General features: G+C 41.4%; 1 protein-coding gene across 3 annotated transcripts; it reads left to right on the top strand.

Annotated features, from left to right (window-relative positions):
* Window positions 1–23,319: 23,319 nt before the first annotated feature.
* On the top strand, window positions 23,320–60,049 carry zmynd11 (zinc finger, MYND-type containing 11). 3 transcript variants are annotated; one of them, XM_080726966.1, is made up of 17 exons: window positions 23,320–23,383; window positions 34,639–34,774; window positions 36,962–37,121; window positions 38,262–38,285; window positions 42,508–42,669; window positions 45,310–45,366; window positions 45,616–45,693; window positions 49,597–49,689; window positions 50,010–50,097; window positions 50,692–50,747; window positions 53,147–53,224; window positions 53,533–53,651; window positions 53,866–54,250; window positions 55,740–55,823; window positions 56,262–56,543; window positions 58,974–59,159; window positions 59,706–60,049. In XM_080726966.1, the coding sequence occupies exons 2-17, from the start codon at window positions 34,644–34,646 to the stop codon at window positions 59,826–59,828; spliced, it is 2,106 nt and encodes a 701-aa protein (XP_080583092.1). In that variant the 5' UTR covers window positions 23,320–23,383; window positions 34,639–34,643; the 3' UTR covers window positions 59,829–60,049. The 3 variants fall into 3 exon arrangements, with proteins under 3 accessions (XP_080583092.1, XP_080583093.1, XP_080583091.1); XM_080726967.1 differs by having other exon boundaries at window positions 23,320–23,471; window positions 45,313–45,366; XM_080726965.1 differs by having other exon boundaries at window positions 23,320–23,471.
* Window positions 60,050–72,089: the final 12,040 nt, after the last annotated feature.

Here is a 72,089-nt window from a genome sequence, read left to right as displayed (position 1 = left end):
CCCAAACATGCTTACTCAGTTATTCGTTATGTGAAAATCCTATGACGTCTATCATATTTGACATCATACATACAATCCCTTTTATGCCCATACATGAGCTGTATTCCAATCCGAAGGGTTTGCACTTTGAAGTGCGCATTTGAAGGGCTATGACGTCACTGGGCCGCGCCAAATAGCAATCTACAAGCTCACAATGCGTTGCGTTGCGACGCATTGTGAGCTTGTATATCTGTGACCAGTGACGTCATAGCCCTTCAAATGCGCACTTCAAAGTGCAAACCCTTCGGATTGGAATACAGCTATGGAGATCCCTGTCTGAACCAGCCACACATATATGGGCTGTCTTCCTCCATATATGGGCATTCCCATATGAATGACTTGTTAGATAAGGGCTTAATATTGATGACATCAGGGATCTCCATATATTGGCATAGAGTGGTTCCCATGACATCACAGTGATGTCAAAGCATGATGTCAGAACGGCAAACCCATAGACCACGCCTGACACTGTGGTTCCCCTGACACATCACTGTGACATCACATGTCACAGTGATGTGTCAGTGGACTGTTGTGTATGCTTACCATGTTAAGTTAAGTAAAGCCTTCGTAAACGGCACTCCTTAGTTTCCCTGCATTTACTTGTTGTTGAGTTCTGCATTCTGGTCCTCAGTCCTCACCATCACAACACCAGATTCATTTGTGTATTTATTTATTAAAAGAATGCTATCTGGTAAATTCCAAGTGTGAATACCCTGTATGTGTAATTCTATGAAAAGTACTGAGCCATTTCCCTTCAGTTAAATAAAAGTTGAAGCAACATGTGGGAGTTCGCTCATGGGCAGACACCACTCTCAATGGGCACAATTCAGACAGAAGGCAATTGGGAAATGAGGATAAACCAACAGATGTGTGTACGACGTGCGCGCACGCGCGCACACACACACACACACACACACACACACACACACACACACACACACACACACACACACACACACACACACACACACGCACACACACGCACGCACGCATGCACACACGCACGCACGCACACACACGTGCACGCACACGCACGCGCACGCACACACACACACACGCACACACGCACACACACACACACACACACACACACAATGAACATGCACAGAAATGAGAAATGAGTATTGTCAATGGCCATCCACATTACTCTTGTTTACTTCACAAAGACCTCAGAGTGTGTTTAATCACTGGAAGAGCAACACTCAAGCATTATTCAAAGAAGACAATTTCCCAAAGATGCCTTTTGTTATGGATTTGTACCTCTGTAAACACCATGCAACAGGGGTTTTTATGGCTGGGGGATTAGATTTCCATTTGGCTGCATGTGCTGCAGGCCCTTTGATTATATTCTATTCGGAGTCTTCAATTTCAAGTAGGTAAAACAAATGAATTTCAACATTTGAAGCCATATTATGCTGGGATTTTGTATCTTTTGTCATATATTTGAGTCTCTTCGGGGGGACGTATTCAAGGAATTAGCCATGGATGTTTGTATGGTTAAATTGGTCCATATTCTGGCCATTTGAACAGGGGTGGAGAGAGGGGGGGGGGGGGGTGTATCGAACAGTGCGCCATACAAGCTCGAACCGTCACTGTGTAGGAGGCGGCATCTATGTATGTATCACATGACTAAACCCTGACTGCCAACGCCATAATGGTCCATGTGGGCAGCGCTTCCTCCCATCCAATTTTGAAATGCACTTCACACAATCTCATCTAGGAATAACAATGCTGCATCTACTGTGGTGCATTACAACAGATACTCTGACAAAGTCATTATGCTTTTAGCACAGGTGCATGGTTGGCATGAGGCTTTATGGAAAACAGCCACGCTGAGGAGCACAAACTGGATATTCATTTGCATAGACGTGTGTTTAACTGGTGCCATATAATTATTCTCATTACGCTACAGACGTTTTGGCTTATTTGTCTGTTTGGAGTACAGATGGTTATATTGAGTATGTCTTAATTAGATAATGTCTTAACAAACTAGTTTTAACAGATTTAGCGGTGTTGCAAGTCTTTCCTTTATTATATTTCATTTGCTTGTAAACTTTTTGTCGCAGATGCTGTTTCAGAGGCAGTCCCACTGCGACAGATTAAATGTATGGACAGCATACAGCCAAGGCTATTAGGGACACATATGGTTCTCTATTTTAAAGAATTCTTAAGTACAAATGCTGTGAAAGTTCATAGGAAGAATTTGAAGCAGGAGTTGAAAGATCCAGACTGTTCCTGAGGTTGATTTAATGCATAGAAACAAAGTACCTGGGTTCCATGACCACTCCGGCAGCCTCGCGGCCTCGGGGTGACACACACAAATACAATTTACAGACAGATTATATAGCAGTGCTACTGCATGCAAGGTGTGTGGAAGAAAGGCTGGTCCATGTGTTTGTGATGAACTGCCCTTCAGTCATACCGCTCGATCAGTGAAACAGACATTGCGACTGTTAAAATGATTTGACCGCGGAAATATAAGAAATGATACTAGTTACACAATATCCATGAATATGGGGTTCTTAATAGGGTTTAATATATTACATTATCTAACTGATCGCCTGGACTCGCCTGGAGTCACTTGCCCAATTGCACACTTCATTCAGTCTCTCGTTCATACAGGTACCTGTACTCATTCATTCGCCCACTCGCTCAAACAGTCATTCATTTACTCACTGAGTAGCTTCGTTTTTGCAGTCCCTCACTTGCTCACCAATTCAATTTACTCGCTCATTCTCTGACTTGGTCATCAGCTCAATGTAGCACACACACACATGCATGCGCACGCACGCACGCACGCACGCACGCACGCACGCACGCACGCACGCACGCACGCACGCACACACACACACACACACACACACACACACAATTAATTCTCAACAACACTCGCCAACTTAACCACTTGAACCCTAACTTCCCTATTCTGGAAGGTTTAACTAAACAAACTCACCAGCAGAATGTATTTATTTTTAATTATCCTTTATTTAACAAGGGTAAATAGCATTTCCTTCTGTTTTTCAAGTGGGCCCTGGGGCCTCTTCAGCAAAGCCACATTCACACCTGAAAGCGGGAAAGCTGCCCATTACAACCACAGTCTTTTACTATTAGCCACTGAGCAGCTCCACTCGAACAGTTTGGGGGTTTGGGTGCTTTGCTCAAAGGTCCTTCAACGGTGGGTGCAGCGGGAGGGGTGTATGTTGGTTATTCTGGTTATTTGTGCTGGTGTGGGGGATCAAACCAGGAACCGTTCAACTACATGCACGCTCCTCTGACCTATAGGCCAGTAAGGCCACTGCTCCCACATCAGAGCAGTGGGACATAAAAAGTACAGACAGCTAGGACTTGGGTGGTGTGTGTAAGGTCTAATCAGGATAACGCAGTAATTGAGTGAATACTGGGCCATGACTACGCTTCTCATTATGTATTTAGCTTGTCAACTCAGCTGGGATCTGATTATTTTATTCCCTACGATGGAAGAAGTGTTAGGCCATGGTACCCTGTTATCTTCTATGTCCTTCAATGCTCTTTTTTAAAAGCCTTTTTTCATCCAGGGAAGGTTTGCTGAGGATTCTTTTTGATAATTATTCACATTGGCACCGGGGCCAATGTGAATACACTGCGGTGAGACTATGATCCACATCTGCTGATATGTATGTCTTGGGGAAAAAAGTATAATAAAGGAACAGATTTGAACCCGATCTTGACCTAGAAGGTGACAATTTGGGTTTAAAATAATATCGGCATCCGGCATGCCTTTTTCATGAAACTGAAGTATAACAAATGAAACCGGTAAAGTTGCAGCCGTAATGCTTCCACAATGTGAATGACTGTATTTTTTACTTGTTGTCATTAGCTGTTAGCCTGTAAAGCCCGGATCATAGTCGGGTCCGCGGTGGAAGGCTTTACACTGCGGTGTAGTCTTTTCGAGTCTTTTTGAGTCATGAAACTACCATGTTACATCATTCCTCACGGTGGAGAGCTTTGCACCGTGAGTCCCAACACATCTCTCTGTTTCAGACAGGCAGGCTCTACACCCCGTTCACTGATTGGTCGACCTGAACCGGTCTAGACGGGGTAAAGGACTTCACCGTGGGCCGTGACTATGATGGCCTGCACTTATTTTCTGACTTGAGGTGGAATGCTTTCCACCTCAAATTTGCGGTGGATAGGTCTCCACCGTAGACTCTGATCCAGGCTTTACAGTCTCACGTTGACACCAGCCAAACTGCATGAACAGGGACCAAAACAGCTGACAGTTTCAGAACTCTGTTCCTGTATCTTACCACCGAATGGATTGGTTTGTCGATGGCCGACCATGACCCTGTCACTGTCACACTTAATGACCCATACGCTTACGATGAAAGATTCCTCTACGTTTATGCTACGATGTGGAAATGTAATCTTTGCTGCCACTAAGGTGGCCAAGTATTGAGTGGTCACCTTGAAGCATCATAACCTCTTGTGAGTGTGGAAGAAAAAAAAATGATTTGTGTTTCCACAAAGCTCTGTGAATGAAAGTCCTATGCGAAAATCCTCTGCCAGGAGTTGAGTGCACAGACTCCAAAATATTTTCTGAGTATCCAGCGCTAGTTTTATTCCTTATTTTGCCACTATTGGTCAAACAATTACTAAATGGATCAGTTCTGTTGAGAGTGGCAATGAGTTTGAGGTAAGCTTCATTACAAACAAATCCGAGGCCGAATATATATCGGAGCACTATGCATTAATAAAACTAGTATTCATGAATTGACATAATTACATATGCTACTCAAAAGTCCATGCCTGCATGCCATGACGCATGTGAGCTGTAGAATATTAATAATGCACTTAGGCATATACAGTGATGTCATCCCATGGTCATTCCAAGTTAAATATTAGCCATTACATTCTTTTTGTCATTTTCATTTTAGATACCTGGCTAACGGGGACTTACAAAAATGTGGTGCCACTTTCATGATGGAAACTGCCTGATACCATATCTCATATTGTGCCAGCAAATAACGGTACATGCCAAGGCAAAAAGAGAAGGAATAGAGGGGCCAGTGCACAGGAGTTTGTGGAGCGTTGGCAGATCCATAATTGGCAAACATGTGACCATCCATATATGTTCATATATCCTGCACACTGCCATTTCAATGTCTCTTAACTGGATAATATCCATGTATGATTTATAGACATTTCATTTGAATGCATCTCCATTAGCCAGACAGCATACTGCATCCCTTGAGCTTTACCACAATGTCTCCTTTTTTTCCTAAGGTTCTTGACAGCCTAAAATGAATCTTTATTGAGCAAGTGAAGACGGTCTTATTCCACCAACGCACCTGTCACAAAGATTCTATTAAAGTGTGTAAGAGACTTGATCCATGAATATGAAGCAACAACAGATCATCTCTCTCTTTCACGCACCCATGCACACACTGTTTCTCTCAATAATGGCTCCCTTTCAGTTATAGCTGCACAATAAACACAATTATAATTGAATCAAAATGTTCCTTCATTATTTATGGCAGACAAAGCGCTACATGCGGTGAGTGGTGACTGACAAAAGTGACATACTTGGGCCCAGTGGGTGACAGTAGCAAAATACATTTACTTGAGTACTGCACTCACATCATGGTCACATTGGTCAGGTTGACTAATCAGGAAGCAAGTGCTTTGTCACATGTTCTTTCATGTCCCGGTGAAGGTCGATCCTGAGGAAAATAAAAATAAAATAATAAAGCAGAAAGAAAAAAGTTTTTTGAAAGTTGCTATACTTGCCACCCACGACCAAAATTGATGAGCATTTTACTGATAGGCCCAGAAGGACAAATACCGGCTAACACAATAGTCATAATATACTGTATATATTTTCACTTTACTAATAGCATTGTCAAACTTGGGTGAATAGGCTTTTCCTAGATTTTGAGAACTGTATTTATGAGTGTCATATTCATATGGAGAAAAAGAAAATCTATTTGGCAGACAAAGATTTCTACAAACAGGCCTAGAGTACTTATTGCCTTGATGTTACACTAAAATACTCGTCCATTTGATGGAGTTCAAACTGCAAAGATTTATATTGTATATGTAATCATGTATAATGAACAAACCTCCTATGTCCTTAAAAGGCTTTTCTTCTCTGGTACTTTTCTTTCAACTACACTACTTCAAGCATCAAACTTGTAATTGTCTCCAAACTATTGTTTTGTTTTCAAAGCTTATAGCTACCCCAACTGGTAAAAGAAAACACTTAATAAATACAAATTGATTCTTCCAAGGGCAGCGATGCATGGTCCAAATATGAACCGGTTGCCTCCTATTACCGGTATGTCATCAATACTTCACGGCATGGTTTCTAATTCAGCCTGCATTCTAAGTTTGATTATAATTTAATAATTTATAGTTCCCACCAAGCATCTTATCTAAACATCTTTAATCATCTAAACATCCAATTGGGAATTGGCATAACATCCAAATCGGGAGAAAGGGAAAGTTTGAATGAATAAATTAATTAAATGTAAAAAGCCAATACAAAGTGGGAGTTCTATCAAGATAATATAATTCATTTCAGGACAGAATTTCTGATTCTGTTCACTGACTGTGTGGATCTTTAAAAAAATGTTTGATGTCCTTGCACTGAGATACACAGCACTTTGTCACATGTTCTTTTATGTCCTGGTGAAGGTCCTGGTTTGAGAGAAATATTGATAAATAAAGCAGAGAAAAGTGTGGAGTATAGTTTTTTGAAAGTTACTATTGCCACCCACACCAAAATGTATGAGCATTTTACTGATAGGCCCAGTAGGACAAATACAGGCTCAACACAATAGTCATAATTTTATGATTATCACTAGAATAATAATGGTTTAGCAGTTTATTTAGGGAGTATCAAACCTAGAATGCAGGCTGAATTAGAAACCATGCTGTGAGGTTTATTGATGACATAATGCGAGGAAATCGATTCATTTTTTAACCATGGCATCGTTTGAAAGTTGAATCCAGTATATGAATCTTTAAAACATAGTTTTGATGTCCTTGCACTGAGGTGGAACATGTATACAGCCAGGACAAACAAATATCTGCTGTAGTAAAGTGGCCATCTTCTGCATGTAAGGTAAATACCACGAATACCACGAGGGTTTTAATAGGTTCCTTTGTGTGCATGTGATGGACTGACTTGTCAAATATACTTGGCCACAAATAATTAAATAATGTATCTTTCTGTTCTGTTTGGGGCTTTGCTTTGACTGATATTGTGAAGTTAAAAACGACACCTCAAAGGAGCATAACGTTGTTGTCGGGTGGAAACCTCGTATCTCCAAGTTTCAAATGTGTACGTTCTTTCGCAAAGTAAAGCCCTGCTTCATCGTACAAGGCCCTCACACAAAAGTAGTGAAAACAGCAGATCTACAAGGACACAACGCCTCGCGCTGCGAGGCGTTGTGTGCTTGTAGATCGGCTGTTTTCACTAGTTTAGTTCTTTTTTTAAATGATAAATGCAAAACGAACGGTTTTGGACATACAAGGTTTTCACCCGACAACGACGATAATTAAATATGAGAAGATAGCACTTAGCATTACTGAAAGCACTTATTTCCAAAGTGGTCCTCCATAGAAAAACGTCTCTGATAGATGACTTCTTCAATTAGTCCAATTAAGTAAGGCCTAAGTAGGGAGTCTTTTTCTGGGCCAAGTCATATTTTAATTTTTGTCCTGAGATGACTTTCAAGCTTGGCAGCTTTATTATGCAATGAAGGCCTGTGTGGACCAATGGAGGAGCCATTACTGTAGGAGCCAGGAGCACTCTGTGGAGGATCGGCCCAGCTCTGTGTCAATCACAAGCAAATCTTCCCCACATTCAGTGGTGTAAAGTAACTAAGTACATTTACTCAAGTACTGTACTTAAATGCAATTTTGAGGTATTCATACTTTAACCAAGTACGGTATTTCCAATTCCCCAAAACGTATACTTCTACTCCTCAGAGGCAAATATTGTACTTTTACTCCACTACATTCATTTGAAAACTTTAGTATAGTTACTACATAGATTGACCAGCTCAGTGGCCTTGTGGTTAGAGTATCCGCCCTGAGACTGGGAGGTCGGGGTTTGATCCCCAGTCGTGTAATACCAAAGACAGAAATGGGACCCAGTGCTTGGACAAGTGTTGGTCGGATCAGGGGTATGTCCCTGTGGCATACTAGCATCATGTCCAGGGGGTGTACTTGTACATCAAGCTGCTCGATCAAGTGAAGCCATTGAGGGACCAGTGATGAAAAAAGTACTCACATTCTTTACTTATGTAAAAGTATCAATATTGCTATGTAGAAATACTCTATAAATAGAAGTCCTGTATTAAAATGTACTTGAGTAAAAGTACAAAAGTATTGATATCAAAATGTATTTAAAGCACTAAAAGTAGAAAGTACACATTGTGCAGAATGTGCCATTTCAGGTTTTCGAATGTATAATTTTTTTTTTGAAAATAGCAGATCTACAAGCTCATTGTGAGTTTGTAGATTGGCTATTTTCAAATGGCCAAAATAAAAATGTACAGTATAGGTCTATATAGGGTTGAAGTGGTTAATGTATGTTTTATTGCAACCATCAGGTCGCAAGTTACTATGAAAAGCTCCACTGGCTGTCTGTCTGTCTGTTCGTCCGTCCGTCCGTCCGTCCGTCCGTCCGTCACCTCACAACCTACTCTTATCTCCGGCACCGTTGCCCCTATACATGCCAAACTTTGCACACACACTCCTAGGATGGCAACTCACATGGCCTCTTCTAGCGCCACCATCAGGCCGATCTTTGCAAAACACATTTTTGGACACTGCTCCTACAGATTTTGGCCTAAAATCAGACAAAGCGGTACACCGTATCTCTAAAGGCATGTCATCAACATGGATCTGTCCCATTTCCCATATTCCCTTCGGATTGGCTACGATTGACCTGACAGTCGCTTATCTCCCAATTAGGGAGTCTTACTGTTAATAATATTCAATCTACAAGGTAACTAGTAACTAAAGTGCTCAAATAAATGTAATGTTCCAAAGTAAATTGTACAGTACTTAAGTAAATGTACTTAGCTACTTTACACCACTGTGAGGAACTTAAGTGAAGGCCCACGGGGCATGAATTATGGCAGGTGGCATCACTGAACAGTGGGATGGTTTTAAGCTGGCTTGACTCTTGTACACTGAATGCCAATTTGCCAGGAGCCACAAAGCCTTTGAAGCATTTTTTGCAGGGCATTCAATTCATTAAGCTTTCCATGAGAGGGAGTTGATCTGTGGTATGAACTTGATATGCAAATTAATTGATGCGAGTGTGTGTGTGTGTGTGTGTGTGTGTGTGTGTGTGTGTGTGTGTGTGTGTGTGTGTGTGTGTGTGTGTGTGTGTGTGTGTGTGTGTGTTGTGTGCGTGCGTGCGTGCGTGCGTGCTTGTGTGTGTGCAGGGGCGTCACAAGGGGGGTAAAAGTGGGACTGAGTTGCTAGGGCCCAGGGGCCTTAATTAATTTATACTTAGCTATTGAAAAATAGCAGATATACAAGCTCACAGCTCAGCACCGAGTACCACGCTGCGAGATCGCTGCGAGATCTGCTATTTTTTAAAAGTCGTGAAAATGTGTGCAAATCTTTATTTTATATGCATGTTTTAAGCGAACATTTGTAACTCAAATGTTGCTTCTGCAGGGGAGGTCCCTGGAACTAAATATTTTGAGATGGGGGGTCCGTGGCCAAATACATATCATTTTGGGGGTGAAAAAGTTTGAGCACCACTGGCACTGACATAGAAACATACAGTAGGTTTTTCAAAAAACCAGAAGGATTTGAAATATTCAAAGACTAGCAGATCTACAAGCTCGCAGTGCATACTCGGTGCCGCGCTATGAGCTTGTATATCTGCTTTTTCTCAACAGTTAAAGCACAAAATAATGCGTTCCCAGTCTAAATAGGTTAAACCCCCTCCCCCTATGAAGAACATTCATGGGGGGCCCACAGTGAATAGTTGTACCCATGCAGGTCCCAGAATTTGGTGCGACACCCCTGTGTGTGTGTGTGTGTGTGTGTGTGTGTGTGTGTGTGTGTGTGTGTGTGTGTGTGTGTGTGTGTGTGTGTGTGTGTGTGTGTGTGTGTAATAGTGGTTGCATAATCTTTTCTCTTGCTACTTGACTGGTATGTATATGGCATGATCACGGTAGGTTGTGAGGTGACGGATGGACGGACGGACGGACGGACGGACGGACGGACGGACGGACGGACGGACGGACGGACAGACAGACAGACAGACAGACAACCATTGCATCATCATGTCATGACTCATGGCAGGAATTACTACAACTTTACCAACTTTAGGACAGGACACTAACAAAAAAGAAGTGACAGACTTTTGTATTGTTTTGTATTGTAAAACCTGGAGTCTTATTGGGATTTAGTTTTACCCTTGGGATTTTTGTTATCCACGTCCATGTATGAGAATGGTCATGTATACATATTTCTATTAATCATTAGGCGTTTTAGGCATTTTTAGCATTTCTTATTTCATCCACGTGTGTTATACAATTACAACACATTATTAATTTAGTGAACTGCTGTATTTTGCCTTCTTGCCCAGGGTAAAATGATCCTCTCTCTCTCTCTTTCTCTTTCTCTGTCTCCCTCTCTCTCTCTCTCCCCCCTCATCAGAATACCACCCATCAGGTACGTGCAGAGAATGTTAGAGAGGCAGGGGCTCATTTCTAAAAGGGCCTTTTGTGAAAATATCGAAAACAGCCAACCTCCAAGCTCGTTGTGAGCTTGGAGGTCTGCTATTTTCGGTACTTGATGCCACACTGAACTAGGCATGCATAATCAAGTGAATACTGGAGATGCGGCATAACGGCATGGATTTCTACACAGAGAGGGCAACATAAGATGCTGCATTCAAGTTCAGGAGAGTTTGGACAAGGCAATTCTTTTGAATGCTGCCTTCAGGTATGGCATGGAAGGAGGGCATGGAGGGCTTTTGCATTTCTTTCACCATAATAAAAACTGCATTCAGGGTCTGGAGAGGGCACTTTTTACAGACGGATAAAAGGGTAGGGGCTCAAGCCCCATTTGATGTCTATGTGTGCATGTGCCTGCCACCCATCATTTCTGACATTGAAAGCACAGCAAACATTTCCAGGAAAAGAATTCAGCAAGAAAGGGTGATGGAAGGGATCACTGGAAGGTCAGTATACATGGTACTGGTATACTAGTACAGGGGTTCTCAAACCTTTTTAGGCCGTGTCCCCCAAAATAAACATATTTGAACTGGGGACCCACACCCTGACAAGTACTTGGAATTGTAGGAATTACATTTAATGTGACTCGGTTCCACAATAAATATTGTGAAAATAGCAGAACTACATGCTCACTACATGTGAGCATGTAGTTCGGCTATTTTCACAACGTCCGCCTCTTGCTTACTTCACATTTTACAGTATGGCCAGTTTGGTATTAACTATTTTAGTGCTAAAACCGAATATTTTCGGTTCTTTTTTTCATTCCAATACTATTTATTTTTTGCTATTTTACTTACCCTGAGCTGCTAGCGATGTGGGTGGTCCTGGCTCGTCCATCGCTTTCCAACGAGCCATGCTACATGTTGCGACGATTTATTCCATTGAAAATGGTTTAGAATAAAGTTTAGAGCCTCCCCAAAAAAACGCTATTTTTGCAAGACGTATTAAGGTTTACAAAAACCGAAAGTTTTCGGTTCCTTTAATAAAATGAATTAAATAATCGGAGGCCTCAACGAAGCCCGGTCTAGCCCTGGATCCAAGCCGCCTACCAAGCTCTCTTTCCACCGGCCCGTAATCGGGTAACGTCGCCGAAACGCGCCGCCCGTTCCAATACAAAGTCACATCTTTAGAGGTAATTTTCTTCTTTTTTTTTTTTTTGCGGCTGAATAGCTTCAGATCGGTCTTCTAAAAAATAAAACAACTGATTGCTAACTGTTAGCTCTCGGCCTCCATTTCACGTTCATAACACTGTCTGCAGAAAAAACACAAGCCACTTCTTCGTGGTTAACCGGATGTTACTATGAAGCCTTATGGAGGAATGGCTGGCACCCTAGCGGCCACTTGTGGCGCCTGGCAGTCATCGTGTTAAAACGGTCTTGAAAGTCCTTAAATTGTCACTGTATAAATGTGCAGATACCCATACACTTATACTCTGTGTTGGTTTGTTTACCGTTGAGTGAGGAAAAAAATGACATTAAGCTAATCATCTCAACTCCACAAAATAATTTGGGGACCCCACTTGGGGTCCCGACCCCAAGTTTGAGAACCACTGTACTAGTATATCGTCACTGTCGGGCAGGAACCTTGTTTCTCCACATTTCATCTGTTTGTGTTTTTGTTCAGTTTTTTTTCAAAACGAATGACCTATTTTATACTTCATCATATGCATTGTGAGCTTGTAGATCTGCACGTTCTGCTATTTCTGAAAAAGTAAGACGTTAAGAACGTTTTTGGGGAGGTTTTCACCAATATTCCCATAATGGGAACAGCAGGTTGAAAGTTGTTAACTCTGTGGGTTTTATAAATATTTAACCAAAAATATTAACAAACTTAAAAGAACTTAGGACAAAATAATGCGTAATAATGCGTTCCCAGCCTAAATGGGTTAAACCCCCTCCCCCAATAATAGAGAACATTGATGGGGAGCCCACATTGAATCCTTGTTCTCATGCAGGGCCCAGAATTTGGTGCGACCCCTGCATTCACAGTCAGTCCTGTATATCCCTGCTCAGAACTGGATCTGGAAATGTGAGTGGTCTGCTCCTTCTCCATGGGCAGAGTAATATTGTTCAGAGAAGAATATCTGAAATGCTCTGGTATTTTGCTCTGTAGCAATATCCATTTGTGCCACAATAACTGAGGTGTGAGGGATGCCACCATAAGAAATGCACCTGCTCATTGGAAGCATTTAAGGGATAAGTGTCTTGCTCAACATACACTGGAACATACTGTAGGTGGAGCCAAGAATCAAAACTTGAACCTTGCGATTCCCAAGAGGTTGCTCTACCATAAGCCACTGCTGGCATGCTATAAAATGCGGCGGCATATCGTACACTACATTTGGATCTCATGAGGTTTATATCTGACATTAAACAGACAGCTGATAACACACAAACAGAGTGCAGGCTTCCATATATATATATGTGTGTGTAAATCCGTGAAGCATATTGTCGTGTAGGTAATATAATGGAATGAGATTCTCACATCTTAACATCTGCGAGGAAGATTAGCAGGTGCTTAGCAGTCCGTTCCACTCCTGTTGAGGGAATTCAAAACCATCGGCACACTGAAATTTAGCAACTGCCATTTGAAAATGCAATTTTACTGTGTCTCAGACAGTTGCTGATTATAACTCTCCAGATGATTAAAAGTGGCACCATTACCATACTGTCTACCTCATTTCATCATGTTCATCTGTGAGATGAGTGAGCCAGTCCCGGGAGTTTCTGAACATTCGAAAGCATCACCAATGCACAAAGTTATGCACGAACACAATTTAGGCATTTATCAGACACACTTATTCAGAGGGACGCACAAATGGTAATCACATACAGAGAAATATATTGGCTTCATTATAATGGGCAATACACGACAGACAAAGATTATTGTAATCATACAAGAACCTTGAATTCAAATCCCATGTTAATATCTGCTAGGCCAGTGGTTCTCAACCATTTCAGGCTGCAACCCCCAAAATAATCATATTTTAACTGGGGACCCCCCACCCTGCACAAGCACTTGGAATTGTAGTTGGCATTACATTTAGTTTGACTCGATCCATTCCATTGTGAAAATAGCCGATCGTTGTTAAGGCCTCTCCATACTTTGAAATTATATCCCTCGGGACTTCTGAAAAGCATTGGACCGAACGAGAGTTCGGAAATTTGCACGTCGGAAAACACAACTCACCGAACATTTCGGTCGAAGTATGGAGAGGCCTTTAGCATGTAGATCTGCTATGACAATTTGGCCAATGTTTGACCAGAGGTACTAAAAGGGTAGTTAAAGTACTTAAATTGTCACTTAAGAAATGTGCAGATACCATGTATACACTTAAACGTTATGTTGGTTTGTTTACTGTTGAGTGAGAAAACAATGTTAGCATTAACGAATCATCTGGGGACCCCCTGAAATAATTTGGGGGGTCCCCAACTTCACAGAACAACTAATCACCAACAAGGTCAATACTTGAATAAATATTATTACGATCTCATCTCACATATATTATACAAATCTATAAACACGTTTTTTGCCTTGGGAACTTTACATTATGGTAAAGTCTTTCTTCTCTGTCGCTGGCCTCTACAATATTGAGAAATTAAGTCAGAAAACTATGCTGACAGACAGCTGGGATGATTGTAAAAACAGCCATTGTGAGATAGGAATGGAAATAAATGTAACACATTCATGTCAGAACTTATCAAGATTGAACATTATGGAGACACTCTCTTTCTTCTTTTCTTACATGTCAATCCATCTGATGAAAGCTAAAAAAAGAGAATGGAGAAAATGAATAAATACCTGCCGGTCAGTAGCTTCAATTCAAATGTGTCTTGATGGAAGATCAATAAGATCTTCTGATTTAGACAGGGCCAGGACAGCATTTATGTGAGAAAATAAAGAAGAAGAAAAGAACAATATAAGAAAGAAGAGAAATGAACAACTTGCAACTAGAAGACTGGGGTAAAAGGTAACTTGGAAAAATAAAAAAGATTACATAGAAATGAAAGAAAACTGCTAACATAGAAAGGAGAAAAACTACCAACTTAGAAAAGTGAAGACAATTGCTAACTTCACTCTGTCCACCCTTCATGAAGAAAAGAGCTGCCTAGAACTCTTCTTTTCTGCTGAAAGTTTAAAAAACTAAAAAGGGCACTCCCTTTTTAGTTTTTTAAATTTTCAGCAGAAAAGAAGAGTTCTAGGTTGATTGATTATGTTAAAGAGGCTTGCTTAGGCTGTGTTCACACAGCATTTTCTTAGTTGAAAAACACTGCCTGGAGTAAATGTGCCAATATGAAAAAATGGCTTACACATATTCACTGGTTGCCATTGAGTTTCAGCATTGACTTTTTAACTGATTACCTTAAGCCTTACAAGGCCATGCTCCTACAGTATTTACATTTCAGACATGCTGGTCCCATATGGGTGTATCGAATCTGATTTTTACAAATTCGGCTTGAGCCACATTCAGAGGTGGTTTAAAATGCAATTCAAATCTGATTTCTAAAGATGTGTCTCAGTCTGAAAACTCAGCTAGGAAGCATGCTCAGATACAAGCAGGGATGTGCTGGCCATTGGGAAAAGCGGGACAACTCCCGAACGGCCGGTTCATTCCCGGTCGGTCCAGGCCGGCCATTAGGAAAGATTTTAAAATAAAATGTCAGACTTTCGTTCCATTTTGGGGGCTGGGCGGCCAACAAAGTAAATCGTCACTGTCGGGCAGAAACCTTGTATCTCCAAGTTTCAAATTTGTAAATTCTTTCGCACAGCAAAGCCCTGCTTCATCATACAAGGCTGTCGCACAAAAGTAGTGAAAACAGCAGATCTACAAGCACACAACGCCTCACGGTCCGAGGCGTTGTGTGCTTGTAGATCGGCTGTTTTCACTAGTTTAAATCATTTTTTAAATGATAAATACAAAACAAACGGTTTTGGACATAGAAGGTTTCCACCCAACAACTCATATAATTGGCCCACTGGCTTGTTACTTGTCATGATCTGAAATGGCAAATCTTTGAGCGCTATAGAGAGAGATCTCTCTCTATAGCGTGCAATGAGGGCCTCTCCAACTCTTTTTCCCGGGCTGAATCAGGAGCCCAGCATGTCCCTGGATACAAGACCAGTAGTGCGGGCCGGGCCTTAAACGACCATTTCACCTCTGGGACAACCAGATCTTATTTTATTGTTGTTTGGGACACGATCAACACAGTCCAGAGTTATTTTTTGTGTTCAATATGTGTTTTTAGATATTTTAGTATTTCAGCATGCTACAAAGCATCATATGATGCATTTTGCATCATATGATGCAATATTCTGAGCACAGTAGTGACAAATTAATAGATTTCTCAGTACGTTTTTCTCTTTAGCAAAGTTAGTTACAAAGTTTTACCTTTTTTAAGCACAGTACAAAGTAAGTTTCAAGTTTTTTTTTTTTTTTTTTGAGCACTGTAGACCAATTAATAGCTGTGCATTGTGCAAATGCAGGCTTTTCTCAGTAGCCTACAAGTTTTATATTGTCTTCATGCCTTTACTAGATCTGACTTTATCCACCCTCATGTGTCCGGCAAGGATTTCAGCCACTCCTGGAAGTCCTCGCGTTTCCGCGAGGCGGGTCTTAACTCAATCCTGGTGGGTTTAGGAAACACGTATGTATAGCAATTTGGTTGACCTTGGACATTTTAAATGTGCTTTAAACCAATTGAGTTGAGTTGAGAGTGAGACGTTTTGTGCTCACTGAGCAGGGAGGGGAAGGTGGAGAAGAGCTTAGACAAAGCCAAAGGACTGAATTTACAGCAATAGAAAGTGGATTTGACAGTAGATAGATAATGAGAGGGAGAAAGCAGAGAGGAGAGGAGGAAAGTGGGAGAGAGGCCATCTGATTGAAAAGTTTTGCACTACTTGAGATGCGTTTGCTCAGCTCTGGTGAAGACAGGCCGGTTCGGAAAGGGCAGACTGCCAAACACAGGTGAATCAATCGGGGGGTGGGGAGGGACAGAAGAAGAGGGGTATCACAGTATAGAGACCTTCAGTTTCGTTGAGTGGTGACAGTTTTATGTTGCATAGGTTTAGGCGCGAGAGTCAAGAGAGAGATGGAGAAGGTAACAAAGTGGTGGTCAGAGAGGTCAGAGTGAGAGGGGAATCTGGAGTGTTCCAGAGAACACTAGGTCAAGGACATTGCCAGCTCTGGTATAGGAGGAGAAGTAAATAAATTGATGTCAAATGACAGCTAACTAAAAAAGAAAAAGTTGGAAAACCAAAGAATAACTTGCAACGTGCTTCTTCAGTATATTGTAATCAGACTGTATTGACTACGCAGTCCTCAGCAATCCAACTCTACTGATGATGAATAGTTTCAATTTATCGAGTGAAGATTTACAAAATTATGCCCGACAAAAGCCCTTTCTCTGGTAGTCAGAATGGTCGCAACAGTGCAACAAAACACTCAGTTCCTACGGCGACAATTACAGGAAATTCACTTCTATCCATCACTGGGCCTTTTGGAAAGCAGCTCTGACAGTGTGTCTGTCACTCAGACACACAGAAAAATGTATCCCTAAAACTCTAGACTAGAGTATATCCACTTTAGGAGAAGATTTTCAGATGTTATCATTTTGTTCTATATAATCTTGTAGTAAATTGTCACATTTTAAGTTTAGTTCAAGTTGAATGTTACAGTAGTTAGCTGGACAGAAAGACAGACAGACATACTCTGGGCCATCGTATTAATTACAGTTGTGATAAAGTTGAATGTTACAGTAATTAACTAGACAGACAGACAGACAGACAGACAGACAGACAGACACTGGACCATCTTATAATTAATTGATATAAAGTAGCTTCCATCTTATGCTAATTCTAAGGGAACCACGGCTGATTGCGAGTTAACAGACAAAGCTCTAATGAGGTTCCCTTTGAACAGAATATAGAAGCTCCTGTCCGCATCCGCCTCGGTCCTACCCAGCTTTCCTGTTATGACATTCACTAATGAATATAGGAACTCTGTGCTCCTGTTTTTGTTCGGCATGAAACACTGAACAGACCAGACAGAACAGACCAAATCCAGAGCTCCCAGGAACCCAGACTGAATGACATTTAAGTGGTGTTGAATATGTTCTGGGATCACTGCTCACAGTAATTGTAAACCAGTGCATGTTATGAATAATAGCCTAATAATAATAAGTGTAATAATAATAATAATAATAAGGGTAAGGGTAATAATAATAAGGGTAATAATATTAATGACAATTATAATAACTTAGATTAATCTTGATAAAGATGATGACATTATATATAATAATTCATAATAATGATACTTCCCACTTCTTGGGGTATTTTTGTCACTGCATTCGCACATGTGAAAATGGTCCTCTACACATTTAGGCTACTCATACAAACTATACAAAAACAGACAAACCTGCCAGTGAGGAAAAAAGGCCCTCTGCAGATTTGGTCTGGATGTTCACTTGACAAATAGTTAAGTGAAAGCATGGCAACATAAAGTCATCCTGCTGGACTAACCTACTATTGAGTAACCTCGCTTTCTGGGGGAAATTGAGACTTGTATGTGGAGCTCTTTCACCACCTAGTGGTTGATGAGAGCATATCTCTCCATAAATACTTGTGAACAACATACTGACAATGACAACACAAGATGCTGACAAGGTGTTTCACAGGTTTAAATAAAGTCTCAGAACTCTTGATGAAACCCATTAGTGGGCCAATAACTGGAACTAGAAAAAGCAGTTGTGTCTTTTTTTAAGGCTTAAAGGGATATTTCACTTTCATAAATTTGGTCATTTTATCGTCTAATCAGGCTTTTATGAACACCCTGAACAGTTTTTAATTTGCTTCATTCAATATATTAAATACAATAACAAATTATAAAAAATACCCAAAAAAGGTTATTGAAAAAACACAGCCTGCTCACGTATTATGAGGGTATTATGAGTCACCAGAAAGAATAATGGGTGTTTTTAATGAATCTATCATGAATACAATGGAGTTTGAAGTTACAATGGGTGTGTATGGGGCCCTCCTGGAGGAGGAGGACTGATAACATTTACATCAAATATCTAAATATCGAATTAAGCAAATTAAAAACTGTTCAGGGTGTTCACAAAAGCCTGATTAGACGATAAAATTAGCAAAGGTTTTTTTGAAAGTGAAATATCCCTTTAAGAATTTTGAAGGGCATTAAAGGAATAGTTCACACCCAAAATGTTTTTTTTTCTATTGATTACTTATGCCACAGTTCAATAATATTTTTAGTTTTTTTTGTCGTATTCCCAATACAATAATGGTTTCTTCTTATTAATAGCCTTAATAAATATTATTCAATTTAATCTCTGAAGCTCAGAATGAAGCCAATCACTTTTTTAAAGTGAGGCATTATGTTTTTCATCATGAAATACATGGGCTTCTGTCCTACATCTACATCAACATGTTTAATGAATGTTAAGGCTCCAGTGGATATGTTGTCATGTAGCTTAGATTACGAGTGCCTTGCTTGCTTATTATAATTTAGTGAGTCAAGCCTATGAGAGTTACATTTCACTAAACACGTGTTTACATATTCATACCAAGATTTGTGAAGTTCAGCTGCTTTAAGAATTACAATTACAATTAGCAGATATTCTTAGTTGCACGTTTTAGAGGGGCAAGTAATACATGTTAGAGAATAAGGTACACAAATTGAATGAGAAACATAATCATGTTGAACCATAATAATAACCACCAAATGATGGCACTCTTGAATAGATTTACCTGCCTCTCTAGAGAAAATGACATTATTATGAACTGTTAAAATGTAATCCAGTTCACTGTGCTTTGATATTCCAAATGTGCCTCGAAAATCAGAGATCGAACATTGCCTACAATCTGCTTTATTTTTGACCACTGGGGTTTGGGAGATAGACTGTTGACTGTGGACAATTAAATAAGGTAAACAGGTAGTTTAGTCTGCCATTAGTCTGATCTCAGAAGTCAAAACTCAGTCACTTAACTTTATTGCAAGTGGCCTACTTTATACTAAGAAAGAGAACTAATGGCATTTAACTACCTCTGCCAAGGAGGAAATGTTCTCGTCCCCATCTGTTTGACATTTGGCAGAGTATTTCATGCAGTTATAAATGGATGTGCACAAAACTTGGTGGAAACATCAGCCATGGGTCAAGGAAGAACTATTCCTGTAATATTCACACTGATTGGTCAAAGTAGGGCATGGCAATGGACGTACGTGGCCTGTCAGCTGTCACAAAAATGCACCAACAGATTAACATGTCATCCACCATGACATGGGACAATGACATGGGACCTGGAAGGGATGATTAACTGGTCACACCGTTTGGTTGTAGGATATCATGTGTAGGATAATGAACATCAGACAAACTGACAACTTGACAGAGGTCTGTGCTCTATTGAGCACATTTTTTAGATCATACTTAATTAAATGGACAAACCTTTTGATTTTGATAAGTGTTGCTCAACAAGTAAATCAGTTGAAAATGTCATTTTCTTGCTATGACATGCAGCCGTGGTGTGTTCATGCCCCCTGGTGGCAAGACAAACTCAGGATATGTCTCCAGTGTGCCAGTGTGACATTGTAGGTGATCTGGCAACTCTTGTATTTGTTTCTGGGGGTTACCATAGTGAGCATTCAGCAGAGCTACCCTACACCTATATATAACCGGTATTACACATATTGTCATCAAGATTATGTATTGTGTTTGTTGATGGGGGCCTTTGATGACCTGTTGGAGTTATGATGTTCTCTCTGCCATTGTCTTTGACTGACTCCCCATCATCTGGATTCTGATTCCCCTCAGAATCCAGATGTAGGTAGGCTATATATAGGGCTTCATTGAGAAGACCTCATCAGCCACAACCACATAAGGCACCCGGTCCCAACTCTGTTGCAGATGGTAGGAGTGATGGGGGAAAGGTCTGTCTGGAGAGCTTCATCAAGAGTTGGCAAAGATGTCTGTTGCTGTTTCTGCCAAAACACCTAATGTTAACAGCCAGAAATCTGTAGTCATCCACCAAAGCAAGCAAAACTACAGAGAAGGTGCACTAGCGTTGTCTGTGTACAAACATATTTGACATAAGGCATAAAGCAGCGTCTTCTGTGACTTTGGACCCCACACACTCCCACAATTGTGTGCATGTATGTTCATGTCTCTGAGTGAGAGCAAGACAGAAAGACTAACAAAACAAGGCAAACACTTCCAAAGATGATGTATTGTGCAGTGTTGGTATCCCTATAGTGTGTGTGTTTCCCCCAGCGGAAAGCCTAGTGATGCGAGGTTAGTGTGTGTGTGTGTGTGTGTGTGTGTGTGTGTGTGTGTGTGTGTGTGTGTGTGTGTGTGTGTGCGCGCGTGCGTGAGTGCCTTAGTTTTGTACTTTTTTTTTGTTTTGTATGTGTTTATGGAGTTAACTACTCTAATAGACCCCCAGGTGTGGTTATAATATGCAAATATGCATTCCCTCTGTATTCTTTACCTCCTGAAAGCCTCTAAGTCATACATGGGCAACTGGCGGCCCGGGGGCCACATGCGGCCCCCACCTTCACTTAATGCGGCCCGCAGGTTAATACCAGAATACTGTTATATTATTGATTTCAGCTGTTACAATTCCAAACATGACCTGCTTTAATTCTATCAGTTTATATTGGTAGCTTAATGACTAGTATAGTAGTATTAAAATGTGTTGTTTTATGTCCAATGTAGGTATTTGTATTTAGGTTATATGTTTATATATATATATGTTATATATATATATATATATATATATAAATATTTTATAAAAAAAATAAGCTTCATATATGTGTTTCTATTCAAAAATGACCACAAAAAGCGTAAAATAATGATAAAATAATCATTTTGGCCATTGTCAGACCAACACTTTGTTTACATTCTAGTCTATAGACTAGGATGTAAACAAAGTGTCGACCCTACAATGAAAAAGTTGACTATAGCTCCTTTAAAGGTATATTCAGTGATTGTATTTCATTCAAATAAAAATATAATTGGTACATTTTCCATTCATTCTCATCACTAGAATGTGTGCTGACCATATAAGGACTTCCACCATGGCCTGTGTTGCGAGCATAGCTAGATTAGGTTTTCAGAGGTGGCCAGCCAGTCCTCGACCAATCAGGGTAGAGTATGGCCGTAGTTATGTTATGATGTTTAGTTATGATGGTCAAAATAAAACTTTTGAGAATCACAGTTGTTCTGAACATTATATGGTGTAAAAAATCTATAAAAAAACTAAACATTTCCACACTGTAAGGCCAGTAAGGGACAAGATGACCCCCAGCCACTTTCATTATCACTGAATACACCTTTAACATGAGCATATACTGTAACTAAATGCGTTTGAAATTGAATCAAAATGTTACATTTCAAGATTCAAAAAAAAAGAAAAAAAAAAATCAGGATTCCAATTCAAAAGAAGCAAAAATAGCCGATCTACAAGCTCAAAATGCATCAGCTCAAAATGCATCGCTGCGCGTTATGTGTTATCCAATCTAGAGTAGGTCTAAGCTAGGCCAAACAGGGCCAAACACTTCATAATGACTGATTGACTTTTCATTTAGACCACCAGGATATAGTTAATACATGATAATAGATTATATTGTGTTATAACCACTATTATATTCTATTATAGAGTATTATAATTATCATAGTAATACATTAATACTTTAGTGTATTATAATCACAGTTATAATCAATTATAGTGTATTATAATTTAGGATAGTTGTAATACAAATTATATTGTATTATAATCACAGTTAAAAGGGTCAATTTGTTTCTTACCGATAGGGGTACTTTTGTTTAATGGAAAATGTAGATATTTTATGTGGTGTGGTGCGGTGTGGTGTAGTGTGGTGTGGTGTGGTGCTAAAGCTGCAGTCGAAAAGGGGCTATATATCACTAGTGGAAAAAGTAGCCTACTCAAATGTTTTACTTAATAAGTAAAAGTATCAATACTGCAATGTAGAAATACTCAGTTATAAGTAAAGGTCTAGAATTCAAAATGTACTTGAGTAAAAGTACAAAGGTATTGGTATATAACAAAATAGCAGATCTACAAGCTCACAATACGAGGCGTTGTGAGCTTCTAGATCTGCTATTTTCAAACGGCCTATGTACAAAATTAAGGCTGTAGTGGTTCATGTATGTTTTAAAATATAATTTATATCTGCAGAGTAAACTAGTAACTAAAGTTTTAAAATAATTGTAATAGAGTAAAAGTACAATATTTGCCTGTAGTGGAGTAGAAAGCACAGTACCGAAGTAAATGTACTTAGTTACTTTACACCACTGATTACATTACTTGTACACATAATAATAATATGCTGCATTTTGATGATCCCTTCTCCTGCTGGCCTGGGGGCTCAACAACAAGAAGAAACGTGACTGTACTTTGAACAATTAACTAACAACATTCCACCACTAGAGTTCCAGCAGGCTGTGCTACGTGTGCTTTCTGGCTGGGCTTGTGTTTACCTCCCAACCAGAGCGCCTGAGCCAGCTGGACACCAACAAGCACGCCACATTTATGTCCAAAAGAACTACCCCGGAAATACAAATGTAAGGCGCCTCGCATTCAGTCCTGCGCGGATACATTTACACTTCGTTCTACAGCGTCGTATGTGTCGGTAAACACTGTAGAAGAGAGGTAAGTTTGTATTTATTGAGCGAACATATGAACGCATTGTCTCAGTGACAACATTACGGCTGCTGCTGGCTGGCTTCTCCTCCTCTCCCATGATGGAGGTATTGCGAACATGGCGCCCTCCAAAACAAACCATTAGCTAGTAGCAGAGTTAGCTGGCGGAACGGTGTCGCCGATAGAAATGTTGCCAGCACCACCACGCTGCTTTCTGTTGACGCAATAAAGCTGGTCATTTAATGTACACGACATGATGACACCGAGTGAACTCACATGATAATATTAACTGCTGTCTGTCGGTCGGTTGTCACCACTCGGTCGTCTAGCATGAGCTAACTAAAGCTAAAGGCTAAATTATTATACTGTGTCGCACGAGCCCTTCGCTCGACAAAACTGACGTACGTGTCTAAAAAACAACAATAAAACACACGTTTTTATAGTTAAAGATGTTTACGTTTTTGTCGTATGACTCAAATTGAACGTATGACGAACTATTATTAAAGCCATTAGCCTCATCAGCTCGCAGCTGTATTTGTTGTTTTTGTTGTTTTGTTTTTCATTTGCAGTTGGCTTAGGCTATGCTATGGTGAGATAAACCACACTAAACGTGTGATGTATTGCAGTTCACTGTGGTCTTTAGTTTGAATAAGAACAATATATTTCTGCTAAGTCGCCAAGACTCGCCATGCAGTTTAACCAGCCAGCCTGGCTTGGCTGGCTAGGCTAGGATAAGCTAAGTGATTTGCCCCGTGGCCTTGTTAGTTCGGTCAACTCTTTGTTGGGGAATCTACGAGCGGTGTTGAACAGTAATCTAAAAGTGACATGTATCTTAAATTGCAGCGCGCACACTCTGCCGTTTTGTCTAATCCAGTCAACGTCAGTGTGATTTGGTTATCAACTGGCCAATGCTGGGTGACACAAAGTCGTTATGTGGCTGTGTGTGTCTGGACTTCCACGGAAACTATCCCAAAACACGTGTCACTTTCTGGGGGTATTTAATCAAGTGCGAACTATGCACCTTTTTGTGAAGGAAGAAGTTGGTATAAGATGTTTTGAAGCGTGCGCAATATTATTGTTTGTTTACCTGGGCAATAACATGACATTCCTTGTTGGCAGCCTTTTCTAATACCTTGAACCAGCATCACATTCTGGAGGAACATAGCTGATAAAAAAAATAGCTGATCTACACTACAACAAGCTATTTTAGGCAAAGAGATTAGGTGTAGACTGTAGAGGGGAAAAACGCAGTCGCTAGTACAGAGCCAACATGGGCTCAGTTTGCTAAGTGGTTTAGGTCAGGTGGTTAATTGGCCCAAGCACTGCACACCAGCTTTTTGGGGGGCTTTTTGCCTTTATTGATAGTACAGTACTAGGTAGACAGGAAATGGGGGAGTGACATTCAGCAAAGGCTGTCGGGACCGGGACTCGAATCTGCGACGCACTGTCAGGCATCAGAGCATATGTGGTGTGCGCCTGGACCACTAGGCCAGTGGGCTCCCCCCAGCTTTGAGGTCCAGGATCCATTTGTCACAATCATGTACAAGTGCGGGCCCCAGGGAGACCGAGGTGCAGGTCTGCAGCTGTGTTTTGTCTTTGCCTTGAGCATGGCAACCTTAGCAGATGCACAGGAGGGACTTGCCATCCATGCCATTGTGATCGTGGCACAGGTGGTCCTAATTTACACCTTGTGGCTGGCATAGCATAAAGGGTGTCTCATAATGCTCACTGGGTGCGTTTATATGCACATTCAGAATGCCATTCAGAATGAACTTATTCTGAATAGAGCTTCATTCCCAAACGTTTACATGGGACCTGAATACAAGTATCCCTCATTCCACTGTCGTTTACATGACCAAATGATTCATTCGGAATAGAACTTTGGGCATGCGCAAAGTAGGCCTACTTCAGGTCGGAGAAGGGGGGGGGGGCAGTTCAGACAGCAGTTCATTCCGAATGGAGCGTTTATATGACAAATGTATCCCGATTGAAACGGCATAAACCACCTCTTCAGACCAGAATGAAAATTCATTCAGGTCAGACCGGAATGGCCATTCCTAAACGTTTATATGAGCATTTCTATTCTGAATGAGCAGTCATTCCGAATATAAGTGGAATACATCTGTGCATATAAACGCACCCACAGTCACCTATCTGCTCTCTCCTCTCCTGTTCACTCCAGAAGAGGTGGGAGGCCTGCCTGAATGCTGGCTGCTTGATTTACCGTCCATTCACTTTTCAACATGAATTATTGCCTGCTGTGGTTCACATAGGCAAGGGTGTTGGTTTTAGCTGTAGCGGCAGGAGGTTAATATGTCATTTTGACAGAAGAGATAGTGGCGATGTGCTTGAGCCAAACATTTAACCCAGTACAGAGAATAGAACAGTAATTGTCTTTGGTAGGCAATGACAGCATCTTAACTGAATATAATAGAGTTGAGTAGGCCTATTTGCTCTTGTGTTCACATTAAAGATTGAAACTACAACAGACAATATACATTGAGTACACAATAAAAACACAATGTCTGCATTCATTCTAGATCTTAAAATAAAGTCCAACAATTTCAGTTGGTAGAATAGGTTTAAAAACAAGGTTAAACATAATGGGTATAAACAAAGCGCACATACTGTAGTAGGTTATAGTGCACCATGCTGGAGGAAAGTTATTTTGGAATATTCCCTGTTGTGTGATAAACTAATTTGCTTTCCAAGAACACAAAGCTTCAGCTCATGAGCAGTCATGCAAAACATGAACTGCTGTATTTCTAGCCTGCATGCAATGTCTGCATACTGTGACTGACTGCAGGTTAGGTTGAGTTGTGTATATATATTCTAAGGCAATGCCGATTCACCCAAGTCCTGATTAGTGGTAATTCACACATGCCTGACTGATTTTTTAAAGAAAAATAATAATATATAGACTACTTTCGCACCCTTCATTTATTAGAGCCCCTCCTTTCACAGAAAGCTCTGAAGCCAAGCATCGTCCCTGCTATTATTATGGTTTGTTTTTGTCCGCAAAAAAATGACACCTTGGGTTTCACAGAGGCTTAGTAAGAGAACGCATGAAATTGGATTTGAATTTTTGAAGAGGTTTCAAAGGATACTACCAGGCACCCACTGCATGGAGGCTCATGCAAACTAGTGATATTCCTTTTGAAGGTCTCTAAGTTATGTTTATTTTCTAATTCAATCTGATCTCTAAGTTCCAGTCTTCATTGCAACCTTTATGTCAAATGGTGTTAGACATTAGATTAGACATTGCCCCGATGACTTAAAAAAAATAAAAAATAAATGTTTTAAATAGGGTGTATTGTACTGAGTTCCTCAGTCCTGGCAAATGAAAGACATACAATATGCCTAAAATGTATGGGAGTATATGAAGTCATATTGAGCAGCAGCCTGGTGGCCTGGCTGCATGTGGAAAGCTTCCCTTAGTATTTTCATTTGGCATGTTGCTGTTTCGCCTGCCTAACGTTAGTAGCATGAACATATCTTGGCTGAGGTGGTGAGTGTCTTTGATGATCCGTTTAGCCGTGGCTGCTGCTATGCACCGCTTGGTGTATATGTCCTGAAGGGAGGGAACTGGAAGCTCACCTCTGATGATCTGGGACCTCTGCACCAGCCTCTCTAGTGCTCTGTGATAGATGGTGGTGCAGTTGGCAGTTCCCATACTGTGATGTGTTATTGTGTTCCCATACCGTGATACCAGCTCGTCAGTAAATGGTAAATGGTAAATGGTGCATTTATATAGCGCTTTTAATCCAAAGCGCTTTACATAGATTGTGCATTACATTCACCCATTCACACACACATTCATACACCGGTGGCGGAGGAAGCCATGCAAGGCACCAACCTACTCACCGGAGGCAATTAGGGGTTCAGAGTCTTGCCCAATGACACTTCGACATTAACTCAGGGGGAGCCCGGACTCGAACTGGGAACCCTTCGGGATTTATACCCTTCGTGCTCTAATACCAGTTTCTCTACCCCTGAGCTATGCCGCCCCTTCACGCTCTCGATGTTGAGGATCCGAATATCTTAAGCTTCAGCTGCAGCACAGAGGTTGTACAGATGTTGGGCCCTTTTCACCATGTACATGGTGTGTGTGGAGACCGGTCCATTAGGCCTAAAAAAAAAAAACCTTGGTTTCCGGTTGGCTGTCATTTTAGGGCTGAGTAGGTAGGGAATTTATTTTATTTTTTATTTTTATTTTTTTGTGGGCATGATGGGTAGCAAGGAATTTTATTTTATTTCCTCATGGGAAGGATGGGTAGGTAGTTTTTTTTTTTTTTTTTTTTCCTATGGCAATGATCGATATGCTTCTTTTTTAATATTCTGTTTTCCTGAGTTACCAATTTCTTGAGAAGCCGACTTGTCTCTCTCAGGGGTTGACACTAAGGTCTCAGAGGCACTTGCCCGTCGGGCAAGTACAGGTCATGTTCTACTTGCCCTCAGGTCATGGCCACTTGCCCTCATAATCGCAAAATCGTAACATTTGAATTAACGTTCATTTTAACGTATTTGTTACCTTCTACTTGCAGTGATGTTGCTAGGTTTTCAATATAATGGGGGACCCACAGGTCTATCTATCTAGGTCGTCCTCAGACGAGCCCTCCATCGTTGTTTCCAGTCATCTCGGTTCTCCATACATCTGGCCAGCTCATTGGTGTTCTGTGTCCCTACGTCTTCCTTGAGTATGTCCACGTATGTTTTTGTGGGACGTCCTCGCGGCCGGTGCCCGTGTGTTGGCTCCCACAGTACCAATTTGCTGGCTGGAAGCTCCTGGTGTCTTTGGCAGTGTCCTGCTAGTCTCATTCTTCTGGTGGCAATTTTCTCGCTTACCTTTGGTATTCCCTCATACAGGCTCTCGTTTGTAACATGTGCACTCCTGTTGATGTTGAGTACTGCACGCAACATTCTAGTGTAGCACCCGTCTAGAGACTTCTGCAGGGTTGGCTTCAGGGTCCAGCATTCACTGCCATAGAGGAGAACAGACTCCACCGTTGCAAAGAAGAAGCTAAGTTTGATTTGGCGGGGGAGGTTAGAGTTCCATACACTGTTCATGCCGTTCAGGGCCCTCCAAGCGAGTGCCTTCCTTACTTTAAGGTCTTTCTCAGTTGAGTCGACCCATGCGCCCAGGTACTTGAAGTCCTTGACTTCCTTCAACACAGCTCCTTCTGTTGTTGTCAGAGGTGAGTGATCAGGTAGGTTATAGGTGATAACCTCAGTTTTCTTAGCGTTTAGCCTGAGACCAACTTTGGCACACTCTATCTCCACCCTGTTCAGGAGTTCTTGTGCTTGTTCCATGCTGTCGGAGAGCAGGCTGATGTCGTCCGCATAGTCCAGGTCTGTCAGAACTACTGCGGGATGCCATCTTGACCTCCTTGGTGTTAGCGTGAAGCCAAGCTCTTGTTCCCGTCCCCCTATGGCTTTCCTGAGCGCATAATCTAGAACTATGATGAAGAGGTAGGGGGCTAGGGTGTCTCCTTGCATTACCCCAGCTCGGATGTCAAACACCTCACTGCTGCCATCTGGGGTCACCACTTTGGCCCTTGTTTTTGCGTACATGGTCTCGATAGCCCGGAGAATGTTGGGAGGGACATTGTAGGCCTCAAGGATCTTCACCATCTTGCTTCTGTGGATAGAATCAAAAGCCTTTTTGAAGTCAATGAAGCACTCGGTTGAAGACCTTAGCAGTGATACATGTCAGGCTGATGCCTCTGTAGTTGTCTGGCTTTGAGAGGTCTCCAGCTTTAGGCACCGGGATGATATTAGACAGAGACCATATTTCAGGTTGCTTGTTGTGCTGTAGAGCATTGTTGCAAAAGTCTAGGATGAGGTTGTCTAGGTCGCAGTTCTTCAAGACCTCTGGGGGTATGCCATCCGGCCCAGCACTCTTTCCCTCTCTTAGGGTGGATTTTGCCCTGGCGAGCTCGCTGATTGTGAAGGGTCCATCGTCGATGTTCAGGCCCTGGAGGACTGTCGGTATATTTTCCTCCTCTCCCTCTTCCACTGATGTTCCCAGGAGCCTCTGGAAGTGGTCGAACCATGTTGCCACCCTCTCCTCTGGACTGTGTCCCTCCACCTGGCCCTCCTTGGCCCTCTTCCGCCCTGTCATCTCATTTATTACCTTCCAGGCCTCCCCGTATTGCCTTTCACCTTGCGCTGCCTGCACTCTTCGCACACTTTCCATCACTTCTTCCCCTTTGATGGCGTCGTAGGTGCTGAAGAGAGACTGTTTGGCCTCGTTCAGTGTCTCGCGACCCTCCTCTGTTGGTTCACGCTCAAAGTTGAGTCGTGCTTCCTCCATCCTGCCTCGTGCTGCTACAACCTTCGGGTGTCTGGACCGTGGTGGTGCTCTTACTCTGTTCAGCACTGGCACGCACAGTCTGGTCGCCTCCTCATTCGCTGTGATGAATCTCCCATATTCACGGCTGGGCTCCTCTCCCCTATCCAGCTGCCGAAAGCGCTTCCTGACTTCCTCCGAGTACCTGGTTTGGAGGCCCGGATTGGTCGTGAATGCCTTCCAGTCATGCCGAATCTTGGGGCTTGGCTTGGGGACCCTGAGGCTCAGTCGTACCCTCATGGAGACCACACGGTGGTCAGAGCCTACAGAGCTGAACGTGCTGTATGGCTCAGCGTTCAGGATGGAATTCCTCCACTTTTGCCTCACTAGGATGTAGTCCAACTGGTATAGCCTAGGTAGCTCCCCAGGCCTTGAGGCTCGGTCTCGGTCCATCTCTTCCCTGTTCTCTTCCGGAACATGGTGTTCGCTGCCAGGAGCTGGTGTTCCATGAGAAGGGCTGTGAGGTATGCGCCGTTGCGGTTGGTAGACTCATGGTATGGGAATGGAGCGTCCTCCTGTCCAATCCTGGCGTTGAAGTCGCCAAGGATTGCCAGGAAGTTGTGCGCTGGGACACCTCGGACTGCTGCTGTGAGGTCCTCATAGAACTTCTCAACATCCTCATGCGATGCCGTGTTAGTGGGCGAGTACACCACTAAGACTGTTGTTACTGGGTTACCTGCAAACTCAGCCATTAGGATCCTTTCGGTGTGCTTGTGAACCCGTCGAAGGGCCCTGCGCGCCAGAGAACCCAGCATTAGTCCTACACCCCTGTTGCAGCCTGGGCCCTGTTTCGCCACGCAGATGCAGTGATGAACGTGCGTTTCTCCACTTTGCGGTAAACTATCTGGTCAACTATCTGGTCATCAGTGGGGTCAACAGTGTGGACTCTTCTGTGTTCCTGGACTCCCAGGATCTCTACCCCCTGCTCTTCAGCACAGTGTGCCAATTCCACCAGTCTAGCTTCTTCTCTCACTGTGCATGCGTTGAAGGTCCCCATTACAAATGGTCTCCGACAACGCATGAGTGCATTGGGTGGGATGCTGTGGTCAGACAGAACCCTCCCTCGTTCCCGTGGGTTTGAGGTCCTGTCGTCATGATGTCCTCCGGAAGGAGGACCAGCACCACCATCCGCCGCGATGCTCCTGCGGACTCCCGCCGCTGGAAGTATAGGATTTGGGATGACTTTGTTTTTCATGGTTGGCTTTTCAATGCTAGTTTAAGGACTGTGGGGTCGCAAATTCTCACAGTCCTGGTTTTTACCTCAGAGTGACCTTCTCCTAGGTGGGTTGCCTACCATGGCTAGGAGCCCCACCCGCCCCGACTGATAGCTCAGATTGCTGGATCTGAATGGTCCACTTGCTGATGTTTTAACTCACTGGATGGCTCTAAATCAATGAAAGCTTCTAAAGTGTTGAAGTAATCACCTGAGAGTTTCCAGCTGTGCTCCATGTGTCCCTCCTGAGCCATGACTGTACAGGCCACTCCAATGCCTCCCTTTATAAGCAGTGTGACATGCTCATTGGGGGGAGGAAGTGGGAACAGGCCAGCCACTCACAGAGTCAGATCAGAAACAATGGGGTTTACAGCTAAAAAGCTCCCATAGATACCAAACTAGCTAACTCAGTACAATTGCAAACTACCTTAATCACCTGAGAGTTATACAGAACTAGCTAACTCAATACAATTGCAAACTACCTGTAAGCTCTAAATCAATGAAAGCTTCTAAATGTTAAAGTAATCACCTGAGAGTTTCCAGCTGTGCTCCATGTGCTCCATGTGTCCCTCCTGAGCCACAGGTGGTCATTCAAATAGGTCCCAGAAAAAAAATATGGGTCCCCAATTAAATGTTTTTGAGAGTTGTGAGCTTGTAGATCAGCTATTTTCCAACATTTGCATCTTGTATTATTTTACAATTTTTTTATAGTATAGTTTGATTACTTTTGATGCAGCAATGGTCTTTTTTTCTTGTCTTTAAATTTATTTAAAAAGTCCTTAAATTATTAATTCGTTGTCATCTAGGGACCCCCCCCAAATCATTTGGGGACCTCTGGGGGGGGTCTCGACCCACAGGTTGACTCACTTGACTGAAGTGGAAGGGAGAATGTAGTAAGTAGTTTTAGTGGATGAATGAAAGTGGAGCAAAGATATTTGTTTCAAGACAGTTAGAAAGTGTTTATTGCTCTGGTGTTTTCTTTTTACAAACTGTGATTCTCTTCGAATGCTTTATGCTTGTGTCGCAACGTGAATGAACAACGTTGTGCGTCAGAGCGGCTCTTGGCTCGCTCCGATGCCGACTACCGTGTGCGGTTCGCGGCTAGCTTTCCTGCTTGGTTCGCTGAAAAGAGAGGCGGCCACGGCACGTCGCGATGGTAAGATCTTGCTCTTTCGAAAGACTTATCATTTCGTCCGGAGGGTTTTACCAACTCACCCCATGGAGGTTAACTTTTTCGCCGCCGTTGACAGTCCTCACCGTCATTGAAAGGGTTAATACCATGGCGCCGTTGACGGTGAGGACTGTGAATCTTACTGTATATACAGTAAAGATATGATTACTTACTGTACGTCGCTCCGGTCCCGCCCGCATCGGTAATGTCGGCGATTTGTTTACAACGCACGTTGGGCGTGCACGCGAAGTGAAGCTCCTCAATGTTAAGTCAATGGAGAGGCCCATAAAGAAACTTCATTTAAACAAAATAGCCATTTTGAGACATTTTGCAGCAGATCTAAATGTAAACAAGGCACAAGGCAGGGCGCAGCCATCTTTCCTCTTCTTGTCCCACACTGTCATGTGACTAGATGACGTAATCGTTGCCGTCAAGTGATAATCCAAAAAAACAAAAACAACCCCCTTCCAGCCCTTCAAAATAATAGCGGCGGCCTATGGAGGAAACTGCGTGGCGCCGAGGCACCAAGCAACCTTCAGATTAAGAGGCACTAGATGTGTTAAGGTTAGAGTTGGGTGTAAAAAAGATGACATGTAGATACAGCGAAGCTATCCCCGTCGCGACAGACACTCTTTGGAAAGAGGATTGATCCTGCAAACGTATTCACATTTAGGTTTTGCGCGAATGAAACCCACTGATTTATACATAGTTGCAGAAGTTGCAGCTGTGTGCGCGTCGTGTCTTCATCTTAATGTGATCTTGTAGATTAGCTGTTTTCGACGGAGGCGCGGAGCACGCACGTGTTTGCGTGTGTGTGTGTGTGTGTAGGGACTGGGGAGGAGGGATGGACTGAGGGGGGAGAGAGAGAGACGGAGCTGACGCAATGACGCATGAATAGTAAAACAAAACATTTGCTCACATGATATTTTAGTCGAAAGAAAACTTTGATTAAACTTCGCGAATGTGGTCGCACCAAAGATATTTTTTGTAAGATGTTTTTGATCGACTAGGTCGGATTTTGACTTAATTTTATTTATTTTTTTATTTTCACTCCAAATGCCAATAAAATCATCTGGGTCGCACGTATTTAATAGGGTCGGTCGCCAACCGGAAACCAGAGAATTTTTTTGTTAGGCCTTAGGTCCTTGGAGATGTGTATGAAGAGGAACACAAAATGCATGTAATGCAGCCTTGTGTGGAGGTTTCAAGGACACCAGTAGAAAGTTTACCTCTGTCACAGGCTTCACCTAATGCTCCTCACAAATCCCCTGATTTTGAAAATAATAATTTAATGTAATAAATATATCTATTTTGGTCATGTCTTTAGACTTTACATGCGTAAAACAGTACATAAATCGATTAGTTGAACATTTGAAATTAAAAACAATATACTGTCTATAAAGCACACCTGCTCTTAGTTATTAATTAATTATTGAAAAAGTAATCAATAATAACATGGTTGCAGCCCTAGAACCAATGGAGTAGGGTAGCTCACACATTTTGACTTGAGGCAGCTGAAGGACATCTTGAGGCCAGCATGGACACTGTGGTCTGGAGGGAAATATCAGATGTTTGTAAATGTCCAGCATTTCTACCTCCTTTTTTCCATTATGGAAACAATGGATGCTGTGCTGCTGGTGTGCTGGAATAGTTTAGTTTGAATATTATAGCTTCAAGGTACTGAAGGACTTCTTAACACGAGCATGGAAACTGTAGTTTTGAATAAAATCTCTTGTTTGGATGTTATTGGCCATTTCATCTGGAAAGACAATAGAAGCTGTCTTTGGACCACAACACTGGAGCAGGCCTTTCATGACTTATTTGACAAAACCATGGGAGAATATTAGAAGCTTAGCTTCTAATATGGACATGTTTGATGAATATATACTATAATGCCCATTGTCCACTGTTTTGTAACTGTCTGGGTGTAATGGCAGCTGTATTAGGATAGCAACACTGATACAGGCAAGAGGCCTTTAATGGAACAATGGATATACTTGGATGAGTGTGTACATACTGCATAGTTCATGATGAAGATTTCAGATGCAGCCAGATGCTTATAATTAGGAAGATGCTTTCGTTTCAGTGTCCACATTTTGCTTTGATGATTGTCTCCTTTTCATGAAGCAAACCTGAGCATGACCAGTTTGTGAAACCCTACCTTTATCTTTCCCTATCATTTTCATTATTGTCTTTCTTTTTACATTCCCCCCTTTCCTTTTTCACTGGCTTGAACTTACAATTGCTCTGTCCATTTCAGTAATTTTCATTATTTATTTTTGCAAGATAAAAATCAAACAGTTATAGACGCAGATGTTTAACATATTTCTAAAAAAGCTCATGTTTCAAGAGTTGCTCAAGCCAATGTTTCTATTATCTCTCCCTTTCTTTTTTAAATTGACTTTAATGTCTGAGTGTCTCTGTCTTCCTGGTCTTCCACCAGGTAATATGAATAAGGAAATCATGTCCCGCGTGGTGAGGAAGAGGCAGGCCGACCCCAAGGTGGTGCAGTATGTCTGGGCAGCCATCGAGGTCATCCGCAACCAGAAACAAATTGCTAACATGGACAGAATCTCAAAGTAAGTGACCACAATCTATACAGATGTTATTGACTTATTTAATACCATTCTGCGCATAATGTTGGGCATTTAACTAGGCTTGGATGTTAAACTCAGTTGACAAAGTGACTGTGAACAATTGTATTTTTTCCAATGGCCTAATGAAAACGTCATGGGAATGTCTGTTGTCTATTTGAAAAACATACAAATACAGCATCTTGCCAGTTGCAACACCATCAGAAGCATTTCATCTGCAGTAACATGAGCTCAGGCCAGCACTTCAAAAAAAAAAGCTCTTCTAGTGATGCTGAACCTTATCTGCACTTGGAGTAACATACAGGGCCATGATCAATATGGTGGATTGACATTCATTGTCATTCTGGCTGGGAATCCAGCCAGCCCATATTGCAGTTCCCCTCTGTAGAAGGCAGGCCTCTATGTTGGACACAGCAGGTTCACCCATTATCATTAAACTTGTTAAATGATTGAGGATGAGGAATATTGTTTAGACTATTGTTTAATGCGTTGCGCCGCAACAAGCAGATCAGGACCCAAATGTGCAGACGGTGTCGTGCAAATGACAATGACTTCAGTAGCGGAATATTAATATTAATTGAGCTTATCCTGGTCCTGGCATTTGTGGTCGGCGCACCGTTGGAGTCCCCGTATTAAGCCAGTTAAGAGCTGATGGGTTTAGTGTGTGTGTGCAGATGGGTTAGACCTAGAGAATCCTCAACGGTGGTTCTCCTGGTGGCTGAGCAGTCATTTCCTTTTGATTTGTGCTATTGAATGGGCGGTTTAAATGAAACACTTAGCGTGTCTCATATGCAGAGTACCTCTGGGATCTGGCTGCTTGCCAGGCACCCGTGCTGTTGTCATGGTGACGGAAAGCAGCGGAATGCGTCGGACACGCGCACACACACACACACACACACACACACACACACACACCATCAAAACACTACTACACTCACACACCCACACATACGCGCCTTCACTGAGTACACGTAAAGACACTCACTCAACTTCATTGACTTAAGTACACATGTAGTTTGTACACACTCGCCACACCCCTGAGCTCCCTGCTGCCTCAATATCACTGCTTAAGTCTTTCTGCGCAGTGGGAAAATGACCTAAACAAATAGGAGGAAGATCATCATAATAACAATAATAATGTGTCCCCTTTTTAGTTGGTGGAGAACTATTAGGAGCAGTGGCTGGTATTAATACAGCATCCGGGGAACAGTCAGTGATTAAATGTCTTACTCACGGACACTTCAACACATAGACTGGCCGAACTGAGGCTCGACTACCTTTTAAAACCAAATAAAAACTAGACTAAAATGTTAGGTAGGGATTAGTGGTGAAGAGATCCAGTAACCTGCAACCTTAGTATTCCCAAATGACCTTTCTACCAACTCACCTGCAGCTGCCCAGAGTAACCGACTAACCCCCATTCTGAATTTAGGTTATATAATGTAACACAACACCCTTTTGTACTAGCATCAGTGACATAGTAATGTACAGAGTAATGTACCATTGAAAAGCATACAACAGTGAAACACAACAATACGTGGATATTATTAGTAATGAATAACTGATGGACCCCCACTATTAATTTGTCACATGCTCATGCACATTGAGCTGAGTAAAGACTCATGAGTGACATGCACACACAGACTGCAGAGGGGAAATGAGCTGGTTTTCTCCCACAGGCCTAATTTAATTTGAAAGGCACAAATGTGGTTGTATTATTCCATAACAAGTTTGTTGTGACTTTGCATGTTGACATTAAGCACCTCTTTGAGGCCCTGGACAGACTGGGGGGTTGACTAGTCACACGCAGTGGGTGGTTTATTGCCATCTATTGTTTTAAGTACACAACAACAAGCTGCCCTGGCTTGCAACACGCTACAGACAAAATACATGTTCCCAAAATCAGCCCGTTTGACAGAACCTGGCCCGTCGTGGGCTGGGTTGCCAGCTTTACAATGCTACATAGAGTTGTCTGTGTTGCCGAGGCCCCATGGATTGATGAATTCCTCTTCAGTGTTCTTACAGAGAAGCACAGCTTTGCTATGAATGGAAATGTCTGTCCTATACATCTATTTGTGTTTCCTTTTCTGAAGACAGCGATACAAGAGAAGATTTAGAATAAAATCACCAACTCGGTTGGTTTCCTGCCCCCCACTCCTCAAACCCCGACAGGTACCTGAGCCGTATGTTCGGCTTGCACCCCAAGGAGACGGCCAGGCAACTGAGTCTGGCTGTGAAGGACGGCCTGGTGGTGGAGACCCTGACTGTCGGCTGCAAAGGCTCCAAGGCTGGCATTGAGCAGGAGGGCTACTGGTTGCCTGGGGAGGAGATGGTAAGCCTACAGTAGCTAGACTTTAACCACACCACAAAGCCTTTGCCACGCGATGGTGTCGCTCACCGAAAATAAGGGCAAACAAGCAACGCATTGTTTGCTTGAATGTGTTTCTGGTGAGTTTCGCTGTTGTGTGACAAAGGATAGGTTCGAAATCAGGCTGATCCGGTGCGTCTCGGGAGCGGAGACATATAGTTCACATAGCAGTACTAAAGCAAAACAAAAACAATAATACATTATATTACATAGTTATTATGACCAAAAAGGTATAGGCTGAAGCCTATACCGTACATACATTGAAATTCAATACAAGTTATTACACACAGAGCTACACATTTTAATGTTTTTTTTTTAGCTTTTCTGCTGCCTTTGCATCAGCATGAGCTATATTCTACCATACATCTTTTGATTCCCCTTATTTCCCTTGCTAGTTGGAAGGACCAGTGTGCTGTATTGTAATACTCTCCTCCAATGGTGTACCAGTGATTCTGCACCGTCCGCCATGTCAATTTGCACCATGTTTTGTTATGTAAAATATTTTGGCTGAAAGTACATTATGTCATAATGCTTGCACACAAACCATATTTAATTGCTTTATGGTTAAATACCATTTGCTTGTCTCGTTAACGTATGTTATGAATGTTTTTTTTTTTTTTTTTTTTTTGTCTAATTCAGTAAATAGAACCATACCATCTTTAATATTGCTTGTCCCTGTGGAATGCAAATCCCTAACCATGGCAGTTTATTTCTCTACTGAGCTAAGCATCAGTTCATTTTAGTGCAATCATATACACTTTGCAGGGATATTAGAATAATCTGAAATGGCGTTAACTGCTGCATATATTACATATAAATCATACATACAAATCTCCAGACCTTATGAAATCACCATGTGCCTGATTAAAGGTGCTGGAGGTAGGCGAAATAGGAGAAAGAAAGTCTACTCCCACACAATTATAGCACTACTTAAACCATTTTGTTACCAGTTTGGGGACTAATTGTGAGTGGCCGATTTCATATTAGTCACAAATCTATGAAAGTCTAGGAATCGGAGGTGTCAGGCTCTTAGGGGACAAGCAAAGCTCCTTTTTTAGCAGCGTAACATTTAAACACTACTTTCTGAATCACTTGCAATCACAGGACCCGAAAGCCGAGGGACACAAGGTAAGGGCTGCATTGTTTTTTCTCCAAATTTGGGAGTTGGTTTGTTTCTCTTGGATCTCTCTCTCTCTCTATTTTTCCTCCACAACTAACATCATTCTGTGAGAAATGGGTTCCACCACACACAGTGCAATCAGGGATTTGATTGAATCCTTTTATGCATTACAAAAACTTTAACTTCTGGTTGTGTAGGCTGAACTACAAATAGAGTGCACAAGTTAAATAATAATGTCTACTTTCCAACACGATGCTTGTGGTTGGGGGTACTGCCTTACCTTAAATATGCTGTGCTGTTGGAAATCCTGCAAGGTGAAAACTGAAAAGATTTCAGTGGCTTTCCATTGCAGCAATAAGGGAATTCCAAACGCAGTCAAGTTCATGAGAGTCCTTTTGAGCACTGTGTTCAGGTGGCCAGAAATCTCTTGCGGAATGGATCTGTGATCTTCATGAAAAGTGTGCTCGCTACTTATCTACAGATGTGCCGTTGCTTGACAAAATAATGTGGCAAATTGAAACAGCCAGGGATGAAGTGGCATGGTTGAAAGCTCTCTTCAGTACCGTGGCTTTATGCATACGGAATGATTGTATCACAATCAAAACCAGAGGTTTCAGAGTGAACCATTGTCGTGTCAGTGTCCTTTTATTTGACTTGCGTGCTCATGCAAGACGACAAGCAATGCTAGCATAGCTGCAGGTTGGTAGCAAGCATCACATCGACGAGTGTGTATTTCCTGTAGTCTTTTTGCTTATGGTAGTTGTAGTTTTCTCCTCCATAGGGGGTCGGGTTAGGGAGGATGGGTTGGAGGGGATGTACTGCTGTGTGTTTCTTCTGTCCAGCATGCTTTGTAGTTATTATTATTTGACAAAGTGAGAATGATGTGTCTGTGCTGGAGGGGGGAGAGGAGGGAGAATGTTAGGGGGGGTTGGAGTTGAAAAGCCTGTCATTTATGTGATTGTACTCTCTTGCCATGTCCATGCCTGTTACTTGCATTGCAGTGGATCCCTTCTTTTTTCGTCAGCCATCACTTCATGCTAAAGAATGTCAGGATGATCTCAAATCTGTTGAACACCAATCTAACTAGACTAGAATTTCGAGAAATTATGAAGTGTGATTGCAGCTACAATGGCCTTAAGGAATCTAAAGGGGGCGTTTTCTTGTTATGCTTTTGTTAAAACCAAAACCCTCCCACATCACTTGAATCGTGGGAGCTATGTCGCTCAGTTCAACTGATATTTTGTGACTTTGGTCGTGGCAGTATTGGCAATGTCTGTCACCAGTGTGTTTTATACGCTTGCAAAGCAAGGGAGCACAACATGAGACATACTGTACAGTTCTCTCACTAGTCCATTCACAAGTGTTGCATCATATACAGTATCTCAGGAAATCCACACACAGCAACAACAAACTACTCTTCTCCAACTGTATCCTACTTCGGATGTTGCTCTGTTGAACATTTTTCAACTTGCATCATGATTTGTTTTGTTTTGGGTGCAGAAGCGAAATATTGCTCAATGACGTGTCTTTACATTTAAACAAACAAATTATGCTTTTGAAGTCAGACACTTTCTGTTCATCAAACCACTCCAGCAGCAGCAGGGATGCCTCTTAATGCCTCACAGAACACATATGGCACCTGTAGCTTGTCAAGTGTGTCTATACATCTGTGTGTGCCTCTGCGTTTTGTGAATGTGTGTACAATATGGATGTGTGTGTGTTTCCTCCGTATCAGCGTGTGTGTGTGTGTGTGTGTTTGTGTGTATGTAGACACTATTCCAGTGTTTCTGTCAGGCTTGGCTTCACATCAGGGCCCTTGGTGTTGCGGAGGACATCTATCATGGAGCTGTCTTTGCTGCTTTTGTCCTCATGACTATTTATGGTGCTGTTGGGCTTGTCTACTTCTTAGCACCACTATGACCGACTGAAGACACTAGTACTGCTCCTTTCAGTTCAAGTCCAATGAGTCTGTAGACGGGAAGAGGCAGGATCTGACATGACCAGGTGTACAGTTTTCGACAGAACTATAATTGCATATTTGTATTGTACCCCCTTTTGCCTTCATTTTACTTATGTCAAGGTTTTGTTGTTTACATAGCAATTATGAATGCGATGAAGCGTCATCCTAATTGTGTCTCTTTCTTGTCATGTAGACACCAGTGTCTTTTGTCGAGATTCTGAATTCTTAACTCCCCGAGTCCCCATCTTTAAACCAATCCATTGACTTTGATTTGTGCAGGGATGAGCATGGATCAGATTGTAAATACCATCATTTATTTCACTGTATATAAGTGATACATATTACATTTGAAATCAAATTCAATTTGTTGTTTCAATGGACTAAAATATTGTTTTATTTGATGGCCTTCCTGCCCTGGTATTTGGCCTTTGTATTTTGCCCCTAAAATAACGAAATTGCAGGCCTGTTCCATCTCTTCACCCATTTGCACCATTGGCTGAGCTAAGATCAAATTTGACCAGTGCTTTTGCTTTATGCAACACCATGTCCCTCTCAGCTTACTCTGAAGTCTAAATAAAGAAAAGATGGAAGGGGAGTGGACTTCTCTAGCCTTTAAAAATGTATGTACATAGTGGATTCTACAGTATGAGGTTAATTAGTCAGGGTGGGAGCAGGAAGTGGGTCAGCCTGTATTTGCTTTCCCTAATGTATTGTTGTTTACGGTATGTTCTCCCATTTAACATGACTGTGGACTACATAACATTTAAAGATATTCTCAGTTTATTGTTGAGGCCTGTATAATTTACATTTAACACTTTTGCCTTTGAACATGACTAATATAATTTGCATTTTGAGTACCTGGTGTGGATTTTCAATGAGCTGGTGTTTTATTTTTAAGATGCTGGGTGTAAGTAAATGAGGAGGACAGTGTCACTAGACACCTCAGTCGGTTTATTGAAGAACTGGTGTTAGGCAAATAAGTAAGTAGTTACTGGTGATAAGATTGTTGCTAAGCAATGCTGACTATTTACTGTCTGGAGTTGGTATGGTTGGTATGGTTATTGATAAAAATACATTTCCTGGAAGTAAAAGTCTTTGTAGTATTGAGAATTGTGTATTGGTTTGATCGATGGTATTGTGTTGCACATTTATGGTGTGCAGTTGTCTTAATTTGTCTCAAGAATGTTGGCAACATATTCTAATGAATTATCCAAGAATCCAGACTGATGTACATTCAGCAAGCGGGAGGTGTTCATAGTTGTACTCATGGACATTGATGGCTGTTGTGGGGATCAAACCCATGACTTTCTGGTTACGGTACAGCTGTGTTAACAGTTGGACCACTCTGATTCCCATTGCATGTACTATCTGCAGTGTTAGGGTGTCAGGTTGTTTATGGGAGTAACAGGTTGGGCAAGTAAGTAAGAGTGCTGTATGCTGGAGAGAAATATGTATAGTAGTTGTAAGTGGTTGTACATTCAACCTAATATTTACCTAGTATTTCTTTTTTATTTCTAATGGAAACAGATTTTGAAGAGGTTCATTCCAAAACGTTATACATCTCTCTTTGTTAATATAAAAAAAGTAAATCCTCACAAAACATTCCCATTTCTAAAGGTATTGTACTAATTAACGGTTAGAGTTGGCAGAACGGCCTTACTTGGATGCCTGAAAACAATTTAAGAGTCTTATTTTTTTAAGGTGATGGATAATGCTTAATTTGGAATGAACCTCTTCGTCTGTAAGGTTTTTTGTGTAGTTAGTTTTTAACAGTATATTCTGGGGTACACTGAGATGGCAGAGACCTTGCTCCAAGGTGGGAAGATAACACCAGCCAAGAAAAGGGAGATAAGTGCATGTAACTTTTGCTTCTGTCTGCAAAACTAAAATTTCCCTTGTGGAACACTAAAGTTTTGAATCAGCCAATTTGGCATTGGCACACAGCTTTTCACAGTACTATTAGTGTTCAGTGACGCTATATTATTTTATATTGTTGCTGGGCATCATCGCCAGCTGACAAATCAAACTGAGGTTTGGCGAGCTCCCTTGTAATCTCTCAAATATTAACATTTCTCACACCCAACATTTTGCTATCACCTTCAGGTGATTGCTAAATGTTTTCCGGTGTCCAAAATGTTGTTTTGGTGGCTGAACAGATTAACTTCCCTCCCTGGCTGGTCTCGAAGGGATTTATGGTGGACAGTGGGTGGGTATGGTTGGTGGGGGAGGGGGTGACCCAAACCTGTGTTCCATGTGTGTGTTCTGTCCAGGAATGGGAGACCGAGAGCCACGACTGGTACTGTTTTGAGTGCCACCTGCCGGGCGACGTGCTGTCGTGCGAAAACTGCTTCCGCGTCTATCACCTCAAGTGTCTTTCAGAGGAGTACAAACCACGAGACGCCGGCTTCCACTGGCACTGTGCGGTCTGCAGGGTAGGTTGTATGTAGGGCTGTCACAATATGACATTTTACATGACGATTAATTGTTACTCAAATAATTGCGATTAATGATTTAATTGTGTTTTTGGCGTTGACAATCACATTTCCGTTTGGCTTATAGGCTTTGAAGTTGCACATGGCAGATATGACACATAACCTAAACATACAAAGAAACAACTGACACATTTGACAACTTTATACTTAAAAAAAATGATATTGATAGTGGAAATATCCGATCTACAAGCTTGTAGATCGGCTATTTCCAATATTTTTTAAAATGCTTGAAAATATATGACACATTTTCAACATGAAAACGATTATCACGATTATGACAAAATAATTGCGATTTATGTCAATAATTGCGATTAGACGATTATGTAATAATTGTGTGTGTGTGTGTGTGTGTGTGTGTGTGTGTGTGTGTGTGTGTGTGTGTGTGTGTGTGTGTGTGTGTGTGTGTGTGTGTGTGTGTGTGTGTGTGTGTGTGTGTGTGTGTGTGTGTGTGTGTGTGTGTGTGTGTGTGTGCGTGTACCGTGTATGGATGTGCCGACACGCCATGGTAGATAACTGGCTTTATTTCACCTGTTCTCTGCCTATTGTCAAAAGTCAGGTTTGACTCTACAGAAAATATATAACTTGGCAGGGGTTGCCCTTGAGCGAAATGTCAATATCAATGGCCTTCACATAACCACTAGCCTACTGGCCACACTATTAACGTTAAAATACATAAATACATTTCTGGTCCATTTCCGATGCTGAAGTCGTTTTGGCACTAGTGTCAGGGTAGACAAGGGTGCCGATGCCAAGGGTACTGATGTCATTAAAAAAGTCAAATAATGCAGATATACGGCCAAACCGATCTACTGGTATCATGGCTCTACTCTCTTTGTGTTACTGGACTTGGATCAGTTTCTCGCTCCACGTGCGTTATCTGCCAAAGCTTTTACAGACAACTTTTTAAGTCAAAGCTTGTCTGTATTCCAGTACCTCCTTTCTGCTGTTGTCGTCCCCTCATTTCATCACCAGTAGAACTCATAAAATCAGATGACTTGGCCAAATTGTTTGTGTGTGTGTGTGAGCCATACCGCCCTTTTCACAATAACCAAGAACTGGAATCTGTTGCGCACATTATGAACGGATGCCCCGCTTTCAAGGGACTGTATACGGCACGCCACGATCGCATTGTGGATCTGACAGCAAAAGAACTGCGCCGTGCCACTGGACAACACACAATATTCCATATTAACAAAACTGTTCAAATTAACTGGTTTGCCTCATCTCAACTCAACAATACATTTAACAATACTGTGGAAAGCTTCCCCAATACTCCGGACATTGTCATGATCAATGAATCCACCAAGTCAGTCAGCATCTTAGAAGTTGGATGCTCTTTTGACATTTACATGGACACCTGCTTTAGCTACAAATGGTCAAAATACCAGCCCCTTGAAAATGCCATCTCTGCATGTGGTTATAATTGTAAAATTATTATTTTGATATTCGGTAGCCTGGGGCATGTTCACAAAATGTGTGTGAGAGGACTCCAACTTGCTGGACTGGCAAATAAAAGCAGCAAAACTATTAGCTAAGTTCTGCTCTGTGTCTTTCTGATCTGCCTTATAGCCTAAGGAAGGACATTGTGAACATGATCTTTTGCACTACTGTATTGTCTCTTATTACTATTGGATTTTGATGATTTATGTCTCTAATCGTTATTCAATAAAGGAATTAAAATGGGTTAGATTGAGAGGGTGGGGTGGTGGTCCTAAGAAACTTTATTTAGGTGTCATACTGTGTGGAATTAATTCCTGCCATGCAAAGTGTTCAAAATTGTAGGTTCTTCTTAGTAATTGAATTGGACCCAAAAGAGAAATACATCTCCAGAGGTTAATATTAATTTATGTTATTCAGTCAAAACGTATCTTTCAGAATGTATACAATTAATGGACCCAAATGAGATGCCAGAAAATATCATCTGAAATTGGCACGGTTTAAACCAACCTGTGGGTGTTCAGAGGGTAGTATGTTTGGAAAGAATAAATCATTTGATTAAACTTACTTGGTAGTGGAAAGACAAAGGCTTTTAGCTTTATGTTGAAATCAATATTCCAAACAATTTCCCACTGTCATTTGACCTGTTAATGTTTTCTTTATGTTTTTGGAAAATAATATTTCTATTTTATTTTCTTCATTTAATCCCCATTTCGTTTATGTCCTTGGCTATCTGGTCTGGGGAGGGTGTGTAGAGGATAATATCTTCTATGATACACATGGATTTACCAGCTACTTATTATCACCCATAGGGTGTAATGCTCACAGAGGAGCATGCTATAGTATAGAGAAAACCCTCTTCTGCTGTCTTCCCACCCATAAACACGGCCAGTTGTGTTCGTCGGCGCACAACTCCAGCGGCACCGTGGTGGAATCTACTGCAGTCTCCATGGTGGTGGGCAGGGACACCCATCGGATGCGTTTTCTGACTTAAAAGTTGCATACTGAGTTCAGGTGGCTTATTCGTTCATCTCCAGACCAGCCAAGCGACTATCAAAATGCGTTTTTTTAATGACTTTCTCTTAGAATGCTTCAAAAGTGTGATTAAAACATTTTGTTTCCTTGTGAATTGGATGTAAACAGCAGCTGAAAACAGAGAGAGAGAGACAGCCAGGCAGTGAGACCCTTCCCCAGGGAGAGGTCAGTTCCTCTTCAGTTCACTGCATTCAGCTGAAAGCCCGCTGACCTCACAGGAGTGTGTGTGTTATGGTTTAAATGTGACCACCGGAGTCTTTTGAAAAGATTATGTCCATTTCAAATGTTTGTTTTTCTTTAACTGTTAACATTTCTTTTTTCCCCCTCCTGTCCCTCTCTGCCCCTCCCTCCTTCCATCTCTCTCTCTCTCTCTGTCTCCCCCCGCTCTCTCCCTCCCTCTCTCTCTATCTGCAGGGAAGTAAAAAGAAAAACCTGAACAGACAGGACATGCGTAAATACCTGCGTTTTATTGTTGAGCGGATGAAAGAGAGGGTGAGAAAACACGTATGCTCACACATTTGTTGTCACAACTCGCAACACAACGGCATGTGAAACTGGGGTCCTCCACATTACAAGTTGAGAATCACTGTCCTATCAAAGACTAGTAGACTACATGTTACCCAAGCTGAGAGACTGCTTTTAAAAAAGCCTCTTCTACACTGCAGTCAAAAATGCAATGCCCAATTTTGGGCACGTCATTATTTATTTCCAATAACAGTCTACAAACTTGTTGCGATGCGATATGTCATGAGCTTATATGCAGCTTATTGCAGTTACGTACATACTTATTAGCCTTGACCAAAGATGTGTAGATTTTCACTGAAGAGAGATTGTGGAATAAGTCTGTACTGCAAACAGTTGCTGTCGGAAAGAAAATATACAAAACCTAAAAAAAAATACAAAAAAAAGTTTCCATTGGATTTATTGGAGTTATTAGATTCTAGTTTAAGTTACAAGCTATACTTTTTATTGTATAACCACTTTCAATCAAATCATGACACCATTTTCTATATTTCTGAACATTTTTGATAAAATACGGCTTAAGTGGTATATTTGTAAAAAAAAACAGTTTGACCAATAGCATCGATCTATTAAATAATGATAATAATAATAATGTAGAGATAAATAACCTGGTTTCCACCCGACGGTGACAATATTCTTCGTGAGCACAGAGTCTCCAGTTGTGTGGTTGGTAAGATGGCAGGTTTGCTCGAGAGTCTGGTCATCGTATCCACTATAATTTCTCAAAATGTTCTTGTGTATAATTATCTTCTTTTTTCCAGTTTATTTGGACGGGACAGCACATATTAATGAACAATACATACATGGTGTAGGTTAAATACAACAGATTTAGCAAGAATGCAAATTTCCATATAATAATAATGGATTGCATTTTTATAGTGCTTTTCTAAGCAAGTTGCTAACTCAAAGTGCTTTACAATGGTCCATTCGTCCATACATTGTATGGGGAATATGTATGTATTCCCCATACATAAAACAAGCAACATTACTAGAGGTACAAAGAAGAAGAAATTGTCACATTAGCCATATTGAGTTACTCGGTCAATAATGATTGCTGTCTTGGTTGAGTGTGCCAAGGTGGTTCATATCCGACTGGAAGGATTATGTTTAAAGGGAAACACACACCGGCCACGGGGGCGGAGCGGAAGCGGCGCGTCAAAACATACAGCCCCATTATTTTCAATGAACTAACCCACACCGGCGGTGTCAGACGCGCGCATCCGCAGGTCTGCCACGCCAATACGCCGCTGTTCTATGTTTCCAGCGTTGCCGCGCGGTGAACATGTTCTCCCCACCGGGGGAAATGGATGTGCTGTGTGGCAGCGCGCCGCATCCAGTTGGGGTTACCGCGCGGCACTTAACGTGGGTCGATACCGCAACGTGACGCTCCGCAGCCGTACGCGACAGGGATGAATATTTAAATTTACCAAATCTCTCTGGTCTCTGCATCTGGAAAAACATCCATACTGTTGTGTGTGTGTGTGGGTGTGTGTGTGTGTGTGTGGGTGGGTGGGGGGGGGGGGGGGGGGGGGCATGAAAACTGGCATCATTTGTTTTATACTGGTTTCAAATCAAAGGTCCAGTAGCGTCCCACAGCAGCAATTTATTTAATGTGTTTTTCCCCTCCTTTACCGTCCACCTCCCTGTGATCCTCCATCCATCGACCCCCACCTTCCCCTCTCTATTCATCTCCCTTCTTTCTGCTGTTTATGGATTCAGTAAATCTTCCTCTCTGCAGTGTGTATATATATTGTCATTCTCTCCTTTCTGCCCCCTTTTCATCCCTCTTTCATTTCATCACCCTCTCTTCGTCCCTCTCGTCATCCCACTTGCCCTCCTCCCTCCATCTGTCCTCTTTCTTGGATAGCTTTTCTCACACTCCCAGCGTCTCTTTCATCGCCCTTTCATTCTGTACCCTCTCCTCTCCTCCACCATTCCTCCTCTCTTTTACCCCTTCTCCTACCATCATCTCTGCGTGGACCCCATCCCCACTTCTCTCCCTCTCTCTTCTCTCCGTCCTGAACCATCTCCTCCCCCTCTATTGCAACATTAATGTCTCTTCATTTCTCTCTTTACGTCCCTCCCGTTTACCTCGCTGTCTCCTGTCATCCCCTCTCACCCCTCTTTCTTTCTCTTGTTCTCTCACTCCTCCTCACCCCCTTTTCCCTCCCCCCACTTCTCCTCCCTCTCATTTTCCCGTTCCTCTTTTCCTGCCCTCTTCCTCCTTCATCCCATCTTTTTTGCCTTTCATTTTTTCTGCCATCTCTCTCTGCCTCTTATACTCCCTCTGTCCTTCGCTCGCTCTCTCTCCACTCTATAAAAGTGGCTTTAAATCTTCTTCCTCCTTCTTTTCCCCATCATCCCCTCTTCATTCCAACCCTCCCTCCATCTCTCTTCTCTCCTTTTACCCATAATCCCCTTGTACTCCATAAAAGTGCTACTAAATCTTTTTATACCTCTTATCGCTCCGTTCATCCAACCCTTTCCCCTCCTTACGTCTCCCTTCTCTCTCATATCCCACGTCTTCCATGCATCCCTCCTCTCTAGCTTCTTTTGTCTCCGTCTGTCCCACTGCTCTTCTATGCCATAAAATGTTAAATCTCTATCCCATCTTCCTTAGTCCCTCTTCATCTATTTAGCCTTCCATGCACCCTCCATCCCCCCTACTGCCGTACATAAATGCTGTTGATACAACTAATCAACCCCTTCTCGTACTCCTCCTTTCCTCTCTTATAAAGCATAATTGATGCTTTGTCGCACTGTGGTTTTGGTCATCGGGAGCGAGAGCCAAAAGTAACAGATTTGCGAGCACAAAATGCATTACAGAAGAAAAAAATATTTATTCACACACGGAAAGCACGATTACAAGTAGACAAGGTGATTTATCGCTGAATATAATTTCTTTATAAGTGGAAAATGTATCTCATCGCCAAAAATAGCTGATTTAGTGGTGAAAAATGTGACCCGGTGCCAATAAGTGATTTACAAACACAATGCACTGTGACACTGTGGTGCAACAAAGAATACATTAGGCTTTACTCTGCAAGTTTTTCATCTCTTTATCTCTCCCCTCTCTGTCATTTCTCTTTCTCTCATCTTTCTTTCTCTCTTAATCTCATTATTCTTCCTCTGGTGCCTACTTCCCTTTCTCTCTCCCTTCTGTCTGCCTCCCTCGTTACCACCCTTCTCCTCCAGAACCATCTCTCCCTTCGTCTTCATCATGTCTTCAATCTATCTAAATTCAGTGGGCTCCCCTGCCCTAAAGACTTTGCATTGGTTCTGCGATGCAGCTACTTTGTTTTATTTATGCATATTTTTATTTCCACAGTTTTAGCTACTACCTATTGAATTTAGGCATCACCAGACGTAGGCAGAGAGTTCCGATCATCTTACTGCACAAGACTCACAATACATCTCATTATGTAAAAATTAAGGCTGGGACTTTTAACTGATTAATTGTGATTAATTAATTACAGAAAATTAACGCGATTAAAAAAAATTACGCATTTTAATCGCACTTAGTTTTTGCACCACAGAACCTTCAGTTTCGGGCATACTGATCATAGCGATGCACCAACCAAGAAGAGACAACAAACGCAAAGGGAGAAGTAGCCGATCGGAGCGCTTTGCTTGGCCCAGTGGATGCGAAATTTAGATTTAAAAAACTCACTCGTTGATTCACTCCTACAACAAAATGTGTTTTACTTGAAAAACAAAATGCTTCTCAGGTCAAATATCGATGTGTGATTAAAATGCGATTAATTGCGATTAGATTGAAAATTTTAATCGCATCCCAGCCCTAGTTAAAATGTTATTGTTTATCATCACACCCTCTCTCCTTTTCTCTCTCTCTCTCTCTCTCTCTCTCTCCAGGCAGTGGATCTGAATAAGAAGGGTAAAGACACCAAACATCCCATGTACAGACGTCTGGTTCACACGGCAGCAGATGTCAACATCATCCAAGAGGTAAACCTGTGCGTGTGTGTGTGTGTGTGTTGGTTTCCTAGTGTGTGGTAGTGATTACTGGACCATTCTACTCTCTGCAAAACAGCCTAGAAAACTTCTCAGCTCCTGGACTGTATGTCTTTGTGTGCCACATTGCCCTCTCCTGGACCCCTCGCATGTTATAACCACACGCACACACACGCACACACACACACACACGCACACACACACACACACTTCTGCCTTCCATGTGAATAGAGCTCTTTGTGCTTATTTTTGCTTCTCTCCAATCATCTCTCTGTCTGTCTCTCTCTCTCTCTCTCTCTCTCTGTGTCTCTCAGAACCTGTTAGAGGGGAAGTATAAGAGCTCTGATGAGTTTAAAGCAGATGCCCAGCTGATTGTTCACAATACGGCCATCTTGTTTGGAGGTGATTGAGAGGGAAATGGTTCACATGACAATTTTCTCTCTTTTTAATTCCAGTTCCATTTTCACATTTAAACTCAACTGTTATTTCCTAACCAGTGCTCCAGCTGTACTTGTAACAGATGGCAGATTAGAATAAAAAAAGAAAATATTATTTGATAGAATAAAAAAATATATATTATTTGATCTAATTATAGACATTGTGATAGTTGTGCTTTTGGGAAAGTACGTCATTTTAACAAAAATGAAATTCATAACGTTGTGAGCTTGTAGATCTACTATAGTGACTATCCCCCCCAAAATATGGATGCTGGCATCCACTAGCTAAAGTGGTGTAGAACTTTGACATTTCTAACTACCTGTCCATGAAGTCCCAATACTGTACATCATACAATGACAATTGAATCGCCAATTCTTGTTATTTGGTCACAGAGCACAGACACAACCGATAAAGTTGATTGACAATTCTAGCAATTAATTACTGTAATGTCATGGTGACAAATTCTGTGAAAATGATTGAGGTTTTACCTACCATTCATTTGCAATGGAGATCAGTGTGCTTGGTTCTGAGTGTTGTATTGTTGGTTGTTTCTTGCAGTGCAGAGCGACCAAGCAGAGTTTGCACGGATCCTGTACAGCGACATGTGTCATGAGGTAAAACAACTGTACTCACGGTAGTGAGCATGTTAAGTCTTGTTACTAAAAGCCTGTCCATAGTATCACTGAAATGTTCGGTGAGTTGGACTCTCCGACGTGCACATTTCCAAACTCTTACTCGGTCTAATGCTTTTCAGAAGGTACGAGGGACATAATTTTATAGACGAAAAGGACCTTTTGACAGAAAAGGGCGGTTTCGGTCAAAGTATGAACAAGGCTTTAGACTTGGAAGGTTGGATGATGGAAGCAAGGAAAGGAGGGAGGGAGGATGGTGGGAGAAGACAGGATAAAGGATGAAATGGTGGAAGAAATAAACAGGCATGCAAACTTGTAGCTTTTCGGCGAAAATCGCCGTTTTGAATCCAAATTGATCGTTTGTGTGATTCGTTCAGATTCGATGTAAAAATATTTTGGGGGGGTGGGGGGGTGTCATGTCATCTAGGCTGCGTTGAGCAGCAGTGAGAAGAGGAGCGCTTTTTTCTCTTCTTGGCTCTGTCCGGTGTGTCAGTGCAGTAGTAGTGAAGGTGGATGGGGGATATGGTCGTTTTATTTTTGAACAAATCAAGCGCTCGCTTTCTCTTGCCTGTGACGTCAACACAGTGCAGCTGAGCGGTGCGCTCAGCAGCCAGTCAGACGGAGCGGAGAGCTCAAACGGAGGACAGCAAATAAACTTGGCTAGGTTGTCGTTGAGATTGATAGTGTGGTGTAGTTGTGGATTGGACTTTTTATTTCGCTTGTGTCGCGATGCGGTCGCTATTCTACATCGATGCGGTGACGTGACATAATCGATTATAGCCTACGTTTGTTGATTTTCCTCAACGGCGATGCGATAGTTTTGCTACATGCTAACGCTAAATTAGCTGTGGTCCATAGCGTTAGTGGAGAACTCCACTGTCGCTTTGGACCAGAGCAGAGCTAACGCTAAATCAACGCTATCATGCCGTTCCATCTGCCTCTTATTAGACAGAACAGAGATTTCTCGCTTTTATTTTAAGATGAGGCAGAGAGAGGGTGAGAGAAAAATGAGGCAGAGTTACAGACAGTTCTCAAAGCGGAGAATACAACAATCATCTGTGGTTTTACAACACTGTTTCCCAAGCACTGGGTTGGGACCCATTTGTGGGTCGCGAAAATCTTTTTATGGGTCCCTTAATGTTTGGTTTCCTACATTTAGTTTTGTATCATTTAAAAATATTCAAAAAACATTCTCCCCCAAAAAGAATAACATTTAATGATTTAAAATAAATAAATGTTTTTTCCCCTTCTAATTTCATGAAATAAAATAAAAATCCAAGAAATTATCTTAGAAAACACTGGCCTATTTAAGAAGTAAGATAGAACATAGCTGATCTACAAGCTCACATCGTGCATTGTGTCTCTGTCTATGCCTGTCTATTAAAGACAAGTCCCTAAATATCATAGGTTATTCCTATAACTATTAAAGACAAGTCCCTAAATATTATAGGTTATTCCTATAACTATATCTGTAGGCTATATTATATTTATAATTTTCTTCATTATATCTAGATATAACAATCGGTAGGCAACAAGTCCAATTTTGCTGCATGTATTGTAAATGAGTAAGTCACTGTTTTACCCAGTTAGAATCGTGCAAATTCAACCTACTGACCCAAAAAAGGTCAGAAATTTCGCTCCGCGCGGCAAACAATTTTGCACCAAAAAAAGTTGTCACCTAAATAATTCCCTAAATATTAGGATAGTCCCTAAATATTAGGATATTCCTATAACTACCGGTATATCTGTAGGCTATATTATTGTAGATTTAATTTTCTTTATTATATCTAGAACAATTGGTGGTAGGCAACAAGTCCAATTTTGCTGCATATGTATGATATGTATGAGTAAGTCACTGTTTAACCGAGTTAGAAACGTGCAAATTCAGTAAAGAAAGGTCAAAAATTTCGCGCCGCGCTATGCGCGCCGCACATTTTATCCCCTGGAAAATGTGTCACCTTTTCCACCTTGGGGCTGTTTGCATGTCTGAATAAAGGATCAAAGGATGCTTGAAAGAGTGATGAATGGAAGGAGACAGGGAAGACGGTGATGGACGGAAGGGAGGACGGAAAGATGAAGGGATGGAAAACAGGATGATAGAAGGAAGGAGGGAGGAAAGAATAATGCATGGATTGGAGTTAGGATGGAAGTGAGTTATGATTCACAGAAAGCACGGGTACATTGTGAAGAGAGACGGTTTCAGTATATATATATATTGAATATGTGTGTTTTATCATATATATTAGAAAGTACAAATTAGTTTTGATGTCTCCTTTCACTTAAATGTGTTATCAATAAAAATGAAATTTCAATTCAAATAAATGTACAAGAAAGAACATCTCATTCTATCTCTGTATCTCTCCTTTTTTTTTCTTTTGCAGTTAAACGAGTTGATGTTGTGTAAGAACTGTTTCTACCTGTCCAACGCTAGGCCTGAAAACTGGTTCTGCTACCCATGTGTGAGTAACCAGACCCTGTTTTGCATAGCTCAGATCAGCTGCTATCATTCCTTCGCATGACATCCATACTCCCAAAACATTGCTTAACATAAAGCTGAATGGCCACACCACTGTGCCACGGGCCTCAATGTATTCATTATAATTCTGTAAATAAAACACAATCCATCTGTCTCTTATTGATCTGAAGGCAAAAGGCATTTCCTATTCTTGTAAACATACGACAGCAGTTGTTTGTCCCATGATTACAAAATTAGGCTACCCTATACCTTTGATTTATCTTTTTGTGTTTGCATCCCTGGTGTTTACAGACTCCGTATCATGAGATCGTATGGGCTAAGATGAAGGGTTTCGGCTACTGGCCGGCTAAGGTCCTCCAGAGAGAAGACAACCAGGTGGATGTACGGTTCTTTGGACATCAACACCAGAGGTGAGAACTGGTACTGTTAAGGGACAGCAGCATCAGGGGTGTCACAAGGAAGTGGGACTGAGTTACGAGGGCCCAAGGTTGAGGGGCCATAATTATTTTATACTTAAGCTATTGACAAATAGCAGATATGCAAGCTCACAGCGCGGCACCAACTTTTTGTCTAATCTTCTTTCCTTGCCCTCGTTATCCCTCTCTCCTGATGTCTCTCTTTCAGAGCGTGGATTCCCGCAGACAACATTCAGGACATCAAGATGAGCATTCAGCAGCTGCAGGTGAAGCGCAGCGCCGGCTGGAAGAAGGCCTGTGACGAGCTAGAGATGTACCAGCGCTTCTACAGGGACGGACGCCGCTTCGTCTCCAAGGTCGATGACGAAGGGGAGCTGGAGGAGGAGGAGGAGGATGCAGAGGTAGAGGAAGAGGAGGAGGACGTAGTGGAAGAAGAGGAGCCAGAGAGGAGCAAGGGAGGAGGTGGTGGAGGAGGAGGAGGAGGAGGAGGAGGTGGTGGTGGTAGCAGTAGCAGGAAGGTGGTGGAGCGGCCGGAGAGGACGGAAGAGGCAGAGTCCAGCATCTCATCCACAAGCAACGAACAAGCACGACATGTAAGTATAGACCTTCTCTTTCATGCCATACGTAAGTGGACACAGGAAGGAAGAGGCACGGGTATAAGCACACCCTGTTATAACTCATGCTAGTCTTTCAGACGGGCAAAGCTCATTTCCAGATTTTCCACAGAACCTTTTAGGTGTGCATCTGCCTTTTCAGATTTTCCACAGAAAAAGGTTGACATGCAAATGAAAACCAGCTGGTTAAGCATGCAAGTAGATATGGGAGCTTGGTTTTGAAGGGAATGTGCCATACACTACCCTTTGTCTGTTCTTTAATGAGATGGACAAACAGTAGAAGGGTTGCAAGGGTCACTTTGGTAGGATTTGATAGGATACATATGGGTTAAAAGATAGAGGTCTTAATCCCTAGAGGAGGTATGGGACCTCTATATGAAGCCTATGTACACATCTATCACTGAAACATCTGACACTGCTTTTGTGATGCTGTTTAACAAGTCTGTCTAACAATGGGTGTCTTGGAGTGAGACGGTGACATCTAGTGGACTGACCACTACATGGCATTTACAGAACTAAAATGAATAGACAATGTTAATTCTGTCAATAACACTTTGAAGAAACCCTTTCCTTAATTTTGAGAGGATCTCAGCTACAGTGCTATTTGATCGTATAAACATCCAGGAATTTAGCTAAGCTAAGCTTGCCATTCAACTTGCCTCAAAACTGCACACAGACATAAAAAAAAGCATCCATTCGTTTATCTGACTCTGGACAAGTAGGAAAAAAATCACACCCGTGTGAACTGAGCGGTGGAGGCCTGTGCACCTTGAGGTATATACAGGGGTTGAGGTATACTGTATGTAGTAGAAGTAAAACTATTGGAAATACTCAAGTAAAGTACAAATACCTTAAAATGATCTAATCCAAGTCTCTAAAGGGCTAGTGAAGTAAGTGTGTGTGTGTGTGTGTGTGTGTGTGTGTGTGTGTGTGTTGTGTGTGTGTGTGTGTGTGTGTGTGTGTGTGTGTGTGTGTGTGTGTGTGTGTGTGTGTGTGTGTGTGTGTGTGTGTGCGCGCGGGGCGTGTGTGTGCGTGCGCACGCGCCTGTGCCTGGCCTCTTCTGGGCTTGTGTTGACCTCAGTGAACCCTGACTGATTGACCCCTTGCTGTTTCATGCTGTGGTGTGTGTGTGTGTGTGTCTGAGTGTTAGTGTGTGACTGTGCCCGGCCTGCTCAACAGCGCCCCTCCCTTAATGTGTGTGTGTGTGTGGTCAGGAGAGGTATTGCCAGATATATTGCCAGGCTACAGACCCAGACCGCCGGCCACCCACCCACATACCCACGGACGTAAAGCCAATCACAGGAGCGGCTTCCACCGCTCAAAAATGCTAAATAAGCCCCAAACCTGAACTATCCCTTAAACTACTCTGACAGCTGTCTGTCATGTTCATCACCTGTAGACTTTGACTCTCATGGATCAGACTAACTCATCCGCTGTTAATCATGTCATTGTGTGTTGTGTTGTCCAGCTCAAAGGCAGTCAGGAGCCCAAGGCTAAGAAGAGCCGTCGCAATCAACCAGTTGAACCCAAAGAGGAACCGAGTGTCACAACGGTAACAATAACTCATATTATCTGTGGGCTTGGAGTGTGAAAGGCATAAATGCCATTTTCTGAATTTTACTGGACAACTTTTCAATGATTGTAATTCCCTTATTTAAAAACATTAAACATATATACATAACATTTAAAAATACATTAATTGTAGCCTAATTTGTATAAAAGTAGAGATTGCTGAAATATGTTGTTTTTAATCAAATAATTACAATCACTGTAAAGCTGTCCTGTGTGCTCCAAGTCCTTAGAAAACAGATGTTTAAAAAGTAGAGAAAATAGCCGATCCACAAGTTGTGCGCTTGTAGATCTGCGGTTTTCACTCGTTTTGGGGTCCCCTGGCATTTCTCTCTTCGGTGGGATCTCGACCTGAAAAGTCTGGGGGGAAAACACCGCTCTAAAATTCCTCTTTGTGTCTCCGGTCCCGCACCCCCAAAAGGATCCAGAGCCCGAGATGGAAGCGGTGAGCTCCAGCCAGGAGCTCCCCGTCTCCTCGTGCCCCCCCCAGCAGCCCGAGAAGCTGTCTGTCTCCACGCAGACCAAGAAGGCCAGCGGCGGGTCGCCTCGCACCCTGCACCGCAGCACCCAGACCAGCAGCGACGGCGCCTGCCAGAACATGTGCCACGAGAAGTACACCAAGATCTTCAACGACGTCAAGGACATGATGAAGGCCGACAACAAGAGGGAGACGGAGCGGGTGGTCCGAGAAGCCCTGGAGAAGGTGTGTGTGTGTGTGTGTGTGTGTGTTTGTGTGACCCGAACACCTCATTTAGCCCATTTTAGACCCGAACGCAAATCTGTGTCACTTTAGATGTGAACCACTTTCACCATTGTTTTACGCTTTAACTATTCAAAAATGGCAGATATACAAGCTCACTGCAAGCTTGTAGATCTGCTTTTGAAAAATCGTGAACATTTTTGCAAGTCTTTGAAGATCTTTGACCCGATTCTGTAAATGTCTTCTAAATCCTTCTTCTAAATCAGTGGTTCTCAAACTTTTTCATGTCAAGGATCCCCAAAATTACATGTATTTGGCCGCGGACCCCCATCTCAAAATATGTTGTTCCAGGGACCCCCCAGAAGTAAATATTTGAGTTACAAATGTTCGCTTTTAAAAAGATATATTCAAAAATCAAGATTTTTCAAAAATTGCAGATCTACAAGCTTGCAGCGTGGCACTCGGTGCCACACTGTGTGCAGAAACTGTGTAAGCATCTGAAACCCAGCATCCATATTCTGGATAGCTGCCGGTTTGTTTCCACAGAAATGTAGATTTTCTAACACAAATTCTTGCTTTTGGAAGAAATGTGTTTTGGAATATATATATGCAACAGTAATACACTCATTATCAAGTAGGACCGTGTCCCTACGATTTTAACACAATTGATAAGGAACTACACACTAGTAAACATACAGTATATCCTTGTGATTCTACACACCTGCAGTATTCTGGTAGTAGCAGCTGTGCTAACCAGATGTTCTCTGAAGACCAGTGTTGGGATCTCAGCACCCCCTAGTGGCTCATAATCAGGTCATCCTCATACCTGGAAGTTGGACACCTACTGAGTGGCAAAAAACTACTTTCTGGCCTTGACAGCCTATACATCCAAACAGAGAAGTCCTATCTGATTGCATTAAACGACGTTAAACAACATTAAACTCACGTTGCCACTCGATTACTCCATTTGCCATTCACTTTATGCATGCGCATACCCTCTATCTATTGTCTGTAGTGATGTACTGTAATGTTAACAGATACACTGTGAGCTTAATGTGTGTATGTGAGAAATAGACATTGCGAGGAACATTTTCCTGTACTCGCAAAAGGAATGGTTGTTTTACATTAAGAAAAAAATCACACCTGTGTGAAGTGGAGCTGTGTGTGTGTGTGTGTGTGTGTGTGTGTGTGTGTGTGTGTGTGTGTGTGTGTGTGTGTGTGTGTGTGTGTGTGTGTGTGTGTGTATTGCAGTTGATGCTCAGGGCAGGCTAGACTCAACGGCACCTCTCTGGTCACCCAGGATCATGTGTACCGATTTTTGTGACATTTGACGAAAATATGTAGGAAAAGGAGCAAAAAGTGTGTTTTGGAGAAAATTCAAGATGGCGGTAAATCTATCCTGACGCAAATGGGCGTGGCCTATATGGGGAGATGCGTCTTGACCCAAGGAATCCAGGGAAAAAATAATTTTAATTTTTCGACCTACGGTTCAAGAGTTACGAGACAAGTAGGCCGTTATAGCGCCACCATGAGGCAGAGTGGAAATGCTTTTGGGGATTCGTTGAGTATGCCACCCCCGACCTGTGGTTGAAATTCAGTGTTGACTGGACCTTTTGTTTGTGATTTATGGCTATTGTTTGCAAAACGGGCCCCTCCCGCTAACTTTGGAAGCCCGTTACGAACGAACGGAATGGACTATCGCAATATCCCTTGAGTATGTTCATTGCATAGGTTCATAGATCATGTGTACCGGTTTTTAAGACATTTGAAGAAAATATGTAGGAAAAGGAACAAAAAGTGTGTTTTGGAGAAAATTCAAAATGGCGGAAAATCTATCCTGGCGCAAATGGGCGTGGCCTATATCGGGAGATGCGTCTTGACCCAGGGAATCCAGGGTAAAAATAATTTTAATTTTCCGACCTACGGTTCAACAGTTATAGGCCAAAACGTAAACTGGGCTGTTATAGCGCCACCATGAGGCCAAATGACACAATTATTTTTTATTTAATCCTTGAAATCATTATGAACCTCCTCTCCAAGTCTTGAAACTGTAGCCCCTATGGTTTGCGAGAGACAAATAATTGAATGTGAGTTTTTGCGATTCCCATTATAAGTCAATGGGAAAAATTAATTCACTAATAAATTAATATCAATTAAACTATTGAACCTTTCTCTTAGCAAGTTACTAGCCCACCATTCCCGAGTAAGCCGGTCGATTTGACATATGGCGCGAGTGTGTGGTGGCAAAACTGTGGGACTAGTAGCGTGCCGAAGTTTAGGAAGTTCAGGCTACATACACACAGACAGACAGACAGACAGACCCACACAGCCACGTATAGGGAGCCTGTGTTTCACACAGCTCCAAAAATGTTCAGGTTTGGTTTAGGGTTATCAGGTATATCAACAGCGTGTGCGTATGTGTGTCTGCTGCAGCTGCGTTCAGAGATGGAGGAGGAGAAGAGGCAGGCAGTGAGCAAGGCAGTGACGGGAGCCCAGGCTGAGATGGAGAGGAAATGTAAACAGGTGAAGGAGAAGTGTAAAGAGGAGCTGGTGGAGGAGGTGAAGAAGATCGTTGCTCAACACAAACAGCTCATCTCTCAGACCAAGAAGAAACAGTGGGTGAGTGGGATACATAGAACACACGCACGCACGCACGCACGCACACACACACACACACACACACACACACACACACACACACACACACACACACACACACACACACACACAATACAGCGCCTGAGTAGACGTTGCAGTTATAAGTTACTGGTGAAACAACAAAAATGTATCAAAATGAATTATAGTAATGGAATAATGTATCTAAAGCCGGCCCAAATGTTCGAAGGTTCTTCTGTTATATTTATTAGATGAGAAATATATCCGTGCGGTCAACCATTTCCCTCACCCAGGAACACATGGACTTGACAGGTTGTGTAAGCTTCTAGATCGGCTATTTTCTCAACTTTTGACAAAATATGAAAGTGCCATTGGGTACAATAAATATTGAACCAATTAAAAGTATTAACACAAGCTTGTGACTACATCCACTGGAACACAGGGTTTTCTTTTTCCATTACCTGAAAAGTCCCCCCCCCCCTCCCCCCAACAGCAGAGAGATGGCATTTTGTAGTCCTGACGTGCCTTGTGTGCATTTGTGTCTCCTAGTGTTATAACTGTGAGGAGGAGGCCATGTATCACTGTTGCTGGAACACCTCGTACTGCTCCATCAAATGTCAGCAGGAGCACTGGCACGCCGACCACAAACGCACCTGTCGGAGGAAGAGATGAACAAACCCCCCCCCACCCACCACCTCCTCCTCCTCCCAGCCAGCACGCAATTGGCTCCCTCCCCCTGTCACTCAACTTCCTCGAATACCACCCACCCATCAAACCCCACGTCCTTTCTTGCCTTCCTGAACTTTTTAATGGACTATGTAAAATGCAAAAGGGGGGGTAAAAAATAAAAAGTTCTCGCTCTCTTTTTCTGTTTTTTTTTTTTTTTTTTTTTTTTTTTTTTCATTTTGTATCATTGTTATTTAATATACCCATATATGTTGAATAAAGAACAGGTTGTTTGAAGAGCTTGGCTCTCATTATACATAGTATATGATTTCCTGTTTTTTCTTTTTTTTTTTTTTTCTCTCTCTTTTTTGTTCGGAGGGTGGTCATTTGTTTCTAGATTGTTTTTTAGATTTTTACTTGTTTTTCTTTTCTTTTTCTTTTTTTTCTTTACTGACGTGCTACTTTTGCAAAAGTTACTTTGGAGAATCTGTTTATTTAAGTGTGTAGTAACAAATCAGCATTAACTGAGATTTTATTACCAGAATTTTCTAATCACTTTTCTTACTGTAAATGCAGCAATGAGGAAATTACACGGCGTGGATCTTAGAAAATGAAGAGAAAAAAAAGAAAAAAAAAAACGTGAAGTACTATCGCAGTGTTGAAATAATATCCCTGCTTTCATAATGAAAATATATGGTAAAATAAAATGAAAAACATTCAAAAATATACAAAGAAATAAAAACCACGAACAAAAAATAAAATCCCAAACAAACCTGCTTAAGGTTATAAATTGTGTATAAATGTAGCTCACAGACATTTAGCGTGAAATATGTTTTTGTTTTGTTGATTGGTGAACTATTTGGGTGGATGGGCCTTCCTTCCATCCGTCATCCTCGAGTCACTCGCGCATCATTGGGAACAGGGTTATGAAGTCGGCCCTTAAGCCGACCAAAAAATAAAATAAAAAAAACAATCTTCCATTTTATGTTGGTGTTATGCACAGCTTTGGGGTTGACTTTTGAATAGACTGTAATTTTTAAGAATCAAAGATTTTAAAAAGAAAAGAAAAAAACAAGGATTTTTCTTTTTTTGTCCTTTACTGAGCTGGATCTTGGAGATGTTTCCTCTGTAACTGAATAGTTTTTGTTTTTTTGTTTTCTTTACTCCCACGTGTTTTTCCCCACGACCCAAACACTTGTAATAATGGCAAAATAAATTGCCTTTTTTTAAAATCTAAAGAAAAACTATGTTGAGTGCTTGCCCCTCAGTGTTTAGGTCATTTAAAAGAAGTTTATTTCCTCCTGGGGTTCATCAGTGTCTTTATTGTGGTGATGTTCACTCTGGTTACCTTTTATTTGAAGTGACTAGATATCACACTCTTTAACTGCTTCATGATGTAGTAGGTTGTCAGTGCCTGTCTTAATCCTTCCCAACAATGTCCTATTCTGAGTAATGCCACGTGCATGTTGATGGTATTCACATTGTTTTCTTTTGTAATCAATCCTTGAGATGATAAAAAAAAGAGGATGAGACTAAGAAGCTAGCTTAGAGTTGGGCTCTCGAATGGACAACGGGGAGACAGATGGACCAATATAAAATATATGCAAAATGTGAACCATCAAGCTGAGGGTGGTTTCGGTTTCTGCTGCCCTTCGTCGTTCGGTGTGTAATTACAGTGCTTAACTCTTTGTTGAAAAGGGGACGATTCATTGTTTTTTAAGCCTCATCGGAACTCGTATGGTGGATGTTTCAAAATCAAGCCTACTTAATACTTCAAGTGACGGTGCTGTTCGCTGAGAGTAGCTGGTTTTCAAGCTAACAACATGCCACCTTGCAGCGAAGTATGAATTAAGCTTGATGTGTGACGTGTTGAATCCCTGTTTTCCTCGGTTATGAAGAGTTGACTGAACAGAGGAAAATGTTCCATTCATTTATTATGATCCTTTACGCCGCTCAATCATTTCTTCATTACCCACCTCTGGACTCTTGCTACGCATGTATTGGCGACTGCCATCAGTTAGTTCATTTAAGTGTATCACTTTTAAACCTAAGTAACACATTTTGTTGTAAAGTTTAACTACTGCTCGTTTTGAATTAACGGTCATATTTGTTTGGTTCTCTTATTCCATATGCTTGTTGATTTGTTTGTCAATCGTGATTATAAATTTATTGCACCGTGACAATTGTGTCTTTCTGAAAAGCATGCTTAAGATTAATTTGCCTTGAGTGCAACAAGCTATTTGGGTAACGTTTCAGTTTTAAAATGGCCTTATTCAGTATGTTAACCTGTGGATTAACCTGTCAGTGCTCAGTGATATATTATAAATGAAAGTGTAGCGTGATCAACATTGTAACAGTTACAATCGTACACGAAAACGGTTTGTTTACTTGGGTTGTTAACTCTGCTTGGAAATAATACACTAAGTCATGACACAGGATAACTGTGTATGTGATACGTCCACTGATTAATATGCTGGCATATAGCCATTGTGTTGCCATCTTCCGTTTGTTTTTGCATTTCATGTTCTTTTCTCTCCCACTGTTTTTCTTTCTTTTCTTTTCTCTTTTCCTTGAATGAAATTGCATTTAATTTTATTAAGTGTCACAACGTTCAGATTTCTAGGTGAAAATCATCCTCTTAATGATTGTTTGTATTACTTGTAAATAAAATATTACACATGTCAATCAAATTATACAGTACAGTGTAAATGAATGAAGTTCATATGTCTGACATTTCAAATAGTTCTACTGCCAACATTAAATGGGACATACATTCATCTTAGTCATGAAATCCTTTGTTCTTTTGTTTTTTCCGTGTAACTTTGTCCATGGAGTTTGCTGGGATACAGGAAGAGTGGGAGGTAAGCCCCATGTTGGTGCTCTGGCCTTATATCAAAGGATGTTTGAGCCAACACACTTGAATACATTCAGTCAACATAAAACACTCTCGAACATGCAAACATACAAGACTGCATCTGGGATGTGTGCTTTTCAAGAACCATAGCCTTTTGAAAGATAATTCATAATTATAATCTTCAAATGGTGGAAAACTACAATATACTGTAGTAATAAACATTGACAAAGTGGTATGCAAATTCTCACACTGAATGTTGTGCATTTGATTCATTGAAAATGGGCTCATCAGATAAACTGTTACTGTGGTCATGACTGCCACCTTCTGGTCACATTGACGTAGCACAGTCACATTCTGCATTATTTATGACTTAAAGGAGTTGTAGTTCACCCCCAAAATTATGTTTTTTCTATTGATTACTCATGCCATAGAGACTGGAGATATTCACTGGAGGCTGAATATCTTTTTTGTATTTGTTGCATTCGTAACAAAAAAATCATAATAGTAAATGTACCCCCATTAATTCCGGATGGGGACCCAAATCCCATCCGGAATCAATGGGGGTACATTTCTTGTTGGTTTATTATTATTGGTTTAATACATTTCTGTCTTATACGACAAATACAAAAAAATATTAAACTCAAGTCTCCATGGCATGAGTAATCAGCTGAAGACCTTTGCCATTGCCTTATACTAAGGTTTTGGAAACTTGCTAATTAGATTTCTTCCTGCTCAATAGCCTGGCCCCTAGGAAGCTCCCATCAAACTAAGGACCTCCACAGACTACAAGAGTTTGTGCGCAATGTTGTGGCTTTTGAGGAGCAAGATTGCTCTCAAGATTGCTCACGAGATTGCTCACGAGAGTCACAGCGCGTAGTGTTAAAGTGCCTGGCTGATATGTTAATAGGCTTTTTAAGCTTTTTAAGACTCACCCGACGGTAGAAAATATCCAACATGTTTGAAAATTAGCGCACAGTGGGGTAGCGATCCATCATGAAATCTGGTCGTGCACAAACTCTTGTAGTCTGTGGAGGCCCTAAACGGCGATCCTGCTGAAGGATCTTCCTTGCAAATTTAAAACTTGAGAGATCACCAAGTGGTAGAAATGTGTCAGAACTCCCTGCAGCAGTATTGACAGAGACATTTTCCACTATTAACATTGAACAGAAAAGAGAATTGCCTGCATTACTGTTCTAATGCAACATTCATGGATGCATGGAACTAAAACTGGTGCAACTACAACAGCAATACAGTTGCTTCTGATTCTGATGAACCCACAATTATGACATTGCATAGTGCTAGTCTGTGGTTAAGATACGTAGAGCAAATTCAGTGACGGCTTTACTGTCCAGGAAACCAGAGAGTATTTCACAAGTTACAGCTCTGAATCTCACACCTCTTGACAAGAATAATAAAGTGTGATTGTCTGTGGTCACGATGACGTTTAGAATATATTCAGAAATCACCCCACATAGAGCACCATGGGGAAGTCAGACATGGACAAAAATTGTTTTCTCTCCATAGCCAAAATATTGCAATATAATCTTTATAGTTCAAGAATAATAAAGTGTGATTATCTGTGGTCACGATGACGTTTAGAATACATTCAGAAATCACCCCACATAGAGCACCATGGGGAAGTCAGACATGGAAAAAAATAGTTTTCTCTCCATAGCCAAAATATTGCAATATAATCTTTATAGTTCACTGTTGGAGAAATAGTACAGGAATACTATAGGAATACACTATAATACTCAGGGGTCAAAGCTCTCAGTCCTGGGGGCTGGGGACGGATTTCAATCTTGAGGATTCCATGGGCCATATTGGGGCTATTTCTGAGATCAGTGCAGATCTGCAAAAATAAAATAACATAATATTATGGGCTTTCTTTTTTTCTCACTTGCAACCTGCATTCAAGGTGCATAATGCATAAATGACTACTGAAGGCTACATGTTTATACGTGTCTTTCTTTGTGTTTTTAATTTTAACACACTGCTGCTATGCACCATGTGGCCATAAAGTCGTACAGCAATAATTTCAAGATGAGTATTTGAATTAGCCAGACTAGTAGCAATAGAATACAACAGAACTTCAGAAGAAATACTTCTATAAAATGAAGCATGGATAGCACACATTCAGTGAAGGGAGTTAAGAACAATTTTTCACGTGTTTCAAGAATCGCATATATTGGGACATGGTTTGAAAATAATTTTCAGTCTTGGGATTTTTTTTTGTTGCTTTAACCCCTTAATACTATTTTACTATCTGAATGCTCCTATAAAATATTTTATATTTGTATTTATTGTATGCAGTGTACACCAGTAAGACTCCCTTATCGGGAGATAAGCAACCGTCAGGTCCCTATCCCCATTACACCGGCTGGTGCATGGGGCAGCAACAAAGTTTCTCCACTTCATCTGTCATTGGCCATCTTCTCTATGGCCCCCCAGCTCTGCTGGTGTTGCTGGAGCTCCTTCTCCATCGTCCTATGCCATGTTATTTTAGGCCTCTTGTGATAGTCTACAACAAGGGTCTTCAACAGGGGGTCCGGGACCCCTAGGAGGTTCTCAGAGTTACTACAGGGGGTCCTCCAAATCTTTGTGTGATAGAAACTTTTTCTCCTTTTTATATTGACGATTTGAACCCTAGCGTCCATATTCTGAGAACTTTAGCCAAAAATAGCAGATCTACAAGCTCACAACACTGCGAGGCGTTATGAGCTTGTAGATCGGCTATTTTTGGCAAAGAGGTTTGGTGTAGAGGGGAAAAAGAGCAGACTAAGTACAGAGTGAAAGGTCAAGTTTATTAAGTATTAATACTATTGACGGTTCAAGTGGTTAAATATCTGAAAATATCCAAAATACACTGATGATCGTGCTGTCAAACAATGCAACGGAAATGGAATCTATGAAAGGTTGTGGAGGTCCCTGCTTCATCTCTCTCTCAACTAAGGGGTCCTTGGCCTGAAAACGACCCCTGGTCTACAACTATATTAAAAGTCATGAGGAGGAGACAATAGGCCTACAACTTAACATTCAAACTCTCACACCTCCTCTTACACCAGAGTCATTTCTCAGAAAATGACCTTACCCAACAGAACATTTTCCACTCTTCCAAAAAATGGAGCTTGTGCACCCTCATATCATTCTTTTTCTTTTCTTGACATTCACCAGATTTCGCAGTTGCAAGTGTGAATTACATCTGAATGGTACAGTCAAAGGTTATGCTATTGCTGTATAGGATAACAACCAAAAAAAAAGAAGAAAAAAGCCCCAGACAGTTTGTTTCCATTGTGGTCCTGTACTGTTAATAAGCATGTTAATAAAGTACCGGTATTCAATCAATCAAAACATCACTAAGTACATTTACAATGTGTTCTTTTTCCACTCTCTTGTTTTTAGACATATCAATCTTTATTTCAGACCCAAGGATGATCCATATATCACAGTAAAACACAATATAATAAAAATAAAAGATTACAGAAAGGGAACTTCAATAAAAATACTTCCTCCATGTTCAGGTTTGGACATACTGTACATACAAACATGTGTGCCAGTGGTTCTACAGACAAGAGGAGAATCTGACAGGTATCATATACCCAGCTTCCCAGCCTTTATTTTGTCATGGGAGAGGGAAGATGTAAAATAAGACTAAAGAATCAAAAATCACCAATTTACTGTTGTAAAGAAGGGGGTGTAATTATTATAACTAGAAGCTTGGCCGCGGCCGAGCGTCTAGTCAGGGGCCGGCCAACTCGGGAACGATGTAAATGGGGAATGAATGCTCCGCCCTTTAGTGCAAACCCCATTAAACCTGTTGTCATAGGATCTGTTTTGACCATCTGTTTGCCTGTGTCCATTTATGCCCATATATGGAGATATCTGTATCTGTCTGCGTCCATTTTATGCCCATATGTGGAGATCTCTGTATTTGTCTGTCGGGTGGCCGAGCGTCTAGTCGGGGACCGGCCTACTCAGGAACAATGTAAATGGGGAATGAATGCCCCACCCTTTAACGCAAACCCCATTATACCTGTTGTTGTCATAGGACCCGTTTTGACCATCTGTTTGCCTGTGTCCATTTATGCCCATATATGGAGATATCTGTCTGTCCCCGTCCATTTTATGCCCATATGGAGATCTCTGCAGGCACAGTGCCGGTTCCGGAAAACACTGATGTCACACATCAGCTCCGCATACGGAGATTCCGAACCTTTTGCGCCAGTTCCGGAAAACCGCATAGATGTGTATACGCTAGATGTGTATACATGTATCACCTTGGACAGAGGATGCAAGGAGTCTTTTGCACTTTCTCTGCCTCTCTCCTTCAGCCACTTCCACATTCCTTCCCTGCACTTGTCTAATGCACTCCCTCAGCAGCTCTGCAGTTCCCTGCCAAATTAACAGGTTGTCACTTCCCTCATCAGCCTGCCTCTATAAAGCTGGACTCAACCCCTTCTGTCTCTGTCTTGTGGTTTATCTCATCAAAGCTTGTAAGTCTTGAACCTTGTGTGTTATTAAATTAGCGTGTTATTAAATCATACCGTCAAATGACCCTGGGCGTGCAACAAACTTTGATCGCTTTGTGCCAAATGTAGCACTCAAAAACTACAAACTAAAACTACGCAAAAAAAAAAAGTTTTAGTGGTGTACAATAAAATGGCACCTCCCTCCTCGTGATAACCCCAAAGGTTACAATCCTGAGTGTAAGGAAGAGAAATGAAACCCATGTGTGATGTGTGATGAATGAAGACTTACTGGCAATGCACATAGAATGTGTGATCACAACAGTATCTCCCATGTTGTATGGATTCTCTCAATTTCAGGGGGAATCCCCTTTTCTGTAGGTGTGAGTAGTTCAGTCATCTGTCTCAATTTTTTCCTCTAGCAGGCTACATAGTGATATGCAGATATGTTTGTCAATCCTCAATCCATTGGCATTGGCTGAGCATGCTGTCCATCTCAGCAGTGGCAGTACATTTGGCACAATGTGGTGCTCATATTTAGTTCAAATGTATTGTTTTATGACATATTTTATCATTGAATTGCTGTGATGTACCTCCACAGGAATTACAGTGCCCCCTGAGAAATAGTAAACATCTTCTGAATTTAAACCACTTATGAACTTTGAGAAACGTACAAATAGAGAGAGCCTGGTTTAAACTAGACCAGGTCAACCTGGTTGTGCCAGACCCCCTGTCTGTCATCATCATTTATGACATCATGCCTTTTGTAGGCATGTCATCATCATGTCATCATCATATATACCCTTTATATAGAAAAGGGACAGACCGACAACATTTGCTTATGTAGGCCTACCCATTTCATGGGTCTGGCAATAATGTTATTAAATTCATAGATTTCCTAGCATGTGTGCCCATATCAACTACCTTGCTGTGGCTGTAGTAGTGCATTACGTTTTACACAAGAACCACAAACCACAAATCATAAAATATATTACCATTTAAGAAAACTACAGTTGTTAGCTGTAAATGTTCAGAAGAGAGAGAGAGAGAGGAGCACTCGTCAAACACAGTTCCATCAAATACTTGTCTCGGGTGCACAGCTCAGGGAACGAATGAACTTTTAGAAAGGAGATGCCAGCACTCACTTTAGAATGAAATCTTTGACTCTTTATTTCATGATGCCCCAGCAGCACAGCAGCAAACAACGGACGTTTGACCCGTCTGGGTCTTCACGCTGAGGAAGACCCAGATATAAATTATACCATAAATGACCACTCTATGTACAGAAGAGTATTTCTAAGATATCTTATGACTAATTGCTTGCGTGCATGAAGGTGATCTAAATATGTAAACTAGTCCGCTGTTATTGCACCAATTTAACCACTAAGGTTAAATATCTGAAAACACAAATTGACATGAATCCAAAATACACTGATTATCGTGCTGTCAAACAATGAAACTATATGAAAAGGTTGTGGTGGTCCCTGCTTCATCTCTCTTAACTAAGGGGTCCTTGGCCTGAAAACAATGAAGACCCCTGCATTAGATAATCGTGGGATAAAAAAAAAGGTCTGAGTGTCACCTTAACCATTTGTAATAATAATCCAAATCTACAAAGTGATTAGTAACTAAAGTTTGGCCAATGAGTAGTTACAGACAGTTCACTTGAACACCAGCATGCATATTTTGGGGGAACATTTGCCAAAATAGCAAATCTACAAGCTCACAAGCGTGTCACGGTGCGTTGTGAGCTTGTAGGTTATTTCTGGTGTACAAAAAAAAGTAAAAAGTACAGTTGTAAAGTTGTGGTTAAGTGCTCTGCTGTGTGTGGCAGGTCTTTTTTTCCACACACACGTTGCACTGTTTTGAAGAAAGAAAAATCCCAACGGTCATCCAAAATGGAAACTATTGTGTATTTAGTGATATTTAAACTATCTGCCCACCCATTCCACTCCACAGCTACTATATAAGTCCAGAAGAATGACAGATGATATAGCAATCAACAGCCTGCATTCTTTAAGAACAACTCTATTCTGAACAGTAGCTGACCAAGCCCTGACAATGGAGCATCTTTTCAGGATTGTGTTTTGGATTTTTACCCTCTCAGGCTGCCTTCAAGCTAAACCAACAGTGAATTCATTCACTGTCTCAGTCGATCAGATCAGTACAAATATGTGTGTAAGTAATTCATTTGTATTTATTTTTGCTCCTTCACATTCACAACTCATTTATTTTTGTGTTACTAATGTAATCTGATTTTTTTTCACACAAACAGCATCTGACCTCAGAATTCCACACTCCAACACGTGATTCCAATGTGACGGTAAGAGCACACGTCATTATCTCCTATAAGAGACATCTGAATGCAACCGAACCACTGTATTGTAAAGAAGGAACGCGATAAGAATTGCCTACTGAAAGTAAATCAAGTTACACACAGACCTGGACACTGTAATCGTATATACATGAAAAATTATAATAATAGAAATAATAATAATATATTTGGGTGGTTGATTGCGGTGTAGAACTTGCTTGTTTGTGTGCTTGTGCACCATGTATTTGCTAAACAGCAAAAGGATCTCTGCAGGAAATGAGGGCTTGGTGGGAATCACTTTTTCATACTGTATAACTACAACCACAACCTCACCTTCATTCTGTCAAAGTACTGAACTCAAACTGAACTCTCTTTCCTCTGTTCACAGGATAACTGCATTCTGAAGTGTGTCGTTACTCAATTGGACACCATAAAGAAGGAATGTCAAAGGGACCAAGACAAGACACCAGGAAAGAGCTCCCTCAGCTTACACATAGGAAAGGCAAAAGACTACTTGAAAGTAAGTATTTATAAATATTTTACTTCCAAAGGATTGCTAGTATGTAGCCGTAGTGGCTCCTAAACCGGCATGGGACCATAACCACAATGCATTGTGCAAACACCCAAAGCCAAATCGACCTTGAAATGGTAATGTTCCACCTGCTATAGAAACTAATATTCACAAAAACAAATTTTAGGTCTTGTGGTGCTACAGTTAGTCAGTGGTTTGAAACATCAATGATCTTAAACTCAATTCCTAGTAGAATACATTTTACAGGTTTATGTTCAGGTATTCATGGTTAAAATGTAGGTAGGCTATACATTTATTTAAGTGTGAGAATAAACATAGTTTGACCATTAGGTTAGAGATGGCTAAATTGAGTTATGGCAGGCTATGGCTTTGTCATTAAGGATAGGGTATCGTATCTGGGAAGCTAAGATTGTCTGACAGCTTGTACAAGCAAGGGTAAAACAGTACCTTTTCAGGAGACACTTTAAAAACAACTATCTTTAGTGATCAATAGTTGATTTGCTGTAAATAATGCAATAACTCTTCTCTACAGGGACCAGACTGCAGAGATGCCTGTAAGGAATTTCCGAAACGTCAAGTTCAAGAGTTTCTGTTCAATATGAAGAAGATAGTTGTTGATATACTTCAGAAACAAGATTCCAAATTGTAGTCTGAACCCCACCAGGTGTTCCCACTACAAGCTGGGGTTCTGGAGGTTGCATATTGCATTTCTTTAATGAGTCTTGTATGAGTTTTAAAGCCTTATTTAACATGAAACGTAATGTGCTTGTGAATGTGCACAATGCAGTCTGCCACCATCTCCCATGTTCTCTGTTTCCAAATAATTATTACCATTATTTGGTTATTTTTACTATTTATTTCTTCACAAATGTCTTAAAGAATAATGATGATTTAAATTATGATGTAATCTAATATGTTTTTCTGTTACTTATATTCCTGAGATATGGATGTGAAACCTAAGTATATTTCATATTTATCAGCTACTGAAAACATGATATCAGTTGGTTATTTATTGTCAATATATTTATTGTAGCTATGGTACATGTGCCCTGACAATTAACTTATAATATGGTAATAAATTGGTCTATTTCATTTTAAGTTGTATTAATAGTGTGGATTTCTACAACGTGGGGGCAAAGAACTGGCCACATCACATTGGTGTCTGGAAAATGAAACGATTGTGCAGTCATAACTTCGTCATCCCACAATATAACACACAGACACAGGATAAACAATTCACCACTAACACAATGCAACTGAAAAACACATTAGTTCCGAAACCCAATTATAAATTCGAACTGATAAACCCTAATCCACTCCCCATAGTGGAGAAGGAACATGGTGCAGCCCAATTTTCAAGTTAAAACTGGAAAAAGAAATGGATGTAATGTAATTACGGTATCTAGCTCAGCGAGCTCAGCAAGTGAACATAGTCAAGCATGTAGATGTGGTTTGAATGAAAGCAGTAACAAAAACAAACAGGTGATTATTAGTAATGAACATGCAGTAGCAAAGTTTATTATAGAAGAAGTGGGGGAAATAAGAAAAGTAAGGATTACAAGGAGTGGTTAATTGAGTGCAAATTAAAACATCAGAAGAATAAAAGTTAAATCAGAAAATCAGAGAGGATAAAGATGGTGCTGAATGCAGCAAGGAGGTTCCTAGATGTTGTAGATACGGAACATCAGATAACTGGAGAAGATTTTGGATGACACATTGAGAGAAGGATTTGCGTCGACTCAGACAATCTCACCCTAACCTTAACCCTAACCTCCTTAACCCTAACCCTAACCTCAGTAAAACTATGCCTCACCCTAAACCTAAACCTTACCCTAACCTTAAGTCGGACTAATGGGACGTTGGACTATCAGGATTTTCCCTTCTATGAGACATAGAAAGGACAGGTTTGGTAAAAGGATAATGTACATAGTTTGCACAGAGACACCAATATAATAAAGCAGAACACTTTATACAGTAGGTGGCAGTCTCCAGAGGTTGTAAACAGCCATTAACCAAAGAAGAATAAGCTGATTACCCTTTCCTTGGCCAGCCAATCACATACACCAGCAGCACCCACCAGAAATGTTATAACTCTGAATCA

This window comes from Nannobrachium achirus, assembly GCF_963921795.1.
Source record: "Nannobrachium achirus genome assembly, chromosome: 5".
Lineage (NCBI taxonomy): Eukaryota > Metazoa > Chordata > Actinopteri > Myctophiformes > Myctophidae > Nannobrachium > Nannobrachium achirus.
Note: the sequence above shows the minus strand (reverse complement) of the source record. Positions and strands in the feature narration are given on the sequence as shown.

Coding starts and splice junctions, on each gene's coding strand:
- zmynd11 (XM_080726966.1), top strand. CDS start 34,644: ATGAATAAGGAAATCATGTCCCGCGTGGTGAGGAAGAGGCAGGCCGAC. Junction 42,670..45,309: donor GGCACTGTGCGGTCTGCAGG/GTAGGTTGTATG, acceptor GGATGTAAACAG/CAGCTGAAAACAGAGAGAGA. Junction 53,652..53,865: donor TTTGGACATCAACACCAGAG/GTGAGAACTGGT, acceptor TCTCTCTTTCAG/AGCGTGGATTCCCGCAGACA.